Below are 72,089 nucleotides of genomic sequence, written 5' to 3'. Positions count from 1 at the left end.
AATGCAGCAGAGTAGGAGAAGAAGAAGTGGCCACATCCATTTGGGAATGGGCTGGAAGAGCTTGCAGTATTTGTCAGACCAGCAAAGAGGGTGGCATTGGGCGAGCGATGGATGGTTAAGTACTGTGTAAAATATCTTATTTCCACTAGCTTGGAATTTAAAAGCTTAAATAGGTTTCATACAGTCCTAGGAGACCACAGAATGTCTTTCACAACTTTTCAGGGCAATTGGACCACTTGCGAGTTGGGTCCACTAGCTAATTTATTCGTACCCGAATCTAATCTTCTGACCAATCCAACCATTCCAAATCAAATTTTGAGAAGTTTGCTCATCGCTAATTTAAATCTCCACTCTTTGTTAACTCAGTTGTACATGGGGCCGTTTTATCAGTGTTTAAGTTTGTATACCTAGATCGCAAACTTTCGTATGGAAGGAGCAGATGTTTAAATGTAGAAATTACACTTAAAGATGGCTTCCCACAATACTATATATCAATATGCTCAGTCCCTCCTGCTATATAACACGCTGCCTGCAGACTGCAGTGCATTTCACGGTGACAGGTTCTCTGTAGCTGTTCCTGTGGACCTGTTTTGTGTGATAGGTTATCCAAACGGCACAACCTCTTTAAAGGCTATGTACACCTTTTGGAGGCAATTTTTGTTTCTGATTGCATTTTACACATTTTTGGCAAAAAATCATATTTTCAATTGGCTATTATTTAAAACATTTATCCATTCTGTCACAAAGGCTTAACTGTTTTTCTAAGGCCCCTTGCAGACGAGCGTTCCTCCCGCTGCGAGTCCGTAGCGCAGCTCCCGGCCTAGAGTCCCAGCGCTTCCGGGGTCACATAGCATTATACTGATTTATGATGCTGTGTAACCCTTAGGCTGAGTTCACACGGGTGAGTATTCCGCGCGGGTGCAATGCAGGAGGTGAACGCATTGCACCCGCACTGAATCTGGACCCATTCATTTCTATGGGGCTGTGCACATGAGCTGTGATTTTCACGCATCACTTATGCGTTGCGTGAAAATCGCAGCATGCTCTATATTGTGCGTTTTCCACGCAACGCAGGCCCCATAGAAGTGAATGGGGCTGCGTGAAAATCGCAAGCATCCGCAAGCAAGTGCGGATGCGGTGCGATTTTCATGCACGGTTGCTAGGAGACGATCGGGATAGAGACCAGATCATTATTATTTTCCCTTATAACATGGTTATAAGGGAAAATAATAGCATTCTGAATACAGAATGCATAGTAAAATAGTGCTGGAGGGGTTAAAAAAAAAATTAAAAAAAATTTAACTCACCTTAATCCACTTGCTCGCGCAGCCCGGCATCTCTTCTGTCTTCATCTTAGCTGTGTGCAGGAAAAGGACCTGTGGTGACGTCACTCCGGTCATCACATGATAAATCACCATGGTAAAAGATCATGTGACGGACCATGTGATGACCGGAGTGACGTCACCACAGGTCCTTTTCCTGCACACAGCTAAGATGAAGACAGAAGAGATGCCGGGCTGCGCGAGCAAGTGGATTAAGGTGAGTTAAATTTTTTTAATTTTTTTTTTAACCCCTTCAGCACTATTTTACTATGGATTCTGTATTCACAATGCTATTATTTTCCCTTATAACCATGTTATAAGGGAAAATAATACAATCTACAGAACACCGATCCCAAGCCCGAACTTCTGTGAAGAAGTTCGGGTACCAAACATGCGCGATTTTTCTCACGCGAGTGCAAAACGCATTACAATGTTTTGCACTCGCGCGGAAAAATCGCGCATGTTCCCGCATTGCACCCGCACCTTTTCCCGCAATGCCCATGTGAACTCAGCCTTACAGTTCTGGAATATATTGGATAACACTGGCATAACGCTAGTCTGCATGGGGCCTAACTGTGTGACTAGTACTTTTAACCTTTATCTCTAAACTACTGAGAGGTCATAAACACTTATTCAAGCCACATTCTTATCAGTAAGATAAGAACTTAGCTATAATGGGTGTTTATAATGTCATATAGCAGAGATAAGGAGCCCGTCAGCTCTCAAACTGTATATTTTGAATATAGACCAATTGAAAAAAATTATTTTTAGTTCAAAATGAATACAATGCAATCATTTTTAAAAATGCCCCAGAGGTGTACATAGCCTCTAAGGTTCTAGAATATATACCGTATATACTCGAGTATAAGCCGACCCGAGTATAAGCCGAGGCCCCTAATTTTACCCCCAAAAAATGGGAAAAATTATTGACTCGAGTATAAGACTAGGGTGGGAAATGCAGCTATAATGCAGAGTGTATGTGTATATAATGCACACACTCTACATTATATACACACATCTGCAAGAGGGTGACTCAGATTGATGGGAGTCTGACTCTGACTCCCTGTATTTAATGCAGAGTGTGTGCATTATATACACACACACACACTCTGCATTAAATACAGGGAGCCATCCACAGATCTCCCCCCTAAACAGTGCCATCCACAGATCTCCCCCCTAAACAGTGCCATCCACAGATCTCCCCCCTAAACAGTGCCATCCACAGATCTCCCCCCTAAACAGTGCCATCCACAGATCTCCCCCCTAAACAGTGCCATCCACAGATCCCCACCTAAACAGTGCCATCCACAGATCCCCCCTAAACAGTGCCATCCACAGATCCCCCCTCCCCTAAACAGTGCCATGATGGCACTGTTTAGGGGAGGGGGGATCTGTGGATGGCACTGTTTAGGGGGGAGATCTGTGGATGGCACTGCCATCCACAGATCCCCCTACAGTGCCATCCACAGATCCCCCTCCCCGACGCTCACAGCAGTATATTTATAAAATAATCAGTAACTACTTTAACTTTAATCATTGCTCATTGCTGAGCTCTTTACTCTGATTATTTGGATATCTTACTTTGTTTTAGCTCCGGTAATAGCAGGCAGTGCGGGCGGGCTTCGCTCACTCACTGACGTCACGTGCCTGCTTCTCCCACTAGGCGGCGCAGGCGCGTGACGTCAGTGAGTGAGCGCCGCCCCCCACACTGCCTGCTATTACCGGAGCTAAAACAAAGTAAGATAGCCAAATAAATAATCCAGGGCTTTACCCATTATCTCCTGGGGGGCCCTGTGGGCCCCCCTGACTTAGGGGCCCGGTCGCAATTGCGACCGCTGCGACCCCTATAGCTACGCCACTGTTGGTCTGTATTATGGCAATGTAAGTTGTCATAATACAGACCTAGACTCGAGTATAAGACGAGGGGGCTTTTTGAGCACAAAAATATGTGCCAAAAAACTCATCCTATACTCGAGTATATACGGTAAATCAATATGAGAAAAAAATACTTTAAATATGTTATTTTATTGTTGTGTTGCATCAAGCCAAAAACACACAACTGCCGAAATGCTTGCAAAGCAAAATTCTTACAAGATTGTTTTTTGAAGCTTTTTTCATATTGACTTTCTTAGAAACTGACAACCATTAGCCGTATCATTCTACCTCTCTTCTTATTTGTTTGTTTCTTTGACAGCTTCTTTTCTATGGGACAATTCAGTGCCATCTTTTACCCAAATAAATGATGTATAGCTGAATAGAAAGCATAGTTACCACAATAAAGATGAAAAAGAAATCATATATGGCCATAAGCAGCAATTCCACTGCTTTTGCAATTTTAAAAGCTGTTGTGATTACTGTCTTAACTGCGCCATAGATGGTGGTGATGACAGACCTAATTCACACATACTGTACAACAACAGCACACAGCATGTGCCCAGTGCCATCGATTTACAGTATGTCAAGAATCTTTCTCCTAGACTCAGCATATAATAGTTTACACTTCTAAAAGCTTTGCTGAGAAATTTTTATTTTTTTTAGGTGTTATCTCACACTGACTATCAAATTAATTAAATGCTCTGCTCGTCAACCTGACAGCCTGGCTAGTGAAGAGTTGAAAAGCCAATTATAGCCTACATGGCACAATCATTACGAGGAACAGGGCACAGATCTTGTGTTTATTACTGAAGCAGTTTAGGAGCAAATGGCACAAATCCAGACCGCAATTTACCAACCCAAAAATTTCCGTATACAGCTAAAAGGCATTTCTGGTTTCATTTGAAAAATACAAAACTGGATATATTTTAGATTGTGTTCACATAAAATTTTTGTCCTATGTTTAACATATACTGTACATGTACATAAATGGTTGCCTCAGATGAATGCCATACAGTGGCATTCATCACCATAGTGGTGACGTCATATGTCACTGCGCACAAGATTTTGCACAGGGTCATCATTCAAAATGGCTGAGATGGACTCTTCATTAGTGTTGAACACGAATATTCGAAAAGCAAATTTTTATCTCGAATATCGCCACTTGCGAAAATTTAGAATATAGTGCTATATAATCGTTATGTCGAATATTCATAATTTTTTCCATCTGAACACATGATTTCTCCCTGCTTCTTGCTTGTGGGCCAATGAGTCATTGGCCCACAAGCAAGAATCAGGCAGGAATCATGTGTTCAGATGGAAAAAATTACGAATATTCGATATAACGAATATATAGCACTATATTCTATAGTGATATATATTAGTTTTTGACCCACACCTGTATTGATCGCATAATATTCGCATATTAAGCAATCATTACCTTGCCGATTTTAGAGTAAAAAATAAAGAATGTAGAATATAACGAATATTCAAATTCACGAATATTCAACGAATATTCTACAAAATATTAGCGAAATATCACGAATTCGATTATGACCCCTGCCGCTCATCACTACTCTTCATGCGCAAATGGATGAGGTGAGTATGAATTTTTTTTTACAGCCATTTTAGGGAAAATTGATTACCATGAAGCACAAGAAATTCGGTTTTGCGGCGAATCCAATTTCCCCCTGAAATTCGGATTGAAGTGCACTTTGTGAACTTCAATTTGCTCAATGCTAGTGACCACAATAGAAGCAGATCTGGCCCAGACAGTTGTTTTGGAGGTTTTGAGTGTATGTTGCCTCTGCTCTTTATTAACGCCGTAGCCATCACCCTCCACCTCTGAAATTGCGTGCACCTCAGCACCCCAATCCAACTCCAAGGTACTGTCCAACACATAATCTGTCCAACACACTACTACTACTGGCTGGATGTTTGGTGTTACTACTGCAGTTTGCACAGCCACCCACATTGTGACGCTCGGATGACTATGTATGGGCCTTTCATATTTTCATTCTTTCGTTTACCAGACATTTTATTATGAAGCCTTTAAATGAAAAGTCACAGGTTTGGTGCACAGGTTAATAAACAGTAGTACAATTGCAAGTGTATATTCTTTCATTTACAGACAGGAATGTGCAAATAATCGTCCCTTCCTTTCTACAAAAACACTGCACACTAGTATAGACAATTTACAATGGTAATATACAATGCGTGGAATGAAACTACTTTATTAATGGAGTTATTGAAGTACAATGCATTCACTAAAACTGCATGGTATCTTGACCTAAAACAATGCCTTAAATGAAGCTGGTATATTAATGCAGTTATTGCACTACAATGCATTCACGAAAACTGCATGGTATATTGACACAATACAGTGCATTGAATGAAACTGCTATAAAGTTAATTCAGTACAGTGCATTTACTAAAACTAGACAGTATACTGCTGCACAGGCCTAAAGCAAAACGTTGGGCACTGCCTAATAGCACCCCTTTTGGCAAGTATCATAGCCAAGAGTCTTTCAATTCTCATTTAAGGGATTTTCATCCATTCTTCCTTGCAAAAGTCTTCCAGTTCTGTAATATTCCAGGGCCATCTTGCATCTATATCACGACCGGCGTGCCGATCACATACGTGACGCAAAGTGAGGGAAAAGGAAGGCCCTGTCCAATGGAGAGGGAAAGATGGAGACCCCTAACTCACCTTGAGGCTGGCACCTGACTGCCCTGACGTCCCTAGACGGGTTTCTCACCCGTACGCCGATCACGTGCCTAAACCCCAGATTTCCCTAAGATGAGCCCTACGTAGTGAATTGCGCGGTGGGAACACTAGTCCGCACCACTAACACTAAAGGGAAACACTAGGGGGAGGACAGACAATACTGACAAAACATATAGTCCCAGGTGGGCGACAACAAACAACCAACAGGGATCCGGAGGGTAATGCTCTGGTACGACAACCAGGAATATCAGCAACTCAGCTCCAGTGGGTCAGTATAGAAGTCCAGGCAGGAAGCTCTATATCTGGCAACCAGAGAAGTGGGAGAGGGGAATATAAATAGGTTGGGAGTGCCGGACAAGAAACAGCTGAGGAGAAGCGTGATCTTTAGACAGAGAGCGAGCAGCCACCCGCTGCGACTTCCTGACCCCGGGTATAACGGAGTCAGACGTGGCTCTTGACACCCTTGTGATAGTACCCCCCTTTCAACGGGGGGCCTCCGGACACTCAGGACCAGGTCTCTCAGGATAAGAGGCATGAAAAGCCCGAACTAACCTGTCGGCGTTTACCTCTGACGCTGGAACCCACATTCTTTCCTCGGGACCGTAACCCCTCCAATGCACCAGATATTGAAGAGAGCGGCGGACCCGACGAGAATCAACAATTTTGGATATTTGAAACTCTAGATTACCATCAACAATAACAGGAGGGGGTGGCAGCGGTGACGGTTCTAGAGGTGGAACATACTTTTTGAGTAACGACTTATGGAAGACGTTATAGATTTTAAAAGTTTGAGGTAGCTCCAGGCGAAAAGCCACGGGGTTAATGATGGCTACTATTTTGTAAGGACCAATGAACCTAGGACCCAGTTTCCAAGAGGGAACCTTTAACTTAATATTCCTAGTAGATAACCATACATAGTCATTCACTCCGAGGTCTGGACCTGGTGACCGTTTCTTATCAGCCATGCATTTATATTTGCCTCCCATATTTTCAAGTTAGCTTGCACTTTCTGCCATACAGATGAAAGAGATGACGAAAACTGTTCCTCTTCGGGAACCCCAGAAGACCCCCCCTCTTTGAAAGTACAGAATTGGGGATGAAAACCATATGCACCAAGAAATGGTGACTTGCCAGTGGATTCCCGACGGCGATTATTTATAGTAAACTCGGCTAACGGTAAATATGATGACCACACCTCTTGGTTTTCAGACACAAAACACCTTAAGTATGTCTCAAGGTTTTGGTTGGTTTGCTCAGTCTGTCCATTCGACTGAGGATGGAAAGCTGAGGAAAAGGACAAGTGTACCCCCAAACGGGAACAAAAAGCTTTCCAAAACTTAGAAATAAAGTGCGTTCCCCGATCCGAAACAACATCGGAAGGGACCCCATGAAGCTTCACGATTTCACTGATGAATACCTGAGCAAGAGTCTTAGCATTAGGTAGTGCGGGTAACGCAATAAAGTGTACCATTTTGCTAAACCTGTCCACTACTACCAAGATAACTGTTTTACCCGCAGACAAAGGTAAGTCAGTGATGAAATCTATTGACAGATGTGTCCATGGCCTATTGAGAATGACAAGTGGCAATAAAGACCCTGCAGGACGTGTATGAGAGACTTTAGCGCGTGCGCAAGTAGAAAAAGTAGACACAATATCCATTACATCCTGACGCAACCTTGGCCACCAAAAACGACGAGACAATAGCTCCAAGGTTGCTTTACTACCCAGGTGACCAGCAAGTGCCGAATTAGGATGTTCCTTTAAAAATTTGAGACGCAGGTTTAACGGTGCAAACAATTTCTCTGAGCGTCAAGAGACCGGGGTGTCCCCCTGGGACTCTAACACCTTCCCCTCCAGAACAGAGTGTAGAGCGGAGACAACCACTCCTCTTTGTAGAATGGGTACTGGATCACCCACATTACCCCCTCCAGGGAAACTACGAGATAATGCGTCTGCCTTGGTATTTTTTGCCCCAGGACGATAGGTGATGAAATAGTTAAACCTGGTAAAAAATAGAGACCACCTAGCTTGTCTAGGGGTGAGACGCTTAGCTTATTCGAGGTACAGAAGGTTTTTGTGGTCCGTAATCACAGTGACGGGGTGGATTGCCCCCTCTAAAAAGTGACGCCATTCTTCAAACGCTAGTTTAATAGCTAATAGTTCCCTATTGCGAATATCATAGTTCTTCTCCGCTGCAGATAGTTTTTTAGAAAAGAAAGCGCAAGGACACCATTTGCCAGGTGATGGACCCTGAGACAGTACAGCCCCCACTCCCACCTCTGACGCATCTACTTCAACAATAAAAGGCTGGGAGACATCAGGTTGGATTAGTATCGGTGCCGAGGTAAACCTCTCTTTTAGAGAGGAAAATTCAATTTTGGCGGCGTCAGACTGCAGTACGCAGCCCTGCAGGGTGAGCGAATGTGAGGTCACGATTAATAGGCAAAACAAGTGTTGCTCTTGGTACTCAGTTTTTATTTACCCTGGGCAGGCGTACAGCAGTGATGGAGAGGCTGGCACATGAATCCTCTGGGGCACTCTCTGTGTATAGGGACCAGGCTAGGTGGTAGGTGACGTGCCCTGGGTGTTGGAAGTTTAATGTGCCGGTGGCAAGATCCCTTATAGTTCGTGACGCCAGTGCCGGTAACGGTGGCACACCGATTTGTTGTAGGAATAATTGAGGTATACAAGGTTGCAGTGAACCAGAACTTCTTTTTACTAAACAGTTCAACTATATACAGGTTTCAGATAAAGTTCCATAAGCACAATGTTGGTTACAGGCAGGCTTCACATAAATGGCAGGCAAAGTCTTTGCAAGATACTCAGAGGGTATAATACTTACAGATCAGGCTGTACTTTCCTCAGATCCTGTCTGGCTTTCACCAAGGCCCGTATGCCCTATTGCTGGCTTTATCCTTGGGTAGGGAAAACTTCCTCAGGTATATATCTTCTTGCTGTAAATATCCTTCTGCCCTTCAGCTTTCTATTTGGCTGGATAAAAGTGGCTCTGCACTGTACTTGGTAAGGTGCTATATATCCTCAGGAGGTAACTTCTTCCCCTGGATTAACTTCTGAGCTTCTCTTGCTCATGGACCTCAGGCAGGCTAGCCTGAGCTACTTAGCCTCCTGGATAAGACTGAACTAACTCTTTCCTGTCTGGGCCTAACTATATATACTAGGGGGTTCCCTAGCTCCCTCTACAGCTTGGGAGGAGAAATTACACCCCTAACAGGCCTGGTACACAGGAATTAACATGACATTACACATTACAATGCAATATAAAATACAATAGCAATTTCCCACAGGAGGTGGGACAACATGACCCTTAGTAGTGCCCACTCTTATGTAGTGGGACACTACAAGACCATATAGAAAAATCAGTCCCTTTCCTAGTCATGTCAGTAAGGGGTTTGACAATCACAGAATAATTTTTAATGAATTTTCTATAGAAATTTGCGAAACCCAAAAACCGTTGCAGTGCTTTAAGGTTCTCAGGAAGATCCCAATCTAGAATTACCTGGACTTTCCTAGGATCCATACGGAAACCTGAAGCAGATAATAGATATCCCAGGAACTGTATTTCCTGAATGGCGAAAACACACTTCTCAATTTTCGCATATAATTTATTTGTCCGTAGGACCTGCCGTACCTGTCTGACATGTACCTCGTGTGTCTTCAGATCAGATGAGTAAATTAAAATATCATCTAGGTATATCACCACAAACCTGCCGATAAGATGACTAAAAATATCATTAACGAAATGTCAGACCGAAAGGCATGACTAGATTTTCATAATGCCCCTCCGGGGTGTTAAAGGCTGTCTTCCACTCATCCCCTTCCTTGATACGAATCAGATTGTAGGCCCCCCTAAGATCAAGTTTGGCCCCCCTAAGATCAAGTTTGGAGAACCACTTAGCACCCGCAATCTGATTAAACAGGTCAGGAATGAGAGGAAGAGGGTATGGGTCTCGGATGGTTATCCGGTTTAGTTCGCAGAAATCTAGGCAAGGACGCAGGCCCCCATCTTTCTTTTTAACAAAGAAAAACCCTGCAGCCACGGGTGATGAAGAGGGTCTGATGTGTCCCTTAGCAAAGCTCTCGGAGATATAATCTTTCATGGCTGGTCTCTCGGGACCCGAAAGATTATATAACCTGGTCTTGGGTAATTTCGCACCGGGAATCAGGTTAACTGGGCAATCATAAGGACGGTGAGGTGGTAACTTCTGACAACCCTTTTCAGAGAAAACGTCCTCAAAGTCCGAAACAAATGTAGGTAGAGTAGCTATGGAGGCGACTAAGCAATTGCTATTTAAGCAATTTTCTCTGCAATGCTCACTCCACTCCAATATCTCCCTGGACTGCCAATCCAACACTGGATTGTGCGCTACCAACCAGGGAAGACCCAATACCACAGGAGAGGGAAGGCCCTCCAGAACATAACATGAAAGACACTCGTTATGGTGGTCCCCTACCCGAAGGTGTAAGTTATGGACAATATGAGTAAGGTTTCTCTGAGACAGAGGAGCAGAGTCGATAGCGAAAATGGGAATAGGTCTCCACTCCACTGTCTAGGAAAAAGAAATAGTCTCCGTCTTAACACCAAAAACAACAACCGCTGGCAACACAAATTGAGATGTTCGTATGGAGGAAACGTATACCCCCCCAGCTGACATCCTCCACACAGCCTGGGGTTAGTAGTTTTCTGACGGTCTTTTGTTTTTGAGTATGGAAGGATTGTCAGGAAGCAGGGGGTGTTACCCCTACTTGGGGACCGCGGGCACGGCGCAGGGCGCATTCCCGGGTGCATAGCGTTCCTGCATTATCCGGCTGTCAGGTGTGAGCCTTGCTGGAGGAGGTTCCCAGTACACACCTTCCACCTTCCTCGCCTGCCATTGGTTCCCAGGGAGGGAGTCCTCCTGATTGCCTTGGGGACCAGGGGGTGGTTCCTACCTTCCCTGGCTATAAAGACCTGGCCTGAGCTCTGGCTCATTGCGGAGTTATTCCACCTTATGGTGAACACCTAGCCTCCCTGCGTATCCTCCTATTTGCCTGTTGTTTCTTTGTATCCTTCCCAGTTACTGACCCTTGGACTGTCTTCCGCCTTGAACCTTCGCTGCCTGCCTTGACCCGGATTGGACATTGACTACCCCTCTTGGATTATCCCTAAACTTGTACCACGTTTCTGGGCTGTCAGCTGCTTACTGCCAGTGGGTTCCTCACCCCACTACTGGCTCCATGGGACGTCTGACAAGGACAGACATTAATCAAATGACCCCTCCCCCCACAGAAAAAACAAACCCCACGCCTACGGCGAGCCTCAGGATATCGGACCTGACGAGTAGTTTCTTCTAGCTGCATAGACTCGTCTATGTCCGTACAGACTAGCTGCTGCTTGGGAGGGGTTACTAATTGCTCAGGATCTTTCAATCTGTCCCTAAGACGTCTATCTATTCTGATAGAAAGGGACATAACAGCATCAAGGGAAAAGGGGGTCTCATACAGCGCAAGCGCATCCTTAACCCTTTCGGATAACCCAGAGCAAAACTGACTCCTGAGAGCCGGATAGTTCCACTGGGTATCCATAGCCCACCTACAGAACTCTGAGCAATACTCCTCTGCTGGCCTCTCTCCCTGTAGGAGTCTCCGTAAGTTCGACTCAGCCAGGGCGACTCGGTCAGGGTCATCATATATGAGACCAAAAGCCCCAAAAAATTCCTCCACAGACCGGAGAGCCGGAGAATCAGTGAGTAAAGACAACGCTCAGGATTGCGGGTCCCCCTGAAGCAGGAAAATAACAATCCCCACCCACTGTTCTTTATTACCAGAGGAGTAGGGGTGCAGCCTAAAATATAACTTACAGGCCTCACAGAACGTCACAAATGTGTCCCTTCCCCCAGAAAATCTGTCAGGAATAACAACCTTGGGTTCCGGAGCAACCTGGTTACCCATAGCAACTGCTGGACTTGCGGTCTGCTGCAATTGCTGCTGTTGCTGGAGGACCAACGCCTTTAATCCTGCCACCTCCAAAGACAGGCCTTGAAGTTGTTTTGACAAAGCGGCAATAGGATCCATGCTGGATTCTAAATAGGCAGAAGAAAAGAAAAAAAAAATATATATATTTTTTAAACAAAAGAAGGGCCAGATATAATATCACGATCAGCGTGCCGATCACATACGTGACGCAAAGGGAGGGAAAAGGAAGCCCTGTCCAAGGGAGAGGGAAAGATGGTGACCCCTAACTCACCTTGAGGCTGGCACCTGACTGCCCTGACGTCCCTAGACGGGTTTCTCACTCGTACGCCGATCACGTGCCTAAACCCTGGCTTTCCCTAAGATGAGCCCTATGTAGTGAATAGGGCGGTGGGAACACTAGTCCGCACCACTAACACTAAAGGGAAACACTAGGGAGAGGACAGACAATACTGACAAAACATATAATCCCAGGTGGGCGACAACAGCAGACCACAAAGGCCCAACAGGGATCCGGAGGGTAACGTTCTGGAACAACAACCAGGGAACACAGCTACACAGCTCCAGTGGGTCAGTATAGAAGTCCAGGTAGGAAGCTCTATATCTGGCAACCAGAGAAGTGAGAGAGGGGAATATAAGGAGGTTGGGAGTGCCGTACAAGAAACAGCTGAGGAGAAGAAGCTACGGATCCCTGAGTGAGAGAAAAAGGATTGCAAGGCAAACACAGAAAGCTACCATTAAGTAACAGCGTGATCTTGAGACATAGAGCGCGCAGCCACCCGCTGCGACTTCCTGACCCCGGGTATAACGGAGTCAGACGTGGCTCTTGACACCCTCGTGACAATCTACTGCTCTTTTGAGGTCTATCCGCAGATTTTCAATGATATTCCGATCAGGGGTCTGTAAAGGACATGGTAAACCTTCACCTTGCGCCTTTTGAGGTAGTCTATTGTGGATTTTGAGGTCTGTTCAAGATCATTATCCATTTGTAGAAGCCATCCTGTTTTCAACTCAGCATGTATTTAACTCAGCATGTTTTCAACTCAGAGTTTGAGGGAGATTGAAGAGGAAGCCTGCAGAGGCTCTGTGTGGTTCCAGCCAGGAGGGCTGTGCGACCACAAGGCTGAGAAAGCCTGAGTTTGGTGGGACCCTGCGACGCGGTCAGAGAGGTGTCGCACGGTCAGAGTCAGGAGGACTGCAGGACCGTATCCCCCCAAGGTATTTCGCTGCTTCCACCAGGAGGCTGGTGGGTTGCACTGGTCACAGGTAGGAGGCTGTCTGACCGAAGCCGAATACCGCAGTGTGAACACTGAGCTAGAAGTGAGTTAGGGAGACCTCTGTATAGTGAGTGCCTAGTCGGGAAAGTGTTTGTTGTTTTGTGTTGATGTAACACATTGTGAGGTAAAGCTGCGACTTCATTGTGCCAAGTGACGCCAAACTTGGACGTGTGATGTGCTGTGTGACAAATAAAGCACCGTCTGAGCTTGAATATCCCCTGTTTGATGAGAAGTCTGTCATTACCGACCCCTGAGAGAGAGCGATCCCTTAAGCCTCTTTCACACGGGCGTTGCGTGTGAGGGCCGGACAAGATGCGGGTATGTTACGGGAAAATGCAAGATTTTTCAGCGCAACTGCAAAGAGTTTTAATGCGTTTTGCACGCGCGTGATAAAAATCGGCATGTTTGGTACCCAGACCCGAACCCGGACTTCTTCACAGAAGTTCGGGTTTGGGTTAGGTGTTCTGTAGATTTTATTATTTTCCCTTATAAGGCTACTTTCACACTTGCGGCAGGACGGATCTTGCATGTCCGACTTTTTAGTCCAGCGGCTTTCGCCGTGCACCGCCGTGCTCCGCCGGAGCTCCGCCCCGTCCTCATTATAGTCAATGGGGACGGAGCGGTGGTCCGGCGGCACGGTGAAATAGCGGAAGGACGGATCCAACATGGTGAACAGCCTGTCGGATCCGTCCTGCCGCAAGTGTGAAAGTACCCTAACATGGTTATAAGGGAAAATAATAGCATTCTTAATACAGAATTCTTAGTAAAATGTCCATTGAAGGGTTAAAAATAATAAATAAATTTAACTCACCCCATCCACTTGTTCGATCTCCATGGTGATGGACCATGTGATGAGCACAGTGACGTCACCACAGGTCCTTTAGCCAGGTCCTGAAGAAAGTAGAAAGAAGAGAAGATCCGCTATGCGACCAAGTGGATGGGGTGAGTTAAATTTGTTTATTATTTTTAACCGCTCAATGGACATTTTACTAAACATTCTATATTAGGAATGCTATTATTTTCCCTTATAACCATGTTATAAGGGGAAATAATAAAGATCGGGTCCCCATCCCGATCGTCACCTAGCAACCATGAATGAAAATCGCACCGCATCCGCATTTGCTTGCGGATGCTTGCCATTTTCACACAGCCCCATTCACTTCTATGGGGCCTGGGTTGCGTGAAAAACGCACAATATAGAGCATGCTGTGATTTGCACGCAATGCACAAGTGATGCGTTAAAAATCACCTCTCATGTGCTCAGCCCTATTGGAGTGAATGGGTCCGGATTCAGTGCGGGTGCAATGCGTTCAACTCATGCATTGCACCCGCGCGGAATTCTCGCCCGTGTGAAAGGGGCCTTACAGTACACAGCGATAAATTAGACCTGCCTGTAAAACTGATGGCACAGTAACTCTACAGCTAACAGAAGGGATGAGCTATGACTCTTGGTGCACTGCACAGTTATGTATGTACATGGCAATAAATTGTAGCAGAGTCTCCTATGCACTCCCTGCAGTCTTCCTCTCCAATATTGTCCTATCCTCTCTGTTAAGAGTTTGCAGCAACACTGTCCCTAGTGCATGAGTGTCTTGTCACATCTCTCCCTATGCTCGGCTCACAGGAAAATGCCGGCGACAGCGCAGAATCAGAGTTTTATAGTGCTCTGCCTAGCAGTGACATCATGGGAGGGGGGGCTACCTGCGGATTGGCTGGCTTCACAGCATTATAGGTAATCTCGTGTTCCCAAGTTTGTCTTCTCTACACTAACTTTCACTTTCTAACACGTACAGCTGCCATTTTAGGAAAATTGATTCATTATTACGAAGCGTGAGGAAATTCAGATTAGTTTAGAACTGAAGTTGTCCTAAGCTTCGCTCCAAATTCTGCTTTGGATGCTTTAATTTGCTCAACACTAAAGATGAGCGAATTTTTTAAAAATTAGATTCGCCTGTTCGCAGAATTTTTGGGGAAAAATTTGGTTTACGTGAATTACGTTAAAAAGCAGCTATTTCCTGGCTTCACAGACCCTTTATAGTGGTGTAGAACACTGTTCCTTGCAGTAACATGCATAGGGAGCCTGCTGTGGTAGTGAAGCAGTAAGTTTGTGTTGACGTCACTGATTATTTTGCCCTTCCTCTGATCCGTCAGAACAATAACCCACAATAAACAGATCTTGTCTGTGGAGCATACACCTTCACTCGGTCAGCATTTGGTCAGTAATACATTAGTAGAGTTGAGCACGAATATTCTAAAAGCAAATTTTTATCTCGAATATCGCAATTTCGAGAATTTGCGAATATTTCCAATATAGTGCTATATATTTGTTTTTCGAATATTCATAATTTTTTTCCATCTGAAGTCATGATTCCTCCCTGCTTCTTGCTTGTGCACCAATGAGTCATTGGCCCACAAGCAACTTAAGCAGGGAGGAATCATGACTTCAGATGGAAAAAAATTACGAATATTCGAAAAAACTAATATATAGAGCTATATTCAATATTGTGCTATATATTCGTTTTTTAGAATATTCATAATTTTTTTCCATCTGAACTGAACTGTGTTCAGTTCAGATGGAAAAAAAATGACGACTATTCGAAAAAACGAATATATAGCACAATATTGAATATAGTGCTATATATTATTTTTTTAGAATATTCCTCCTTTTTTTTTTTCATCTGAAGTCATGATTCCTCCCTGCTTAAAGGAAACCTGTCACCAGGATTTTGTGTATAGAGCTGAGGACATGGGTTGCTAGATGGCCGCTAGCACATCCGCAATACCCAGTCCCCATAGCTCTGTGTGCTTTTATTGTGTAAAAAAAAACGATTTGATACATATGCAAATTAACCTGAGATGAGTCCTGTCACAGGGACAGGGACAGGGACAGGTTCCCTTTAAATTGCTTTTGGGCCAATCATGTGTTCAGATGGAAATAATTTGAATATTCTAAAAACAAATACCGTATATAGCACTATATTCTATAGTGCTATATATTCGTTTTTGACCCACTCCTGTATTGATCACGTAATATTCGCAGATCATTACCTTGGCGATTTTAGAGTAAAAAAAAAAAGAATGTTGAATATAACGAATATTCGAATTCGTGAATTTTCGACGAATGTTCTACAAAATATTCACGAAATATCGCAAATTCGAATATTGCCCCTGCCGCTCATCACTAATCCTGTCCCCTGTCCCCCATTGCATATGCATCCACCCATCATACGGAAGCCGGCCTCTCCTTCTCTCATTTCGTCCTGCAACCGGAAGTAGGTAGCGGTGCGTTCCACAGTGGAACGCATCGCAACTACAGATGATGCCGACACAGTAACGGTGGTGATAACTCAAGCCACTAAAGTATAGTGAAGCTGGCCCTTCTTTCTCCCTCCTTATCCACTTAGGAAAAGAACTATATTTATATATCAACCACCGAAATCCAGCTCATATTCCCATATCGAACAACCGGAAGTGAATGGCGATGCGTTCCACAGTGGAACGCATCGCAAATAGAAACGTTCAGTTGGCCTTTCAAAATAAGGTTTTTAGATCAAAAATAAGATAAATAGGGACCTCCTTACAATTGGAATGTAAGAAAACAAAATACTACAGACTAGATATAAAATAAGAACCATCAGAAAAAGATTTAATTCGATTCACACAAACAGGAAGTAGGAGGCTCCAGAGACCACAGCAAAAATACACGTGCAAACTATAAATACTCCACTGCAGTAACCCATCCCTATGACTCCAGACTGGTCTCTGAATCTGCTAAAGCACTCCTGAAGGTATAGATCACTTTAATCTTATTTGGACTCATTTCCATTCCCATTTTAGGTTATTCTTATGCAGATTTTATATGCGTGTATACTTTTTATCTTTATCTGTATCCTGGTTGGACAGCATATGTGTGTTCACCATTTTACATATGAATATTTATATATATTATTATTTATTATCTAATGTACATGTGTGTGTGTGTATGTGTATGTGTATGTATATGTGTACGTATGTGTATATATATATATATATATATATGTATCTTTACACATTCGTTATTGATTATTGTTTATTAAGGCTCTATTGGGTTTTTTCTATCTTATTATGTGTATGTATCTACATACCATGAATGAACTTGATACATGTGATTTATTATCCATATGCATATCTTTATGATTATCTCTATATACCTAACGATAAACGTGAGGCAAAATACCATCCACATGAGTGCTGCCATGTGGTTTTGTATGTGTGCACCTACACACACATGTACACAATTTTCACATGTGTATGCGTGTGTGTGCGTATAGGTGTGTATGAATGTATATGTATGTATGTATCTATACAATAACTTTTTATGTATTCTGTTGTAACCAAATTCATTTATTTATTCATTTATGTATTTCTCCTGAAGAAGAGGGCCTCAGACCCTAGAAACGCGTTGAGCCTTATATGAGCCTTATATTTATTAAAATGATTGACCAGAAGCCACGTGTGTAGGCGGCGTTCAATTATTTACATCTCTTCATGCGATCCTGGCCGGGGGGGGAAATAGTCTCAGGTGTCATGAGTTTATCCTGGTGACTGCCCCCCCTGTGAAGTGAGTGCATTTGTTTTTATTATCATTAATTTATGATTCTTAATATCATCACTATCGAACTGAGGTATTTGTTTCCGAAAACCCGAGCTCTTCAATAGACCTAGTGAAGGTCTTTTTTATATTTTATACACAAATAAGAATCAACCTATATCCTTTTCACGACTAATAACCGAGGGATTTGGCGCCTGGTACGTGTTTCAAACTTTTTCCTCCACGGGTGTGATAGGTTCCTTTTTCTCTCTCCTCTCCACACCGCCTATATCTCTTCTTAAGTGGACAAGGGCAATCCTTTACCCACTGAAACACTTGAGCAGCCTATCCTGTTCCTTAATTGCAGACGGGCATAACTCCATATATATATATATATATATATATTGATATATATATTGGTCTATATAGAATTCACCTCCGCCCCCTGGCGCCTCTGATAGCCTCTACTCTAGGTACCTATTTTGTGACTCCTGGTCTGTTTCCAAAACCAGGAAGTTCAAATTGTACCGTAATCCTCTTTTTGTATCTCTACATTTTCCCTGAGTAACTGACAGGCTGTCTGCATTTTGGGTAAGCCTGTCAGCCGGGGCCCCTCCCAGGATCATGTGATCCTCCATCTTCATCCTGCTGACAGGTTCCCTGTAAAAGTAAACTGGCAAGCACAGTCTTAGGGATCATTCACAGGAACGTATTTTGCGCTCCATATGCGGGCCGTTTTCTGCTTTCCGCATACGGTCCGCATACGGAACCATTTGGCCCCGCAAAAATTATGAGTCCTATCCTATTCTTGTCCATTTTGCGGACAAGAATAGGCATTTCTATAATGGGCCCCCTGTTCCGTTCCGCAAATTGCAGAAGGCGCACGGGCAGCATCCGTTTTTTGCGCATCCGCAATTTGCCGACCGCAAAAAATGGCACGGTCGTGTGAACAAGCCCTTATAGAAATCTTTCTAAGCAAACTGTCAAAACTTCTGATTCATTTATTTATTTCATTCTTTACAGTGTCCAACGATCTTTAATAATCCAGAATCATTCATACTGTATATGATCAACATCATCCATTATCAATGCAACCATTACTCCATGCTTACAAACCCTTTTCAGCCTGCAAGGATTCCAAAATGCTATCATTCCATATACTGTATATAGCTCTCAGTCTAATAAAGGTGCAGTTAACAGTGGTCTATGGCTGGTTTCACACTAGCGCTATATATACGGCACATACGGCACCTCTTTGCATTCCAGCATTGCTGGCATTGCGTGCCACAGTTTTCTTCTGGCTATTTCTTGATTTATTTGCCAGAATGTGGCCGGATCTCTGCCGTTCCCCATTATACTGTAGTTAATGGAGCAGATGCAGATTTACAAACTTCTGGCAATGCTAAAATGCTAAGAAAACAGCTTGCCGGATGTATAATGCTAGTGTGAAATTAACCTAAAGGTAACTACACATATTTAACAGTAATGGTTGGTAGCACTCAGCTATCATTTCTTTCATTTCTTTATTCCTCAATTCTGCAAGGAAGGGATGGATCCAAAGGATTTGCTAACCCAAAAACTAATGTTAAACTATTCTATCTACTAGACATTAAGCCTGTTACAATAATTGGTGCTAGAACAGTAGTGCATAAACATTAGTAGGAACAGTCCATATTAAATGGCAAGGGGACGTCTGGCACTGACTGGTGGCACTAACTGGTGGTGCTGAGACTGCTGGCATTGTGACTAGTGGCTGTGACTGGTGGCACTAACTGATGGCTGAGACGGCTGGCACTGACTGATGGCTGAGACAGCTGGCACTGACTGATGGCTGAGACTGCTGTCACTGTGACTGGTGGCTGTGACTGGTGGCACTGACTGATGGCTGAAATGGCTGGCACTGACTGGTGGCTCTGACTGCTGGCACTGTGACTGGTGGCTGTGACTGCTGGCAGCGGCTGCTGTCTGTGGCTGAGAGTGCTGGGACTGTGCGGATCTGTGATTTATGGACAGTAATGGCGGTGCTCTGATGTGGAGAGCACACCATAACCTGCGAGCTTCGGCGGTGATTGGCCGACGCGCAGGTGTGGGCGGCGTGTGATGATTGGTCGGCACACCGCGCATGCGCAGTTTGTATGGCGGTCAGTGCGTCAGTGTCTCGGGGTCTCTTAGACCTTTTATCTTTTGTTTGCCCAGGTGATCAACGTCACAGGAAATATCTGGCAGCTGCTTATCACATACACCTCTATGCAGGACAATTACCAGTGGTCAGGGGCCAGCAGCCAGGCAGTGAGGGGGAAAGGGGCAACTTTTTTGGGTCATTGATGGGTAACCATATAAATCTAATTCCATGCTGCAAGTGACAGTCACACTGGCTGGTCACTGAGGGGCCTCTTATGGTGGTAGCTCACGACATGGCTGTCAGGTGCAGTCAGCCACTCCCTGGTATGACAGGAGCAGCTGTCACTTTACACTGTCCCGGCCAGTACAGGGTTAACCCCTTGATCTGCCAATCACCTCCCCACCCGATCTGCCAATCCCCCCCCCCCCCGCAGTGCTGCTCTCCGTCTTTCACCCTCCATCCTCCTACTTGTCTTCTTCACTGACAGCCACCGCGTCCGCCTTACCTTGCTGCCGCGGCCAGTGACAGGGCTGAGGGCAGTGGAGTCATGTAGGGACATTTCTGGGAGTGGGCTCCATGATGAGGGAGGACAGAGAGGAGGGGTCTCCGGTCTCCACACCCCTTTCCTCAGCGGCGGTTTCCCCCCCTCACACTGCGCGCGTGGAGCACCGTGTGCTGATTGGTGGGGGCGGTGCGGGCGAACTGAAATGGCCCTCCGACCTGCTTGCCGGCGCGATGCTGTGGCCACGTGTGGAGCTCTGTGTCCGGATGCCTAGTGCAATACTGGTGACACACACACGGACACAGCGCACTCACACAGGGATTTTTTTTATTATAGATGTGGAAAAGTTTGCCCTTGGTTTTCATAGTTTTGATATATTAGGTGCTCTCTCGCTCTCTCTCTCTCTCTCTCTGAAACTAGGGTATTATATATGGTTACCAATTTTTTGGTCAATAGGATAAACTGGTTTGGGTAGAATTGGGTCTAAACCGAATAAAAAATAAAATAAAAATAACTGAATCTCAAAAGGTTCGCTCATCTCTAATCTATACTACGTGACTGTATGTTGTGCTGTTCCTTTATTATTCCTTCTAGAAGTTATGAATGACTTGCTAGCAGTTTGTAATGAAGGCCCAGCTGAGTGTTACCAGGTTGGAGAGATTGCCCCTGCTGGCAGTGTCAGACTGTGCAGGGACACACCCCAAACTGGTCACATCCAGCAAGGCCTTCAGTGCAGACTGCTGGCAGCAAATTCATAACTTCTGGCAGGAACAATAAAGGAATGGTACAAAATATAGAGCCATAAGAACAAATGCTCCAGAATGGTTATTATGTGGAGCATGCAAGAAGTTACTAAAACAAACATGTCAGGAGAGATGACAGGTCCAATAGGGCAATTTCATTCTGGGGTAATCGAATTGGAGATAAAAAGAGCCACCTTGCTATAAAATAAATTGATTATACAAAGGATTTAAAATGCACTCTAGTGTCAAAGATGTGCCCAATATGTAAATGATTTGTCTCACGAGGGGATATCTCATTATACAGCCTAAGGCCTCCTGCACACGACCGTTTTTTTCCCCCCGTTTACTGGCCATTTTTTGCGTTCCGTATACGGTCCGTATACGGAACCATTCATTTCAATGGTTCTACAAAAAAAACTGAATGTACTCCGTATGCATTCCGTTTCCGTATTTCCGTTTTTCCGTTCTGTTCTAACATAGAACATGTCCTATTATTGCCCGCACAATCACATTCCGTGGCTCCATTCAAGTCAATGGGTCCGCAAAAAAAACGGAACACATACGGAAATGCATCCGTATGTCTTCCATTTCCGTTCCGTTTTTTGCTGAACCATCTATTGAAAATGTTATGCCCAGCCCAATTTTATCTATGTAATTACTGTATACTGTATATGCCATACGGAAAAACGGAACCCGAAAAACGGAACAGAAACGGAAACACAACAGAAACAAAAAACGGAACAACGTATCCGTGAAAAACGGACCGCAAAACACTGAAAAAGCCATACGGTCGTGTGCAATAGGCCTAAGGCCTCATGCACACGACCATTGTTGTTTTGCGGTCCGTTTTTCACTGATCCGTTGTTCCGTATCTGAGGTTTTTATTCTCTGATTTAAGTCCTCTTCCGTTCCGTTATTGCACAAAACATATCCGTATGTTTCCGTATTTGATCTGTTTTTTTGCGGATCGTATACAGAAACAGTAACTTATTAATCACCAAACACATGAGCAATATGGGCTGGGCATAGCATTTCTACAGTATGGATCCGCAAAATACGGATTAAATACGGATGACATACGGATGTGTTTTTTCATATTTTTTGCGGACCCATTGACTTGAATGAGGCCTCGGACCGTGATTTGCGGACAATAATAGGACATGCACTACTTTTTTGCGGAACGGCCATGCGGACAAACGGAAACGGAATGCACACGGGAGTAACTTCTGTATTTTCTACAGCCCCATTCAAGTGAATGGTTCCGCATACGGTCCGCAAAAGAAATGGAATGGAAGCAGAAAGAAAATACGTTTGTGAGCCCTAACTAGTGTCTACAATGCAAGAGAGCATATTCCAAAATTGTCCATAATGTTATACTGCACTGTGTAATTAACAACTTAGCTGAAGCTGGTACCGTACTGGGCTGAAGCCTTGACTATGTTCTTTCTGCAGAATAGTAAGATACGGTATCTGATTTTCTTAAAAGTACAATCGGGAATATCTACTAATACTGTTATACTACCTATTTATTGGTTTGCTAACTTGTAATCACAGTGTAGCATGTGTCATTATACCCCAAGAAGGTGTACAGCATGTGGATTGAAGAAAATGATATAGCTCATGATCTAATGCTTTCACTATCCTGCTGTTATAAAACAGTCTGCTGCTTTAAGAACACTTTAAAACTTGAAAGTCTACAACTCCGGGTGCAGACTACAGTTGTAAAATGTATAATTATATACAAGGGATAACACACATCACAAGAATAAGACCCCATGCACATGACCATATGTGATTTGCGGTCTGCAAAATATGGATAGTGAACGTATTTTTTCGGACCCATTGACTTCAATGGGTTTCAGTTAGTGGTCTGGATTTTGCGGCCAAGTATGTACATATATTTCCATTAACCCAAAAAACATGGGGTCCAGGGTATAACTCTTAGAAATTTCAAAGAATTGATAAAACTGACCACAGCTATCCATTTTTATTATGCAAGAACATTTAAATAAAAACAAAAATATAAAAACAAAAAAAATTGGACTATCTGCATGGTAGGCGCCCTGCCAACTGCCCCTCAAAATATATATTATATGTAAAAATAATAAAAAACAATGACCATAGAACTGCAATTTTAACCCCTTAAGGACCCTTCCATATATCACCTTAAGGACCAGGCCATTTTTTGCAAATCTGACATGTCACTTTATGTGGTGATAACTTTAAACCGCTTTTACTTATCCAGGCCATTCTGAGATTGTTTTCTCGTCACATATTGTACTTCATGACAGTGGTAAAATTGAGTAAAAAAAAATGTATTTTTATTTATTAAAAAAATACCAAAATTTACCAAAAAATTAAAATAACTAATTATACTTTAGTTATTACTTTACATTCCCCATCTGTCTACCTCATGTTTGGATAATTTTGATAATGCCATTTTATTTTTTGGGGACGTTAGAAGGCTTAGAATTTTTCAGAAAATTTCCAAAACCCACTTTTTAAGGACCAGTTCAGGTTTGGAGTCACTTTATGAGGCTTACATAATAGAAACCACCCAAAAATGACCCAATTTTAAAAACTACACCCATCAAGGTATTCAAAATTGATTTTACAAACTTTGTTAACCCTTTAGGTGTTCCAAGAATTAATGGAAAATGGGGATGAGAGTTCAGTATTTCAATTTTTTGGCAGATTTTCCATTTTAATAAAAAATAATTGTGAGGCAAAGTAACAAAAAATAGCTGTTTTGGAACAGTTTTTATTTTTGGGAATTTACAACGTTCATCTGACAGGTTATATCATGTGGTATTTTTATAGAGCAGGTTGTTACGGACGCGACAATACCAAAAAATTGTTGTTTGTTTCAGTTTTACATAATAAAGCATTTTTGAAAAACATTCTGACAGCCGTAGTTTTTTTATTTTTTGGGCGACTGTCTTGTTTTTTGATTGGTATTACACTTTTTGTGATGTAAGGTGACAAAAAAATGGCGTTGACACAGTTTTTATTAATTTTTTTTACGGTGTTAGCCTGAGGGGTTAGGTCTAGTGACGATCGAGCACCAATGTGATCGGGTGCTCGGGTGCTCTGGCTGAACACATTGGGATGCTTGGGTGCTCTACCGAGCACCCGAGTATAATAGAAGTCAATGCTCCCGGTCTCCGAAAAATTCACCCAGTGTGCTATAATGGTAAGGATTGTGTTGACAAGACTCTTGGCTACTGAGACTGGACTTGTAGGTGAGGGCCTGCTGCCGCATTGGTGACTCTAAATACCTTCTAGGCGATCGCATATCCCTGTGACGGCGACAATCCATTTGGATGTCTGCCCTATCAAATTTGGAGCGATTTTTCAACAAAGACCTTCTGGTATAGCACCGTTTTGCTTGTCCTCTCCACCAGAGGAATGAGAGATGAGAAGTTTTCTTTGGGGTGGAGAAGGGTTAACACCCAGTAATCCGTGTTGTCAAAAATGCATATAACGCGCGGGCCGTGGAAAAGGCAGCCTAACATGAAGTCAGCCATGTGTGCCAGAGTACCAACAGGCAAGAAAATGTGGGGACAGTGTGGGGAAATTGCTATGTGGGAACAGTGTGGGGAAATTGCTATGTGGGGACAGTGTGGGGAAATTGCTATGTGGGGGGAAATTACTATATTGGGCAGTGTGGGGGAAATTACTATGTAGGGGCAGTGTGGGGCAAATTACTATGTAGAGGAAATTACTGTGTGGGGCAAACTATTATATGGGGGCAGTTTGGGGGAAATTACTGTGTGGGGACAAATTACTATGGGGGGATTACTATGTGGGGGCAGTGTGGTGGAAATTACTATATGGGGTGTTGCTATTGGGGAGGCACTGTAGGGGCAATTCTATTATTTTTGGGGACACTATACAGGGATTATTGCCTGGAGCACAATATAGGGTGTTATTATTACTCGGGGTACTCTAGGGGACATTATAGCTGCTGTGGACACTATAGGAACATTTGGGGTAATTTATCAAATTGTTGTAAAGCAGAACTGGCTTAGTTGCCCACATCAGCCAATCAAGTTCCACCATTCATTTTTGACAGCTCTTTTGGAAATCCAGTTTTACTTTACACCAGTTTGATAAATGACTCCAATTATGTCTATTAGCCATGGTGGTCTGGGTCAAATGGAGGAGAAGAGGAAAGAGAAGGTCTACATGACAGGAGATGTCACTGGATGTAAGAGGTATGTGGTGCTGTATTCTCCTCCATGTCTTTTTTATTATAATTATATGTATTTTAAATTTGGCAACTAAATTTTTCAGTTTAGGACCCAATTTGGGGTATTTTTTTTAGTCTGAAGATGTCATATGGCCTAGGAAGAGACTGTGGCGCTCATGAAGCACCGCAGCCTCTTCATACAAAAAAAAACTAAACTAAAATGGAGGGAGGGGCCCAAGTTGGGTAGACAGCCCCGGGCCTTTCATGCACTTAATCCGCCCCTGGATGTCCTATCTTTTGCCGTATTTTGCAGATTGCGGACACTTTTAAGTCAATGTAGCAGCATGGAGTTCACACGGCCAGTGCCTGTGTTTTGCGGACCCACGGTTTTGCGGAGCACGGCTTCAGCACTGTCATGTGTAGCCTTAAAGTTTGATCAGAATAAGAAGTTGTGGGTGTATGTGAGTAATAACACTATATATATATATTCATATATGACTTATATTTGCATTTATCACCAGTTTTTCTGCTCAGCAGAGTCTATCCCTAATTATCAGTTTTCCATACTTTCAGCTCCAGCTGGGTTGGAAGCCCCAAATTGTGATCCCCGGATTAGTCTTCAGCTGTCCATAGTCTGTGATAGCCAAGGTCAACCTGCAGCAGTAAAGCACACCATGGATCTAGTAGACTCTAATAACGGGCACTGAGGCTTGCATGCAGGTGACTTACATGAAGTGACCAGTCCTCTCAAAAGCAGGAAGGCACAGGTTCTTTACAATAACTCATCAAGATACCTTTTTGAATCATGCCAAATAAATTTACTGTACTTCTACTGTACTGACAAACTCAGCTCTATAAATCTGCTATGTTAGCTCCTGTCATTATTTGATAATACAAAAACATTTTTCTTTTTAATTTTCAGTCGAGGGTTAAAAATAATTTTGCACAAGTCACAAATAATGTAATAGACTTGTCAACACCAGAACATATTGAGAAGGCTATTTCACAAAATGTTTTTGTAATACGTTTTTAGCCTGCAATCAATCATTTCATTAACAAACGAGGCATTTAAAATCATTAAAGACACTCATCTCCTTTCTTGGCAATGTAGATTACAGAGATGTCCTAAAGGGCTCTATAATAGCTTTTATCAGTGGCTCCAAAATACATTGTCATTATGGAAGATAAAGAAACATACTGTAACACTGATACTCTACTTATAACAAGACCTAGATCCTGATAATGATAAAAAAATAAATATTTCTAATACACTCTGCTACATGAAATAAGCATATATAATAAGTAACTACAATGGCCTTCTAAAAGCACACAGATACATTAAATGGCAGATTATTTCTATGTATGGGATTTTATAATAATTCAGTTTTTCATAATAGGAGTAATCAAATATTGTGGTTGAGGTGCTGTTAAAACTGCACATAAAAACGCCATCTCCAGCAGAACCATACAGATGATTGGAGCAAGGGAGGACATGCGTGACCGATGCTCCAGTTAAACAGGCAGGAGACACATGTCCCCCATTTTTCATGATTGATTTGTGTCCCAGTTGATATACCAGTTACTGGATCTGCAATTTAGTGTATTGTTATGTGTGAAATCTGCACAGACACAGACTGGCCCTCAGGAGTACAGGTGAATCCACCGTGGGCCCATGAGCAAGGTGGGCACATGACGCCGTAGACTCACTGCCCTACATATAGATGGGCATCGTACAGCATCTCAACCAGCTTATGTATGATAAAAAAAATGGATCAATTATCTAACAAAGTACATCGGGTGGCTGAGATTACTTCTAGGCACATCTTTTCCCAGGTTATAACTTGTCAAACTTGTTGTAGTCTGTTGCTGCTATGTGAGGAAGAGATAAGTGTACTACATGAGCATTTTTGTTAAATACTATAGTAATCCCAGAAAAACCCTTTAAGCGTCCTTTCACCTGGTCTGATTTTAACCAAAAATGAGCACTGATAGACTTGTTGCCACTTCAGGGGGTACAAGCCCACGGTGTGGCTGGCTGAATACAGCCAACCCATGCTCACCCATGACAGCCAATGGCTGCATGATTTTGTGGTAATATGATGTGCCAACCATTGTGGAAGGGGTGGGGGGGATGACCATTGGTTTCACATACAGTTTGCATATTGTTTATAGTGCATTCCCTATTTACACTGGAGGATGTGCTGCCAACAATGGTCGACATTTAGGATATCTGATCAATTGACGAACCTGCGTTTGCTTGTCTTCCTGTTTTCCAGTCGATCACTGCCCTGTTTATTTGGGCCAAAAAATAGTCTTTTGACTCATTTTGCGGTAGTTTAAAAAAATATGTATATATAAATCTCATCCATATGCTGTGAAAAATATTCAGAACAAATCCACAATAACTTGCTATATGGAGCATATGAGACAGATAGACACCAGTGCAATGAAATCTGCGGCAAATCCACAGCCAATTCAGCTACAAAATGTCTTCTACAAAATATGTTCCACATTGTCCCAATGTGTAATGCCCCATAGAGCAGTTTAGCTGATCTCCTATAAGTGTGAACATGAAATGAAATGATGTATTTACTGCAAGTTAGATTTCACATGGTAAAATATTAGCCATTATGCCGTAGATTATATATAGTAAAGTGTCTGACCTACACGCTTCTTCTATTTATCTTTCATAAATATTTTAATTCACAGGGAATATTTTCTATGAATATTACATTTTCCACTTCTTCTCTTCTTACAGACCAATATTTAATGCATTCTCCATAGCCATGATTAAACATTCCAAAGACTAACATGAAAATTACATTTAGAGGTCTTCATTTTCCCTCTTCTATACGCATATTCAGCTGCATTGTTATGCGTTCCATTATGCATTAATTCTATATTATTTATATAGCACTTTTATATGCTGCAGTGCTCAATTATAACACGTACTCATTCACATTAGTCATTGGACATTGACAATTAACTCGGGAGGGGGGGGGGGTATTTATCAAAACTAGAGCAAGGTAAAATGGTGCCATTTCTCATTGCAGCCAACTAGACTTAAGCTCTAATTTCTCAGAGGGAATTTGGAAATTGACCTGATTAGTAAAACTATGAGTAACAGGCCCATTTTACCCTTGCACTGGTTTTGATAAATGTCCCAGAATGTTCTAGTGCTACTTATAATGCCACATAGACATAGGCGTGCGCAGCCTATTGCATTAGGGTGTGCACCCTAAAGCACAAACACACACGCCGCGCGCGTGCGTATGTATGTATAAATATATGATATACACATACACACATATATATACACAAATACACTCTGCATACATACATACATACATACAGACCTGCACTCATATAATTATCAATATAAACAAAAATAAAAGTTATATAACCCCTGTATAACAATGTAACCAAGAGGCCTTAGGATAAAAAAAAAAATCCTACAACAGTATATTCGGCCGATTTTATAATACAATGGAATCAGTTACTTTCGGACTGCTCGCTACAACTCATGTCACTTATAGTAAAATGTGAGAGTGAAAAACTGCTACAGATACAAGATGAAATTGAAGTCTCTAAATCCTCTCTCAAACCCTTTGAATCGACTAGTGACTTCGAAAGTCTGGAATCAGAAATGTTGAACACTATAAATCAAATGGAAGAATATATTACAGATATTAAGCACAAAAAATTCCAGAGAGATTTATGATTACAAGCATGATCAAGTATATGAATGGGGCAGGAGAGAAAACATATACTCCACCCCCAGATTTATTCTCAAAAATAAAAATAAAACAAACAAAGGCAGACGGAATAACAGATCAAAGCCATCGAATAAATCCCCAAGAGTGAGCTTTTCCTCTGAATTAGACACTGTCGAAACTTCTGATGGCTCACAAGATTCATTACAGAGTCTTCAACAACCTATAGAGTATGGAGCAAGACCCAAATTATCGTATTACAAGAGAAATAAAGGCACCATTAAAAATCTAAACATGGAGAATAGAAAAGAGGACAATTCGATAATATCTTCATCAAAAAACGAATGCGCCGTGCGGACGAAAACATAAGAATTCCGCAAACCAGGTCTTCACGACAACAGAAAAGATAGTCGACTGTGCACAATTAGATGTAATTAATCTGTCTGCTACAGTCCTTACGACTGAACAAATGGAAGTCCTCAAGCTAGGTTTAAATTTTGTACCTTCTGTTAATTTTGATTTGTTTTCAACCTTGCTAGATATAAATAAGTTCATAAGACAATTGACAGTTGCTAGACATTTCAATGATATTGGTGCGGATGAACCCGTACAAAATATCGCTCAGACATGCCAAAGGGGAGGTATTGAAAATGAGTATTGTTACCTGTCATTCCAAGAACAACTATCCCTTGCATGTCTCAGCGATCTCCATAGGGAATCGTCTGACCATAATACAGATATCAATGTTCAGAAGTTCAAAACCTGCAATCCTGGGTTTTATCCAATTATGTCCAGAACAACCAATATGGACATTTTTCAGGATATTATGGAGAGGGAATTGAAGGAGATACATAGTCGCAGCCAGGACGTGAGCGGACACAATAACTTGTCGACCAGCCACAAAAAAGCACTCAAGGAATTATCCGATAATAATCGTATTATTACCAAAATGGCCGACAAGGGAGGGTCCGTTTTCGTCCTAGATGGTGACATGTATTGCCAACAAATGAACAAACTTCTCTCGGATTCCACGTGTACCGTAGGTTGGATACAGATCCCACGCCACGGTACAGGGTGGAATTCCTTGAGATTTTGAGAGTGGGCCTTGAACATGGTCATATCAACCAAAAGCAATTCAACTATTTAAATGTGGAGACCACAGTCACGCCCATAATGCACGCCCTTCCAAAAGTTCATAAGGGTCAATTTCCCCCTCCTCTACGTCCCATAGTCAGTGGGATTGGATCTTTGACAGAGAGCCTGGCTAATTGGCTAGATTGTAGTCTGCAGCCTCTTGTCAAAAGAATCCCAGGCTATGTTAAAGATACCTAATCGATTTTAAAATCCTTTTATGATATGACCTGGGCTGAGAATTTCAGATGGCTGACGATAGATGTAATATCGTTATACCCTTCGATACCACATCACGTGGCGATGCTTGCACTCGAATTCCATCTTTATAAATATAGTGTTTTTTCCAATGATTTCATCGATTATATTTTGGCTGTCACTCAATTCCTGATGTCCCACAATTACTTCACGTTCAATTCTACATACTATGTACAAATCTCAGGTGTGTCAATGGGTGCGAAATATTCACCATCTTTGCTAACTTGACTATGTCCTACTGGGAGGAAACATATGTTCATAATACCAAAAATCAGTTTTCAAAGTTTATAGTCTGGTATGGCAGGTACATCGACGACATGCTCCTGATTTGGAGCGGCGATGTGCCTGCCATACAACACTTTATGCAATACCTCGAAAACAATCCCTATAATCTAAAATTCACGTATACTGAGCACTCCGAATATGTTAATTTCCTGGACCTTGCGCTCTCGGGAATACCCGATCAGATCATACAAACTAAAACATTTCATAAAGAAGTGACAGGAAATACAATATTGCGTGCGGATAGTCATCACCCTGCCCACATGATTAAATCAATCCCTGTGGGAGAATTTACACGTGCCTACAGAAACTGCAGTACCTCTGCGGCTTTTGAAAGGGAAGTTCAGATTATCGAAAGGAGGTTAGCACAGAGAGCCTACCCAAAATGGATTATATCTAGAGGTTTAGCTATAACTAGGAATAAAAGTAGAGAGGAATTACTTTTTCCAACTCTTACTCCTTCTCCCTCTGGAAATAAGAATGAAAGTAAAAAGAGAAGAAATTATCAACAAAAGAGTACAGTATGTCACGATTTTATGAGGAATTTTAATCCTACAACCTCAACGATCGAGAAAGGTGATATTAAGGAGAGTATACCTACACTTGTCTTAACATACAGCAAGCAGTTCGAAATAATTCAGCAAACAATTTAAAAATATTTGCCCATTCTCTATGATGATGATGTACTGCGCTGTATGCTGGGGCAAGGTTGTAGAATTGTCTCTAGAAGACCTAGAACTATAGGGAATGACATATCCCCCTCCATGTACATGCAACGGGATAAACAAAAAGAGGATTCTTGGCTCACTTACAAAGGTTTTACCAGGTGCGGAAGCTCAAGCTGCCGCACTTGTACATATGTAGTGAATACGAAAAGCTTTCATGATGCGAATAATTCCCACATATACCTGATAAAATCATATATTAATTGCAACTCAACAGAGGTAATATATGTCATCAAATGTGTAGCCTGCGATATGATGTATGTGGGATGCACCACTAGAAAATTCAAAGTTCGAATTTTGGAGCATCTCAACTACATAAATAATCCGGACAGTGTGAATACATCCAATGCGGCTAAGCACTTTATTTGCAAACATGAACGGCAAGTGCGAAATTTCAAGGCTTTCGCAATCGAACAAGTGAGACTACCGAAAAGGGGAGGAGATTTAAAGCGTTTGGTGAGATTGAGAGAGGCCTTTTGGATCTTTAAGTTGGATAACAGATATCCTAATGGTCTCAATATGAAAAATGAACTCATGCATTTTTACTGACTCAATCTTTCTTATTCACTCCTGCCTTTTTCCTTTCGAATGGCAATGGAGATATAGGATTTATTTACCTATTTATTTATGTTGAAATTAGCATATGCGATTAAAAATACCTATACATGACAATTTATATTAATATTTGTATGTATACTGTGTATTTTATTTTATTTTAGCATATGATATTTTATATGTATGTTCACTGTTTTGTTTATGGAAATTTTCAAGTTATATATTTAAGATCAGTGACTTCATATGGATGCCAAGTGCATCCGCATTGTAGAACAATGTGAACAGTGCCTCATCTAGGGAGCAGAGAGTTCCACCTTTTTTTTTTCTTCCTTTCCATTCCCCCGCCCTCCAGGTGGGAGTGGAATCAGGTGCGCCCAGACCAGTATTTAATCATTAGAATAGACACTGTTCACAGTTAAGATTAAGAACTCTGTTTGAAACGCGTCAATGTTGCTGCACTAGTGGGTGGATGTCCTGTACACTTTTTTCTACTGCCTGAATAAAGACGAAGATTTTTAGCTACCAAGAAATCGTGAGTGCTGGAACTTTATTTGTTTTCATATCATGTATAACAATGTACCCTGATACCCCTAGTTATATTACCCCCTGTATAATTTATACCTCGGGAGGGGCACTTCCAGATTGTTTTGTGGCGGCGGACAGAAAATAATGTGGTGCTTACTTTTTTTCTTTTTTACATTGTGCAGATAGTATTGTACCCCTACATCCACCCTTCCCTCCCCCTTCTCCCCCCTCCCCCTTCTCCAACCACCCAGCACCCTTACTCACATAAAACAAGTAATATATATAATATAGCTTACAGTGAATTGCTGTAAATATTTACAGTTCTGAAGACTCCAGCAGGCTCAGAATCAGTGCTCTGGGCATCTGGCCTCAGGGATGGAAGTGGGCACCGCTATGCAGTTCAGGAAGTAGACCTATAAGACGCACCTAGGTTTTAGAAGGGGACAATAAGAAAAAAAATATTTTTCATTACACCTCAGGTCAGACCACCAATCAGACCCCCAATGTTATTCAGGCCTCAGTTGACAGCCCCAATCAGATCCCCAATGTTAATAAGTCCCCAATAAGACCTCAAATCAGACCCCCAATCAGACCCCAATGTAAATGACCTCCAATCAGGGCTCCAGATGGCAACCAAAATGGTCGCGAATGCGACTTAGAATTTACAAATGGCGACAAGACTTTTTAGTCTTGTCGCCAATTGCGACTAGACCCGCCGCCGCAGCTCTGAATACAGCGGCGGGGCACAGGAGCTGATAGTTCTCTGCCCCGCCGCCGATGTTCTATTCAGCAGCGCAGTGGAGGAGTCTCTCCCTCCCCCTGTGCTGCCGCCGCTGCCGCCATTAAGAAGAGAGACAGGAGGAGGAGGGGAGGGGCTGTGGCACCCGCCTCCTGTATTTGTATTAACAGGTCAGTTATCTTCATTGGTGGCGCAGTGGCCACAGCCCCTCCCAACACCCCAGTATAATAAACATTGGTGGCGCAGTGCGCCCCCCCCCCCCAACACCCCAGTATAATAAACATTGGTGGTGCAGTGCCAATGAGGGTTAAAAATAAAATAAAAAATTAACTCACCTCCTCCAATTGATCGCGTAGCTGCCGGTCTCCTGTTCTTTCTTCAGGACTTGTCAAAGGACCTGTGGTGACGTCACTGAGCTCATCACATGGTCCATTACCATGGTGATGGATCATGTGATGTACCATGTGATGTACCATGTGATGAGCACAGTGATGTCACCACAGGTCCTTTGACAGGTCCTGAAGAAAGAAGAGGAGACCGGCAGCTACGCGATCAATTGAAGGAGGTGAGTTCATTTTTTTATTTTTTAACCCTCAATTGACCTCCTACTAAGCATTCTGTATTAAAGAAAGCTATTATTTTCCCTTATAACCATGTTATAAGGGAAAATAACACAGTGAATAGACTTTCATCCTAGCAACCATGCGTGAAAATCGCACCGCATCCGCACTTGTTTGCGGATGCTTGCAATTTTCACGCAGCCCCATTAACATCTATGGGGCCTGCGTTGAGTGAAAAACGCACAACATAGAGCATGCTGCGATTTTCACGCAACGTACAAGTGATGCGTGAAAATCACCGCTCATGTGCACAGCCCCATAGAAGTGAATGGGTCCGGATTAAAAAAAAACACAAACACTAAGGCTACTTTCACACTTGCGGCAGTGTGATCCGGCAAGCAGTTCCGTCGTCTGAACTGCCCGCCGGATCCGCCGATCTGGATGTGACTGAAAGCATTTGTGAGACGCATCCGGATGCGGATCCGTCTCACAAATGCATTGCGAGAACGTATCCGTCTCTCCGCTTGTCATGCGGACAGACGGATCAGTCTTGTATCTTTTTTCACATTTTTACCGGTCTGCGCATGCGCAGACCGGAAGGAAGGATGCGGCATTCCGGTATTTTGAATGCCGGATCTAGCCCTAATACATTCTAATAGGGAAAAATGCCGGATCCGGCATTCAGGCATGTCTTCAGTTTTTTTCGCCGGAGATAAAACCGTAGCATGCTACGGTTTTCTCTTTTGCCTGATCAGTCAAAAAGACTAAACTGAAGACATCCTGGTGCATCCTGAACGGATTACTCTCCATTCAGAATGCATGGGAATATGCCTGATCAGTTCTTTTCCGGTATAGAGCCCCTGTGACGGAACTCTATGCCAGAAAAGAAAAACGCTAGTGTGAAAGTACCCTAAAATATTAAGTTTAAATCCCCCCTTTCCCAATTTTACATATAAAATATATAAACAATAAATAAATAAACATATTACATAGCGCTGCGTCCGAAAAGTCCAAACTATTAAATTATTAAAAAATATCTCCTATGCGGTGAGCGCCGTAACAGAAATAAATAAATAAAAACCATGCGATTTGCCATTTTTTTAGTCACCTTGTCACCCCAAAAAATAGGATAGGACTGTTTTATTATGGGGCGAACGTTTCATAAAATGCGAAATGCACGCAGCTTTTTTTGGTGTTTTTTTTTTCTTTTGTGTTGTATTGAGTATCGCAATACTTTTTTATAGTAACGAAAGCGAATCAAAATTTTGGTATCGAAACAACCCTACGCCGATCTGATCGGCGTAGCGTTGTCACGATACCAAAATTTGGATTCGGTTTCGATTTGGCGACTAAAAATTTAATTTGGCTCCTAAATTTTTCAGTTCAGGAGCCAATGGCTACTAGGTATTTTTTTTAGTCTGGAGCACTGCCAATCAGACCTCAGATAAGAGGCCCATGCCTCTCATCACCCCCATAATCAGCCCTTATGCCTCTCATTAGCCCCATAATCAATCCTTATGCCTCTCAGCCCCCATTATGCCTCTTAGGAGTCTCATCCCCCATTATGCTATTGCCTTGCCAAGTCAGCCCAATTTATGCCTCAGCCCCCCCATTATGCCTCTCAGCCTAATTTATACCTCAGCCCCACCATTATGCTTCTCAGCCCAATTTATGCCTCAGCCCCCCCATTATGCCTCTCAGCCCAATTTATGCCTCAGCCCCCCCATTGTGCCTCTCAGCCCAATTTATGCCTCCCCCCATATTATGCCTCTCAGCCCCCAGCAACCTGGCCATTATGCCCCAATTGCCCCCAGCAGCCTCAGATAAAATAAATAAAACACTTACCTCTCCTGCTCCTGGATGCCACCGCTTCTCACTGGCACCTCCCGTGATCTTCTTCCTCCTGCTGTCAGGTGGCGGGCACAGCCCTGCACAGCAGACAGCCGAGGACCAGGAAGCTGTGAGTACAGATCCTTCACCGCTTCCCGATACTCCAGTACTAATCAGCGCTGATTAGTATTCACAGCGTTAAAGGGGAATCAGCGGGAAGGGGGGAACCCGGGAACATGGAGGTGACAGGCGCGCGCCTATGCACGTAGATATGAAAACACTGATCAGTCAGAACATTAAAACCACTGTAGGTGAAGTGATTTATTATCTTGTGACACAGGAACCTGTCAAGTGGTGGGATATATCGGGCAGAATGTGCTCTTGAAGCTAACATGTTCAAAGTCGGAAAGGTGGCCAATAGGGTTGAGCGAACCCGAACTGTAAAGTTCGGGTTTGTACTAAACTTTAGGATTTCTCTGCACTTTTTGAAAGGCTGCAGAGCAGCCAATCAACAAGCGTTTAGCTGTCTGACAGTAGAAGCCATCACAGCTATGCCTACTAATGGCATGGCTGTGATTAGCCAGTGTAGCATGTGACCCAGGCTCTATATAAGCTTAAGTCACGTAGCGCTGCACGTCACTCTGCTGTTACAAGTGTAGGGAGAGGATGCTGCTGGGCTGGTGATTTCAGGGAGAGAATAGGAGAGAATCTAACTCAGCAATCTACATACAATTAGTTGTGTGGGTGCAGGGCACAATCTTTTTACCCTGCCCTGAGCCCATTGACCGGAAAAAATTTTTATGCAAGCTCAGTGCACCAGCACTGCATCTGAGCTTTTGTGACATTCTAAGCTTGAAAAACTGCACTAATAATCTGGTTGTAAAAAATCACCCTTTTTTGGCAATATACAACATCTGGTGCATTTGCAGGATTAGTCAGTGTGCAATTTTAGCTAGAAATACAGGCATAATTTTCTAGGTTTTTTAGAACACCCTTTTTGTGCAAAATACACTATTTTACATCCCTAGCTGCATCTGGACGTGTGAAATTCAAACGTTATATACAGCTTTCAAATTCTGTTAGTAAAAAACCCACTTTTTTGGCAATATACAACATCTGGATTAGACAGTGTGCAATTTAAGCTAGAAATACAGCCATCATTTTCTGGGGTTTTAAAAACACACTTTTTGGCCAAAATACACAATTTTACAGCCCTTGCAGCATCAGCACGTGTGAAATTCACGGGTTATATACTGCTGTCATATTCAGTTATGAAACAAACACTCGTTAGGGCAAAAAAAGTTTATTTGGCAGCCTTTGCTGCATATGTCATTGTGAGATACACCCTTTATATACAGGGGTTATATTGTTTTATTAATAAAACACCTTTTTTTGGGCAAAATACACAGTTGTTGCGCCCATGCAGCATCAAGACGTTTGAAATTCCAGGGTTATATACTGCTGTGATATTCAGTTATTAAACAAACACCCGTTTGGGCAAAAAAATAATATTTGGCAGCCTTTGCTGCAGATGTCATTGTGAGATACACCCTTTAAATAGAGGGGTTCTATTCAGATATTTGAAATACCGCCATTCTGTGCACAAATCTTTAATTGCGGCCTAGTGTGGATCAGGCCGTGTGAGCTATACCCTGTATATACAGGGCTTATATTCTTCTAATAACACCCTTTTTGGGGCCAAATACACAATTTTTCAGGCTGTGCAGCATCAAAAAGTTTCAAGTTCCGGGGTTATATACTGCTGTCATATTCAGCTATTAAACTAACACCCGTTTGGGCAAAAATTTTTTAGTTGGCAGCCTTTGCTGCAGATGTCATTGTGAGATACACCCTTTAAATACAGGGGTTCTATTCAGATATTTGAAATACCGCCATTTTGTGCACAAATCTTTGATTGTGGCCTAGTGTTGGTCAGGGCATCTGAGAAACACTCTTTATATACAGGTGTTCTATTCAGTTATTTGAAATACAGCCATTTTGTGCATAAATCTTTAATTGCGGCCTAGTGTGTGTCACGGCGTGTGAGATACACCCTTTAAATACAGGGCTTCTATTCAGGTATTTGAAATACAGCTATTTTGGGCAAACAAATTTAATTGAGGCCTAGTCTGGTTCAGGGCATGTGAGATACACCCTGTACATACTGTCGTTCTATTCTACTATTAATTAAACACCCATTTAGGGCAAGATCCAAAATTCAAGAAATATGAGGAGAGCGTCAAATAAGGGACATGGCCCAGGTCGTGGTGCTGCTGGTGGAGCTCCTGTTGCAGGGAGAGGACGTGGTCAATCTGTGCCAGCTACAAGCACAAATGAAACCCCTTCCTCAGGTGCGAGTAGGCGACAGAACCTGCAGCGGTATTTGGTCGGGCCTAATGCGGCTCTTTGAATGGTGAGGCCTGAACAAGTACAGGCGATAGTAGATTGGGTTGCTGACAGTGGCTCCAGTTCGCAGGTAAGTAAAAGAAAACGGTCCTGGAGACATATGCGGTTCCTCTTTCAGCTTTGCTTTAATAGTTGATCAATTCACAGACATCACCACATTCCACATGACATAGCGTTAACGCGTTTCGGGTAACCACCCTTAGTCGTAAGTTGGTTACGACTAAGGGTGGTTACCCGAAACGCGTTAACGCTATGTCATGTGGAATGTGGTGATGTCTGTGAATTGATCAACTATTAAAGCAAAGCTGAAAGAGGAACCGCATATGTCTCCAGGACCGTTTTCTTTTACTTACCTGCAGCCTGTTACGGGAACACTCCCCCAGGGCCTCTGGAGCCGGGACCATATTTATTACGGAGGTGAGCTGGATAAAGTTTTTTCTATATTATAAGTGGCTCCAGTTCCTTCACATTGTCTCCTACCCAGTCTCATGCTGAAAGACCGCAGTTGGAACCTGCCGCCGATGTCCATCAGTCTTTCACCTCACCCCCTTGCAAATAAGCCAAGCAGTCTGAGCCACAAGTCATGCAGCAGTCTCTTCTGCTTTTTGATGACTTTGATAGCAGGGTTTCCCAGGGCCATCCACCTAGCCCTGCCCCAGAAGTGGAAGAGATACCCAACCACTTATCTTTCAAGATGAGTACATGGGAGAACCATCACAGCACGTCTCGGATAATGTCGAAACACAGGTGCCAACTGCTGGGGCTTTCGAAAGTGTGCAGACCGACAAGGAGGGCAGGGGTGAAGACTGGGTGAAAGATGATGTGGAGGACGATGAGGTCCTCGACCCCACATGGAATCAAGGTCATGCGAGTGACCTATGTAGTTCGGACGAGGAGGCGGTGGTCGCACAGAGCCACCAGCACAGCAGAAGGTGCAAAAGCGGAGCGGCCATCCTCTAGACAGTACACCTGCTACTGTCCACCGCAGCAAGGGACCAAACACACCAAAGCCAGCTCCAAGGAGTTCCCTGGCGTGGCAGTTCTTCAGACAATGTGCTGACAACAAGACACGAGGCATAAACGTTCTCCGTGCAAATGTGAGTACTGGAGCAATTTTCTGCAACTGCACTTTTGCTATGGAACTTTGAATCTAGATTGCAGCAATATATGAATATTAGTCAACAGGAATTACTAAGTTGATTACGTGTCAATTAGCAACATCCAACCAAAAAGCTACTCTCCAGAGAGACCCTAAATGAAAGTGTATCATCACTGTGGATACAATCCTTATTCTTGGTAGCGCTCACACATCGCTACTCTGATCACCTCTCTTGACCTATTCATATATTAGCACGTCTCAACCAGCTCGCACTCTAGAGATATTATATACATATATATCCCTGCCTTTGCATTTTTTGGGATTTTTTATTTTTTGGGGTTTTAAAAGTTTTATTGAATAAATCAATACAATACAAAAATAGAGCAGAAGAGAAGTAAACAAACTCCTCTACTCTTATATATAAGAAAAACAGAATACAGGTCTGTCAAATATTAATTATACACTGCGTGCAGAATTATTAGGCAAATGAGTATTTTGACCACATCATCCTCTTTATGCATGTTGTCTTACTCCAAGCTGTATAGGCTCGAAAGCCTACTACCAATTAAGCATATTAGGTGATGTGCATCTCTGTAATGAGAAGGGGTGTGGTCTAATGACATCAACACCCTATATTAGGTGTGCATAATTATTAGGCAACTTCCTTTCCTTTGGCAAAATGGGTCAAAAGAAGGACTTGACAGGCTCAGAAAAGTCAAAAATAGTGAGATATCTTGCAGAGGGATGCAGCACTCTTAAAATTGCAAAGCTTCTGAAGCGTGATCATCGAACAATCAAGCGTTTCATTCAAAATAGTCAACAGGGTCGCAAGAAGCGTGTGGAAAAACCAAGGCGCAAAATAACTGCCCATGAACTGAGAAAAGTCAAGCGTGCAGCTGCCAAGATGCCACTTGCCACCAGTTTGGCCATATTTCAGAGCTGCAACATCACTGGAGTGCCCAAAAGCACAAGGTGTGCAATACTCAGAGACATGGCCAAGGTAAGAAAGGCTGAAAGACGACCACCACTGAACAAGACACACAAGCTGAAACGTCAAGACTGGGCCAAGAAATATCTCAAGACTGATTTTTCTAAGGTTTTATGGACTGATGAAATGAGAGTGAGTCTTGATGGGCCAGATGGATGGGCCCGTGGCTGGATTGGTAAAGGGCAGAGAGCTCCAGTCCGACTCAGACGCCAGCAAGGTGGAGGTGGAGTACTGGTTTGGGCTGGTATCATCAAAGATGAGCTTGTGGGGCCTTTTCGGGTTGAAGATGGAGTCAAGCTCAACTCCCAGTCCTACTGCCAGTTTCTGGAAGACACCTTCTTCAAGCAGTGGTACAGGAAGAAGTCTGCATCCTTCAAGAAAAACATGATTTTCATGCAGGACAATGCTCCATCACACGCGTCCAAGTACTCCACAGTGTGGCTGGCAAGAAAGGGTATAAAAGAAGAAAATCTAATGACATGGCCTCCTTGTTCACCTGATCTGAACCCCATTGAGAACCTGTGGTCCATCATCAAATGTGAGATTTACAAGGAGGGAAAACAGTACACCTCTCTGAACAGTGTCTGGGAGGCTGTGGTTGCTGCTGCACGCAATGTTGATGGTGAACAGATCAAAACACTGACAGAATCCATGGATGGCAGGCTTTTGAGTGTCCTTGCAAAGAAAGGTGGCTATATTGGTCACTGATTTGTTTTTGTTTTGTTTTTGAATGTCAGAAATGTATATTTGTGAATGTTGAGATGTTATATTGGTTTCACTGCTAAAAATAAATAATTGAAATGGGTATATATTTGTTTTTTGTTAAGTTGCCTAATAATTATGCACAGTAATAGTCACCTGCACACACAGATATCCCCCTAAAATAGCTAAAACTAAAAACAAACTAAAAACTACTTCCAAAAATATTCAGCTTTGATATTAATGAGTTTTTTGGGTTCATTGAGAACATGGTTGTTGTTCAATAATAAAATCAATCCTCAAAAATACAACTTGCCTAATAATTCTGCACTCCCTGTACAATAAGTATAATAAGACGGCATCCAAGGGGTTAATCGGTATAGAATATCCCATGTAAAATATGGAAGATATACTTTAGAAAAAGCACATTTAAAAACCAGGTGGCAATTATTAATCTAAAATGTCTGTTAATTACCTTAAGTCTTAATGATATGATCCATCCGAGACGGTCCCAAGCGAAAGCAGCAGCACCGTCTGAGCAACTCAACATCCAACAATCTAAGAAGGGTTGTGAAATAAATAGATGGGAAGACAGATGGGGTAGGCCCTAGATGCTGTATATCTAAGGATAATGTTGATAGTGCTAATCCCTGTCTAATAGCCTCTAAAGGAAATCCATTGACTCCAGTTCTTTAGAAACTTATGATGGCATCTCAGTTCCCATGAGGATAACTCCTCTAATCGGTAAATTTGATCTATTTTCTGATACCATTGATCCAAAGAGGGAACCTCGGAGGATAACCAAGCAATTTTGCAGCATTCACTAGATGTTTGAAAAGAAGTAGATTAGGGAGGGAGGGGTTACGAGGATAAAGATTCAGGAGGGCAACTTCCGGAGATGGAGTAATATTGGAATTGCAAATCTTGTTACTGATTTGAAAAACCTTTTCCCACCAATTAAGTAAAATTGGGCAGGTCCACCATATGTGGATAAAAGCGCCCATTTCTTTTGAGCATCTCCAACATGTGTCAGATGCTACAAAGAAAAAAAGTGGGGGGTTGAGTCAGCACAACCTGCCTGCAGGTGCAGATCACTATGGCGAAATACATATACAAACGGAAAATGCAATCGTGATCGCACACTGCATCCAGCACTCTGCCCTCCATGCTGGATGAGACATTGGTTTATATTTTGGCCAAAGCATAGTAAGCCACTCACCGCGTCAAGGTCGTCTCAATTGAGTGGTCCCTAACTCTTGTTCCTACCTGTTCATGGGCCATGACAGCCATGGTGATCTGCACCTGCAGGCAGGTTGTGCTGACTCAACCCCCCACTTTTTTTCTTTGTAGCATATATTGGAGGCGTGGCGATCTCCTTTGAGTCAGGCACACCTGACCAGTCAATCTGGCTCCAGGAGAAGTATATGGTGGGTTCAGCATGCATGTTGGTACTTGCATCCCTGGATCCGATGAAAGCTGTAATGGCACCGGACGGGGTTACAAGCAAAGTGTACTTGGCTTGCATGCTGACCTGCATTCCCTGGATTTTATGTGGCTGTCATGGCCCATGAACAGGTAGGAACAAGAGTTAGGGACCACTCAATTGAGACGACCTTGACGCGGTGAGTGGCTTACTATGCTTTGGCCAAAATATAAACCAATGTCTCATCCAGCATGGAGGGCAGAGTGCTGGATGCAGTGTGCGATCACATTTGCATTTTACGTTTGTATATGTGTCAGATGCTGTAACTGAATATAAGCATGTCTTGTCGGGGGTTTTATACAGTCAGGTCCATAAATATTGGGACATCGACACAATTCTAACTTTTTAGGCTCTATACACCACCACAATGGATTTGAAATGAAACGAACTAGATGTGCTTTAACTGCAAACTGACAGCTTTAATTTGAGGGTATTTACATCCAAATCAGGTGAACAGTGCAGGAATTACAACAGTTTGCATATGTGCCTCCCACTTGTTAAGGGACCAAAAGTAATGGGACAATTGGCTTCTCAGCTGTTCCATGGCCAGGTGTGTGTTATTCCCTCATTATCCCAATTACAATGAGCAGATAAAAGGTCCAGAGTTCATTTCAAATGTGCTATTTTTATTTGGAATCTGTTGCGGTCAACTCTCAAGATAAGATCCAAAGAGCTGTCACTATCAGTGAAGCAAGCCATCATTAGGCTGAAAAAAACACAACAATCCCATCAGAGAGATAGCAAAAACATTAGGCGTGGCCAAAACAACTGTTTGGAACATTCTTAAAAATAAGGAACGCATCGGTGAGCTCAGCAACACCAAAAGACCCGGAAGACCACGGAAAACAGCTGTGGTGGTTGACCAAAGAATTCTTTCCCTGGTGAAGAAAACACCCTTCACAACTGTTGGCCAGATCAAGAACCCTCTCCAGGAGGTAGGTGTATGTGTGTCAAAGTCAACAATAAAGAGAAGACTTCACCAGGGTGAATACAGAGGGTTCACCACAAGATGTAAACCATTGGTGAGCCTCAAAAACAGGAAGGCCACATTAGAGTTTGCCAAACGACATCTAAAAAAGCCTTTACAGTTCTGGAACAACATCCTATGGACAGATGAGACCAAGATCAACTTGTACCAGAGTGATGGGAAGAGAAGAGTATGGAGAAGGAAAGGAACTGCTCATGATCCTAAGCATATCAGTGAAGCATGGTGGTTGTAATGTCATGGCGTGGGCATGTATGGCTGCCAATGGAACTGGTTCTCTTGTATTTATTGATGATGTGACTGCTGACAAAAGCAGCAGGATGAATTCTGAATTGTTTCGGGCAATATTATCTGCTCATATTCAGCCAAATGCTCCAGAACTCATTGGACGGGGCTTCACAGTGCAGATGGACAATGACCCAAAGCATACTGCAAAAGCAACCAAAGAGTTTTTTAAGGGAAAGAAGAAGAATGTTATGCAATGGCCAAGTGAATCACCTGACCTGAATCCGATTGAGCATGCATTTCACTTGCTGAAGACAAAACTGAAGGGAAAATGCCCCAAGAACAAGCAGGAACTGAAGACAGTGGCAGTAGAGGCCTGGCAGAGCATCACCAGGGATGAAACCCAGCGTCTGGTGATGTCTATGCGTTCCAGACTTCAGGCTGTAATTGACTGCAAAGGATTTGCAACCAAGTATTAAAAAGTGAAAGTTTGATTTATGATTATTATTCTGTCCCATTACTTTTGGTCCCTTAACAAGTGGGAGTCACATGTGCAAACTGTTGTAATTCCTACACCGTTCACCTGATTTGGATGTAAATACCCTCAAATTAAAGCTGACAGTCTGCAGGTAAAGCACATCTTGTTTGTTTCATTTCAAATCCATTGTGGTTGTGTATAGAGCCAAAAATGTTAGAATTGTGTCGATGTCCCAATATTTATGGACCTGACTGTACCATCTTGTGATGATTTTATAGTTATTCTCCTGAATCCTGACACACCTTGAGGTTTTATGTGAAGAGTTATATATGGTGCAGGTATCCTCCGGTGAGAGACTTATATTTAGGTCTTTTTCCCAAAGTCTTATGAAAGCAGGCGTTAGGGCTTCAGGAGGAGTTCTCAACCTGTTGTACCATTGTGAGATCAGTTTATGTGGGGTGGAATCACTAGAGATAATATGTTCAAGCCAGGTAATAGGGCGTAACAATGTATGTAATTGTACGTTTTGAGACATGTATGCTCTTAGAAAATGGAGCCCATTAAAACTTGAGAGTGGGCTTTTTAAGAGATCACATATCTCTTTTATGGAGAGTAGTTTGCCTTCTTTGTAAAGATCTATCAGTTTCAGATTAGACTGAGCAATTTCAGTGGGAAGGCTGCTCTGTAAGGCCTGGGGGGCTAAGTGAAAAATATCCTCTATTTTGAGGACAGGAGATGGGAGTGGGGAGCTTAAGGGTGATTTTTGTAAGGTGTACCACGCATTTATAGTGGTTTTCATGACTGGAGTAATATTAGGATGGGGGGCAGTGGAGACATGCGTCCGAGTAGAGCCGCTCTGAACGGAAGTTCCAACAAGGACTCTTCCATTGGGACCCAAGATTTCTGCTTGGGGGCCGTTAACCAGTCTACTACTCTAGTGAGTAAAATAGCTCTACCATAGAGTTCAGGGTCTGGTAAAGCTATTCCTCCCCTCTCTCTCGGGTAAGACAAAGATTTGTAAGACGTTCTGGCCTTTTTCTTATTCCATATAAAGGAACGAAACATGGACTTGAGTTTAGAGTAATATGTGGAAGGGACGGGGATTGGTAAAGTTTGTTGGAGGTAGGTAAGTTTAGGGATGATGAGTGACATTAATATGTTTTTCCTCCCAAACCATGAGAGTATAGGGATATCAAGAGAAGTTAAATCTTCCGCCAATTTATTTTGGAGAGGGATATAGTTCAGGTTAATAAGTTGATTGGGATCTGTACTCATTTTGATGCCTAGATAGGTTAGATAAGGAGAGGACCAGTTAAATGGCGAACACGCTTCTAGATGACTTTTCAAAGCATTTTTGGGGATTTTTTTTATATTTAAAATTTTTGTCATTTTCACCTTTTTTCTTCTTCTTTTGCACTTCTTTTTAATAAATCAACTATACTTAGCAACGTTTCAGGAAACAATCTGAGCTGTGTATCAGCCAATTCACTCACTATTGGTACGAGGAAAGCTGTTTGCGATACCACAGCAACTATCCACATGGATCTCTCTGCATAATATTTGAGGTGTTACACAATACTTGAACGAACTTTGACTTTATTTTGGGAACTTTATTTTAGGCTCTTTTTCAGCTCACCAGCTGACATCCGCACAGCATTACTCCATCCTTGGAACATTTCATTGAGTATTTACAGTGCTGCTATTTTTTTATTTTTTTTATATACAGGGAGTGCAGAATTATTAGGCAAGTTGTATTTTTGAGGATTAATTTTATTATTGAACAACAACAATGTTCTCAATGAACCCAAAAAACTCATTAATATCAAAGCTGAATATTTTTGGAAGTAGTTTTTAGTTTGTTTTTAGTTTTAGCTATTTTAGGGGGATATCTGTGTGTGCAGGTGACTATTACTGTGCATAATTATTAGGCAACTTAACAAAAAACAAATATATACCCATTTCAATTATTTATTTTTACCAGTGAAACCAATATAACATCTCAACATTCACAAATATACATTTCTGACATTCAAAAACAAAACAAAAACAAATCAGTGACCAATATAGCCACCTTTCTTTGCAAGGACACTCAAAAGCCTGCCATCCATGGATTCTGTCAGTGTTTTGATCTGTTCACCATCAACATTGCGTGCAGCAGCAACCACAGCCTCCCAGACACTGTTCAGAGAGGTGTACTGTTTTCCCTCCTTGTAAATCTCACATTTGATGATGGACTACAGGTTCTCAATGGGGTTCAGATCAGGTGAACAAGGAGGCCAAGTCATTAGATTTTCTTCTTTTATACCCTTTCTTGCCAGCCACGCTGTGGAGTACTTGGACGCGTGTGATGGAGCATTGTCCTGCATGAAAATCATGTTTTTCTTGAAGGATGCAGACTTCTTCCTGTACCACTGCTTGAAGAAGGTGTCTTCCAGAAACTGGCAGTAGGACTGGGAGTTGAGCTTGATTCTATCCTCAACCCGAAAAGGCCCCACAAGCTCATCTTTGATGATACCAGCCCAAACCAGTACTCCACCTCCACCTTGCTGGCGTCTGAGTCGGACTGGAGCTCTCTGCCCTTTACCAATCCAGCCACGGGCCCATCCATCTGGCCCATCAAGACTCACTCTCATTTCATCAGTTCATAAAACCTTAGAAAAATCAGTCTTGAGATATTTATTGGCCCAGTCTTGACGTTTCAGCTTGTGTGTCTTGTTCAGTGGTGGTCGTCTTTCAGCCTTTCTTACCTTGGCCATGTCTCTGAGTATTGCACACCTTGTGCTTTTGGGCACTCCAGTGATGTTGCAGCTCTGAAATATGGTCAAACTGGTGGCAAGTGGCATCTTGGCAGCTGCACGCTTGACTTTTCTCAGTTCATGGGCAGTTATTTTGCGCCTTGGTTTTTCCACACGCTTCTTGCGACCCTGTTGACTATTTTGAATGAAACGCTTGATTGTTCGATGATCACGCTTCAGAAGATTTGCAATTTTAAGAGTGCTGCATCCCTCTGCAAGATATCTCACTATTTTTGACTTTTCTGAGCCTGTCAAGTCCTTCTTTTGACCCATTTTGCCAAAGGAAAGGAAGTTGCCTAATAATTATGCACACCTAATATAAGGTGTTGATGTCATTAGACCACACCCCTTCTCATTACAGAGATGCACCAACCCAGATTACCCCTACTATTTTATCTCTACCGGAACTGCACTGCACACAGTGCAACTAAACCAAGGTGAGTAGCAATCACTCACCCTAGTTAGGAGTAAGTAACAACACACGGATTTCCTACATTATATATTTTCTATATATACAGTACAGACCAAAAGTTTAAACACACCTTCTCATTCAAAGAGTTTTCTTTATTTTCATGACTATGAAAATTGTAGATTCACACTGAAGGCATCAAAACTATGAATTCACACATGTGGAATTATATACATAACAAACAAGTGTGAAACAACTGAAAATATGTCATATTCTAGGTTCTTCAAAGTAGCCACCTTTTGCTTTGATTACTGCTTTGCACACTCTTGGCATTCTCTTGATGAGCTTTAAGAGGTAGTCCCCTGAAATGGTTTTCACTTCACAGGTGTGCCCTGTCAGGTTTAATAAGTGGGATTTCTTGCCTTATAAATGGGGTTGGGGCCATCAGTTGCGTTGAGGAGAAGTCAGGTGGATACACAGCTGATAGTCCTACTGAATAGACTGTTAGAATTTGTATTATGGCAAGAAAAAAGCAGCTAAGTAAAGAAAAACGAGTGGCTATCATTACTTTATGAAATGAAGGTCAGTCAGTCAGCCTAAAAATTGGGAAAACTTTGAAAGTAAGGGCTATTTGACCATGAAGGAGAGTGATGGGGTGCTGCGCCAGATGACCTGCCCTCCACAGTCACCGGACCTGAACCCAATCGAGATGGTTTGGGGTGAGCTGGACCGCAGAGTGAAAGCAAAAGGGCCAACAAGTGCTAAGCATTTCTGGGAACTCCTTCAAGACTGTTGGAAGACCATTTCAGGGGACTACCTCTTGAAGCTCATCAAGAGAATGCCAAGAGTGTGCAAAGCAGTAATCAAAGCAAAAGGTGGCTACTTTGAAGAACCTAGAATATGATATTTTTTCAGTTGTTTCACACTTGTTTGTTATGTATATAATTCCACATGTGTTAATTCATAGTTTTGATGCCTTCATAGTCATGAAAATAAAGAAAACTTTTTGAATGAGAAGGTGTGTCCAAACTTTTGGTCTGAACTGTATATACTTTTCATTTTAACTTAAACTTTTTATTCATGGATTCGTTTATTTGTATATACATTATATTATCGACCTTTGTGATATTTTTTTAGATTTGATAAAGGGGTCCTGCGTACCCCGAAACGCGTTGTCTTTGCTAAACAAAAAATAAAAAATACTTTGTATCCTCAATTAGGTTGTGAATTGCGCCTTGTGTCCATCCGCTCACCGCACAATCAGAGGGAGAGCCGCCCTATATATCCCCAACTAGACATATTTTAATGCACTCGCTTAGGACAGAGCTCCCCTCTGATTGTAGATGGATATTTGGAGTCACATAGAAAATAAAAGGCTTAAAGCAGAAACCTACAAATTTGATGATCCTACTCCATGTGAATCTAACGACACTAGAGGAGATAGGCCTATATTTGAAATCTTTAAGTTGTTTCAACAACAATGGTTCAAGTTCCCTAAACAGCAATGGGAAATTAAGTCTTTAAAACAATGTATTAGTCATAAAAAAAATCCCTAAAGGACTATTATTATCCAAGACCCCTGCACAGGACATATGCAACAAAGAATTCAACAAAGAATGGGATACCCATTTATTTTCACAATCAGTGATTTTAACACAATTGATTATAAAAAAAAAAAGAGATCCCAATTACTTGAAGAAATTACTGACAAAATCAATCAGATGAAAATTCTAGTGGAGAAGCTCCCAAAAAATTAGGAGTTCTCCATGTGGCAGGAGCGCCTGTGCAGGAGTTTGGATAAAATGGAATTAGAAATAATAAATAAAAAGACAAAAAAATATAGATATAGTCCTAAATTTGATGAGAGAGAAAATCAAAGAAATCACTCACAACAGAGACAAACAGATACTAGACCCACATCAGAATGACACCTGGAGGAAGGAAAGGAGATGACAAAGTGAAACCAAAACAAAGAACGTCATACAAGAGGTAGAGAAGAACATCTGTCAGACCTTCTCACAGAACTGGCGGTGACAGTACCTCTCCCTCTACAGGTGGACTCCGGACACTCAGAGCCCACCTTTTCAGGATGAGACCTATGGAAAGCCCTGATGAGACGAGTGGCCTTAATGTCCGCCACTGGGACCCACATCCTCTACTCAGGACCATAACCCTCCCAATGAACGAGGTACTGAAGAGAACCGTGGATAATGCGAGAATCCACAATCCTAGAGACCTGAAATTCAATATTACCATCAACAAAAATCAGAGGAGGAGGCAAAGAGGAGGGTACAGTTGGTTGGACATAAGGTTTTAATTGGGACCTGTGAAAAACATTATGGATCTTCCAAGTCTGAGGAAGATCAAGACGGAAGGCAACGGGGTTGATGACGGACAAGATCTTGTAAGGCCCAATAAACTTAGGACCCAACTTCCAGGAGGGAACCTTCAGTTTGATATTCTTTGTAGACAACCACACCAGATCACCCACATTCAGGTCCGGACCAGGCACACGTCTCTTATCCGCCACACGCTTATATCTCTCACTCATCCTCTTCAGATTACCCTGAATAAATGACAAAGATGAGTAAAATCTCTCCTCATCAGGTAAACCAGAAGACCCCTCTCCAGAGAATGTCCCAAACTGCGGATGAAACCCATACGCACCAAAAAATGGTGACTTATCAGAGGACTCCTGGCGACTGTTATTTAAAGCAAACTCAGCAAGGGACAAAAACGAATACCAATCCTCCTGATTCTCCGCCACAAAACAGCGCAGATATGTCTCCAGATTCTGATTGACGCGTTCGGTCTGACCATTCGACTGCGGGTGAAAAGCAGAAGAGAATGACAACCGAACCCCCAAGTGAGAATAGAAGGCCTTCCAGAATCTGGAAACAAATTGCGTGCCTCTTTCAGAAACGATGTCTGAAGGAATGCCATGAAATTTAACAATGTGATCAACAAACGCTTGCTCCAGCGTCTTAGCATTGGGTAACCCAGGAAAGGGAATAAAATGTGCCATTTTGCTAAAACAGTCTACTACCACCAGAATCACAGTCTTCCCCGAGTAACTAGGCAGGCCCGTTATGAAATCCATGGACAGATGCGTCCAAGGACGGGAAAGAATGGGTAACGGGAGGAGAGAACCCGATGGCCGTGAATGAGGGACCTTGGCACGAGCGCAGGTCTCGCAGGCTGCCACAAAACCCTCAACCGTCTTACGAAGAGCTGGCCACCAGAATCTCAGAGCAATGAGATCCACTGTGGCTCTACTACCCGGGTGCCCAGCAAGGACAGTATCGTGGTGCTCTTTAAAAACCTTGTGTCATAAAGCGAGAGGCACAAACAACCTCCCAGGAGGACAAAGATCAGGAGCCTCTGCCTGGGCTGCCTGAACCTCTGCCTCCAAATTAGGATAAAGAAACATAGAAACATAGAATGTGTCGGCAGATAAGAACCATTTGGCCCATCTAGTCTGCCCAATATACTGAATACTATGGATAGCTCCTGGCCCTATCTTATATGAAGGATGGCCTTATGCCTATCCCATGCATGCTTAAACTTCTTCACTGTATTTGCAGCTACCACTTCTGCAGGAAGGCTATTCCATGCATCCACTACTCTCTCAGTAAAGTAATACTTCCTGATATTACTTTTAAACCTTTGCCCCTCAAATTTAAAACTATGTCCTCTTGTAGCAGTTTTTCTTCTTTTAAATATTCTCTCCTCTTTTACCTTGTTGATTCCCTTTATGTATTTAAAAGTTTCTATCATATCCCCTCTGTCTCGTCTTTCTTCCAAGCTATACATGTTAAGGTCCTTTAATCTTTCCTGGTAAGTTTTATCCTGCAATCCATGTACCAGTTTAGTAGCTCTTCTCTGAACTCTCTCCAAAGTATCAATATCCTTCTGGAGATATGGTCTCCAGTACTGAGCACAATACTCAAAATGAGGTCTCACTAGTGCTCTGTAGAGCGGCATGAGCACCTCCCTCTTTCTACTGACAATTCCTTTCCCTATACACCCAAGCATTCTGCTAGCATTTCCTGCTGCTCTATGACATTGTCTGCCTACCTTTAAGTCTTCTGAAATAATGACCCCTAAATCCCTTTCCTCAGATACTGAGGTTAGGACTGTATCACTGATTTTATATTCTGCTCTTGGGTTTTTACGCCCCAGGTGTATTATCTTGCACTTATCAACATTAAATTTTAGTTGCCAGATTTTTGACCATTCCTCTAGTTTTCCTAAATCCTTTTCCATTTGGTGTATCCCTCCAGGAACATCAACCCTGTTACAAATCTTTTGTGTCACCAGCAAAAAGACACGCCTTACCATCGAGGCCTTCTGCAATTTCGCTGATAAAGATATAAAAAAATATGGGTCCCAGAACAGATCCCTGAGGTACCCCACTGGTAACAAGACCTTGGTCTGAATATACTCCATTAACTACAACCCTCTGTTGCCTGTCCCTCAGCCACTGCCTAATCTATTCAACAATATGGGAGTCCAAGCCCAAAGACTGCAATTTATTGATAAGCCTTCTATGTGGGACAGTATCAAAAGCCTTACTAAAGTCTAGATAAGCACCTACTCCATCTATTAATTTAGTTTCACAATCAAAAAAATCAATAAGATTAGTTTGACATGATCTCCCTGAAGTAAACCCATGCTGTTTTCCATCTTTCAATCCATGGGATTTTAGATGTTCCACAATCCTCTCCTTAAGTATGGTTTCCATTAATTTCCCCACTATTGATGTCAGGCTTACTGGCCTATAGTTGCCCGATTCCTCCCTACTACCTTTCTTGTGAATGGACACAACATTTGCTAATTTCCAATCTTCTGGGACGACTCCTGTTGCCAGTGATTGGTTAAATAAATCTGTTAATGGTTTTGCTAGTTCACCGCTGAGCTCTTTTAATAGCTTTGGGTGTATCCCATCAGGCCCCTGTGACTTATTTGTATTCATTTTAGACAGCTGACTTAGAACCTCTTCCTCTGTAAAGACACATGCATCAAAAGATTCATTAGTCTTCTTTCCTAACTGAGGTCCTTTTCCTTCATTTTCCTTTGTAAAAACTGAACAGAAGTATTCATTGAGGCAGTCAGCTAGTTCTTTGCTAAAACAGTCCACTAAAGAGCAGAGATGACCACCCCATCAGCCAAATTTTTAACCCCAGGGCTGAACGTAACAACAAAATTAATCCTAGAAAAGAAAAAAGACCATCTGGCCTGTCTCGGGTTCAGACGCTTGGCCGATTCCAAGTAGGCCAGATTCTTATGGTCGGTAAACACGGTAATAGGGTGTCTGGCTCCCTCTAACCAATGGCGCCATTCCTCAAAAGCTAATTTGATGGCCAACAACTCCCTATCTCCCACATCATAATTTCTCTCTGCAGAGGAGAGTTTCCTTGAGAAAAAGGCACACGGTCGATATCGGGCAGGACAGGGACCCTGAGATAAGACCCCACCCACACCTACCTCAGAAGCATCCACCTCAACAATAAAAGGTAGAAAGACATCAGGTTGTACCAAAATGGGAGCGGAAGCAAAACACTCTTTAATACTAGAAAAGGCTTTAAGCGCATCTACCGACCACGAGGAAAAATCCACCCTATTTTTAGTAATATCAGTGAGAGGCTTAACAACAGAGGAATAATTCAAAATGAACTTTCTGTAATAATTGGCAAAACTCAAAAATTGTATCAGTACCGTCTGATTCTCAAGAAGCTCCCAATCAAGCACAGCGCAGACCTTCTCAGGGTCAATCCGAAAACCAGAAGCGGAGAGAAGAAAACCAAGAAATTGAATCTCCGGAACCGCAAACACACATTTTTCCAGTTTAGCTTACAATTTATTCTCCCGCAGAATCAGCAAGACCTGACATAGGTGGTCCCGATGAGTCTTGAAATCAGGAGAAAAAAATCAAAATGTAATCTAGATACACCAGTACAAATTTCCCCATTAAATGATAAAAAATGCTGTTCACAAAATTTTGGAAGACGGCCAGAGCATTCATCAAACCAAAGGGCATAACCAAATTCTCGAAATGAGCCTCAGGGGTATTGAAGGCCATCTTCCATTCGTCCCCTTCCCTGACCCTGACTAGGTTGTGTGCCCCTCTTAAATCCAACTTAGAAAAAACTTTAGCCCCAACAATCTGGTTAAAAAGGTTCGGGATCAGAGGAAGTGGATATGGGTCACGAATCATGATACGGTTAAGCTCCATGAAATCCAGACAAGGTCTTAAAGAAGCATCTTTTTTCTTAACAAAAAAAAAAACTGCGGCAACAGGTGACTCGAGGATCGGATGTGTCCCTTTCTCAGGCTCTCAGAGATATAAGTACTCATAGCGACTCTTTCAGGTTGGGAGAGTTTGTATAGTCGTGATGTTGGCAGCTTGGCGCCTGGGATGAGATTAATAGGGCAATCATACTCCCGGTGAGGGGGCAACTCCTGGACACCACTCTCGGAAAACACATCAGAAAATTCAGAGAGAAAAGATGGCACAGTCTTGGTAGAAACCTCTGAAAGAGACGCCGTGAGGCAATTCTCTCTGCAAAACTCACTCCAACCATTTATTTGCCTTGCTTGCCAATCAATGATGGGGTTATGTTTAGTGAGCCAGGGTAGCCGCAACACTAGAGGAGTAGGTAATGCGCTTAAGACGAAACATAACATATCCTCAACATGAGCGTCACCCACAATCAAACGGATATTGTGAACTATGCCCTTTAACGATCTTTGAGAAAGTGGAGCGGAATCGATAGCAAAAACAGGTATATCCTTTTCCAAAGTGCATACCTGGAAACCATGCAAATTGTTGCAAATTGGTTATCAATGAGATTGACAGCTGCTCCACTATCTACAAAAATCTCACAAACAATGTTCTTGCTGTCTAGCGCCACCCTGGCAGGTAGGAGAAAATGGGAACTACAAGCAAACGGCAAACCTTCAATTTCCGCATCAACCTTGCCAATAGTAGCAAATGGAAAGTTTTTAGAGGTTTTTTTTTGTTTTGTTTTGTTTTTATTACCCTCAGAAAACGCCATGAATCTCCTAAAGGGGCAAACCTTAGCCAAATGATTTATACCCCCACAACAGAAATAAACCCTCCTCTGAGAGCTGAATCCTCTACTATCAGAGGCAAGCAAACCCAGCTGCATGGCCTCCTCCTCAGAGGGGATTGAGACAGACTGAGACCCCTGCGCACTGAATGAGACAGCCCCACTGTCCTTGGGCTGAATATGACAGGAAAGAGTAGTCTCCTCTCTCTCTCTAAGACGCCTGTCAATACGAACAGCTAGAGACATGGCTGACTCTAACGACGCTGGTCTCTCATGAAAAGCAAATGCATCTTTCAATCTTTCTGAAAGACCATGGCAAAATTGACTTCGGAGTGCAGCATCATTCCAACCAGTATCAGCTGACCATCTCCGAAATTCAGAACAATATATCTCTGCGGACTGTTTACCCTGGCATAAAAGATGCAGTTTAGATTCAGGCAGAGCAATACGATCTGGGTCATCATATATCTGCCCCAGGGCTACAAACAATTCATCCACCGATTGGAGGGGCCATGCCCCCACCGGCAGCGAAAAGGCCCAAGACTGAGCGTTATCCCTGAGCAGCGAGATGATGATCCCCACCCTCTGCTCCTCAGCACCAGAGGAATTGGGAAGTAGGCAAAAATGGAGTTTGCAAGCCTCTCTAAAGCGAACAAAATTCTCACTACCCCCGGAGAACGTATCCGGAAGCGAGATCTTAGGCTCGGAACAAACTCCATGAACGCCAGCAGAACCGGTCACCTGAAACTGATATGGAGATCTGCTACCTCCAGTGAAAGAACTTGCATGCGGTCAATCAAGGCTGAAACCGGATCCATGCTTACGACGGTTTTGGCGGTTTATAATGTCATGGGTGAAGTTGCAGATAGCTTGAACTTATAAATAAACGACCGACTGGCTTGATCCCAAACTAAGGAGCATATAGGCGAGCCCTATAAAACTCTCAGAGCGCTCCCTGACTGCTAAGCACATGCAAGGGTCTCAATGGTAGACGATTGCATGCCCACGTACCTAAGACTGTGTGACACCTGAAAACCCTATAATAGTGAGGGGACACGACCACCGGCTCCCTGCACTTAATAAGGATGGATTCAGGGTCACCTAGAATCAAGCCAGCAAGGAAACACAATAAAGGAAAAGACTTATCTGAGCAAACAGCAGCAGCAGCCTCCAGCAGTGAACACTTCATCCAGGAAGTAGCATAAACCACAAAGTGAGGCAGTATGGGAGGGAATATAAAGGAAGACAATTAGTCTAAATAAGTGACACCTGGCAGAAGGAAAGGAGATGACAAAGTAAAACCAAAACAAAGAACGTCATACAAGAGGTAGAGAAGAACGTCTGTCAGACCTTCTCACACAACTGTCGGTGACAGGGGATTAGAGGTCCTATGATTTTATCTTTCTGAATAAGGTGCCAATGTTTTTTTATAATCTGCCCAATTTTTTTGTATTGTGCATTATAGGGTAATATTATACGGAGTCTGTCTTCTTCTTGTTTTTTCTTATCATTGGTTGGATTTGTTATAAAAAACGGATTCCTATCCATTTATCTAACTTTTTGTAGTGCGTTTTCAATCAAACTGTCAGGATAAATTTGTGGACTGGAATTGTGTTTTCATTTGGATGGCCTCTTCTTCAATTTTTTTTCCATTTGTACAGTTCCTCTTGATTCTGCGGAACTGCCCAAAAGGTATGTTCAGCAACCAAGTGGGTAAATGGCAGCTGGAGAAGAAGATAAAGCTGTTCCTTGCCACCGCTTTCTGGTAAGTGTTACATAGATATTGATCTTGTTTAGTAGTAATGAGCATATCCAAAAATTCTGTACAGTCTTTGTTGATATTAGAGGAAAAGCAGAGATTGTATGGATTATTAATTTCTTCCAGAAAGGTATATAGTTGTGGTTCTCCACTCTGCCAGATGAAGATGACATCTATGTACCGTTGCCAGAGCACCAGATCCGACCCCAGCTTGGGTAAGATGGTCTCCTGTTCCCATTGTGCCATGAACAGATTGACATAGCTGGGAGGCGAATCTTGTGCCCATGGCGGTACCCCGGATCTGCAAATAATAATCTCGCTCAAAAAAGAAATAGTTGTGCGTCAGTATATGGTTGACGCCTTCTACCAAGAATTATATTTGTTTTTCATTTAGATCACCATAATATTTAAGTTGTGCCCTCATGTTCGCTATACCTTGTTCATGGTTGATCGTCGTATAAAGTGACTGTGCATCTAGTGTACCTATCAACCAGTGTGGTTCTACTTTCAAATTCTCTAAAACTTGGACGATCTGTGTGGTATCTACGATATAAGAGTAGGTCTTCTTCACCGCTGGTTGGATTAATTGATCAATATATTGAGACAGATTTGATGTCAATGAATCGATGCCCGATATAATCGGGCGTCTTGGTGGGTCTGTCAGGTTTTTGTGTCGTTTAGGCAGGCAGTAGAAGATTGGTAACTTCCGCTGAGTCCCTAAAATATAATCAAATTCTTGTTTTGTTAATAGACTTTGTTCAAATCCTTTGTTACAATATTGGGTCAATGTTTCAATAAACTCTTCTGTAGGGTCTTTTTAAGTTTCCTGTATGTTGTATCATCTGAGAGTTGTTTTAAGCATTCCGCATTATATTTATCAGTTTCTAAAAGAACAATGGCTCCTCCCTTATCAGCTGGACGGATGGTTAAATTGTTCTGTGTTTGTAATTCTTTAATTGCGCGTATCTCTTGTGTTGTTAAATTATTTCTTCTAGTATATTTCTCTGGTATTTTTCTCAATTCAGTTTCTATATTTCTTTGAAAAGTAGCTATTTCTGCACTAATTTCTTGTCTTGGGAATTTCTTTGACTTTAATTTTAATTCTGTATGCTTAAATTCTGCCTCCTTATATTCACATGTGTTTAATGTAACCAGATTTAAAAAAAATAATAATAATTAAACTGATTTTCCTCACAAACTTCTCTATCCCCACATACGTATCAAATTTATTCAACTTGTGTTGGTGCAAATTTCAATCCTTTGTTCAGTAATTTAGTTTGTGCATCGGTTAAAATCACTGAACTCTGGTTCACTATAGCTTCCTGGTTGTCCGAATTTTCCTGTGGCTTTTGTAAGCCCCTCTTTTTTCTCTGACTTCTTCGTGTCTTTCTTTTGGACCTCTCTTGTGTTCGTTGTATAGTGGACTTTGTGTTCCGTCTCTTGGGTATTTGGGTGTGGGGTGACATCTGTGATTCTGTGAAAACCAGTCCCTCTGTTGTGATTCGTGGATGTCTGATTGGTGGTTGAATTTGTTCCTCAAGTGTCGGTGGTGATTGTTGGTGTTGCAGGTGTGTTATTACTGGTGAATGTGACCTGCGTCTGATCCTTGTTCTGTGGTGTGTCAATGGTGATTGTTGGTGTTGAGGGTGTGTTATAATTGGTGACTGTGACCTGCGTCTGATCCTTGTTTTGTTGTGTGGTGGGGTCCTGTCTAAAAAATGGTTGTGATTCAGTGATTCAAATCTATTACTTACTGGAATGTTATATTTATTGTAATTATGATCATTAGTTGATTCTGCTTTATGTGTTATACAGGTTGTATCGGAGTGCCTGTTCCTTGTAATTTTTGGCAGCACTTGCACTTTTTATACAAGTAAATATACAGGAAAGAATGTTTTCAATAAAATTTTTTCTATAAAATCGATTTTTTACTTTTGTTTTGTGCGTAAAACCTTAAATAGATTGTGGACCTGGTGATCAGTTTAAGGCCTTTTAAGCAGCATCAGCAGCAGCATGGTGATAAAAATGAGTGGCAAGGTGACATACTGTAGAGATGGCAGCATGAGGAGGCCACATAGTGGCACAATGACTGAGTCTGGATAAAAGACTAAAGCCACAGATTGTTTAGAAAGATGCAGAAGGAAACAAATCTGTGGAGCTGTATGACGGTCACCTGCAGATTAATGCAGACCAGGGGCGTAGCTATAGGGGAAGCAGGGGAAGCTGGAGCTTTGGGGCCCTGACCCAGAAGGGTTCGATCCAGGAGGAGGACTAAAGGATTTGGTCAGGGCCCCCTCAACAGTATTACACAATGAAATTATATACAGTGACAGTATAGACAGTGTATAAAATGGATGGAACAGCTGCCGGCCCAGGTCTGAGAGAGCAATCTTTACTAGCCAAAGGAATGGAGGGTGCATGAAAGGAAGGGGTCGCTAAAAAATTACTGTGATATGGAGCCCCATTCAAAAATTGGCTGTGGGTCCCTGTCATTTCTAGCTACTCCACTGATGCAGCCCACAAATGCAAGTTGGGTTTATCGATTCCAAAACCCTAATTAAATTATGGGCCTGGTAAACAGTTTGAAGCCTTTAAGCAGCATCATCATCAGCAGCAGCAGCATGGTGATAAAAATGAGTGGCAAGGTGACATGGTGTGGAGATGGCAGCATGAGGAGGCAACATAGTGGCACAATGACAGAGTCTGGATAAAAGACTGAGGCCACAGAATGTTGAGAAAGATGCAGATGGAAACAAATCTGTAGAGCTGCATGACGGTCACCTGCCGATTAATGCAGCCATCAAAATCAAGTTGCGTTTGTCGGTTCCACCTCAGCTCACCAGCAGGCCCGGAACTAAAATCTTTTAAAGGGTCAGCTCACCTACAGGCCCTCAGCTAATTATACCTAGTAGGTAATTTGCGCGCATGCTGCCTTGCTTGAATGTGGTAGCCGTAGCCGTTTATCAGGCTCCCTCTCCGGAATCAAACACTGATTCCATGTTACCCATATTTAATAACGGGTATAACGTTTCCTCATCCAAAATACAGCAGTGACATTCCCTGTAATTTTTTATTTCTCATTCCAATAACAGGGCATCTTAAGAGTCCTATATTGTTATTTATCCTTTAGCCTTCCTTGGATGTGGTAGCCGTTTCTCAGGCTCCTTCTCCTTTATCAAATAACTGATTCCCCATTACCCGTAGTTTACAATGGTTTAATGCTGACAATTACATCAAAAGTTGATAGGCCGGACATCTGAATGGATCGTCGCCATCACGGGGACGTGCCATCGGCCCCAGGTTACCTAGAGTCATCAAAGCGGCAGCAGCCCACCGCCCATAATGTTTTAGATGGTCCGATCAGCAAGCCCTTGCTCCTAATGTTTTTGAGCGTCACCAGCAGACCATCAATCATCATTTTTAAAAGGTGTGTATGATGCCCTCCTTTATGTCTAACTAAGGGTCTATCAGAGTGTCCTTCCTTGTAATTTTTGGCCGCACTTGTACTTTATATGCAAGTATATATTCAGGAAAAAATGTTTTCTATGAATTTTTCCTCTAAAATCTATTTTTTTCCTTGGTTTTATGCGTATTATTGTCATTATGTAAAAGTGGCGTACTATTCGGACAACATAGTTCCCAGCAGCGACCAGCGAGTCCAAGATACATCCATACATCCTCCCCATGCTGTTACAGAACCAACTCAGTGGTGTTACCAACAATTTCTGACATTTTCTTATGAACCAGGCACCTTCACTTCTTCAGAGCAGGGGGTACCTGGTTTAATGCTCGGGTTCTCCCATTGACTTCTATTATACTCGGATTCTCCCGAGCACTAGAGTGCTCAATCAACACTATTTGTATTGTGCAGCAGTTGTGTGCGGTTCTGCTGCGATACTGCAGCTAGATAGGGGGACAAACGCTTTTGGAATAACTAATTGCAACTGGTGTGATATACCTGTTGCCCCTCCCCAAAAAACTGATTGAGGGGTGTGATATAACTATAATATACCTTCTAACATAGAAATTATATTATAGTGTATTTGTATTGTGCAGCAGTTGTGTGCGGTGCTGCTGAGATACCACAGCTAGATAGAGGGACAACCGCTATTGGAATAAGTAATTGCTACTGGTGTGATATACCTGTTGCCCCCCAAAAATCTAATTGAGACGTGTGATATACCAATAATATACCTTCTAACATAGAAAGTATAGTATAGTGCAATTGTATTGTGCAGCAGTTGTGTGCTGTTTCGGCTTAGATACCGCAGCTATATAGGGGGACAAACGCTATTTGAATAACTAATTGCAACTGGTGTGATAAAAAACTGATTAAGGGGTGTGATATACCTGCTACCACAAAATACTGATAGAGGGTATTGATATACTAGCTTCCGCCAAATATCGATTGAGGCCTACGATACACCGGCTTCCACCAAATATTGATGAAGGGGTTTGATTTACCGGCTTCAAACAAATACTCATTATTGGGTTCTATATATTCTCCACAAAATAATGATAGAGGGCATTGATATACCGGCTTACACAAAATATTGATTGAGGCCTGCGATACACCGGCTTCCGCCAAATATTGATTAAAGGGGTTTGATTTACCGGCTTCCAGCAAACACTCATTATTGGGTTCTATATACCTGTTTCCACAAAATACTGATAGAGGGTATTGATATACCGCCTTCCATCAAATATTGATTAAAGCTTGCGATACACCAGCTTCCACAAAATATTGATTAAGGGGTTTGATATACCAGCTTCCAGCAAATACTTATTATTGGGTTCTATATACCTATTTCCACAAAATACTGATAGAGGGTATTGATATATCGGCTTCCATTAAATATTGATTGATGCTTGCGGTACACCAGCTTCCACAAAATATTGATTAAGGGGTTTGATATACCAGCTTCCAGAAAATACTTATTATTGGGCTCTATATACCTGTTTCGACAAAACTCTGGTAGAGAGGATTGATATACCGGCTTACACCAAATATTGATTACGGCCTGCGATATACCTGCTTCCACAAATACTGCTCTTCTATAGGGACTTTGTCACAGGGTCATTTTGAAAATGACAGACAGAGGAAGAGACAGGCTATTCCGTAGGGGAGGTAGGGGTCAGGCAGGTGCACCAGGCCGGAGCCTAAGTGGGAAGCCTAAGTGCGATTACATCAAAGGACGCACCAGAGTTGATTGAGTGGCTCACTCAGCCTTCAGCTTCTGCACCCTCCTCATTCTCTGTATCAGCACCCTCCTGACTCTCTGCTGTGTGCACCCCAAAGACACCACCACAAACACCACCATAGCCCCTCAACTCGAGTCAGAGGAAAAAGGCAGGCTTCGGTTTCCCAAATGTCCGAATGTAAAAAGTTGATGACGCCGAAAAACCCTCTTGCCCAACGGATGACCGCCGGCTTCTCGAAACTGCTAGCCCGCCAACTACTGCCATATAAACTGGTGTACTCGGAGGTCTTTAGAAAATTTGTGGCCATTGGCACACCGCAAGTGAAGGTCCCCGGAAGGAAATATTTCTCCCAGAAGGGCATATCAGAGCTATATGGCCATGTTCAGCGGCAAGTGAATGTGTCTCTGGCACACAGTGTCGGTGCCAAGATACATCTGACCACAGACACGTGGTCTAGCAAACACGGGCAGAGAAGGTACATAACTTTTACTGCCCACTGGACGAACCTTCTGATGGCTATCAAACATGTGTCACGGCCACGGTTTTGGCCGTGACTCCTTGGGAGCCGCATACAGTTGCCCGCGGTTTGGGTTGTTGTTTCAACCGCAGCTTGAGGCTTGATGTTGTTTGCCTCAAGTGCGGTTGCCGCGGACAACAGGTATGTGTGCGGTCCCTTTGGAGTTTGTGTGTGTGTATGTATGCACTGTCGTTTGTCTGTGTGCACTCTGTGTAGTGTGTGGTGTGCACGGACACCTTTCCTGCACTGTGGTTGCCCGTGGCAACGTTTGGTGATGTGTACATGTGGTGGCAGTGTCCCGCCCTTTGGGGCTGACTCCCAGGACACGGCTGTCACCCATGTCGTTGCCTGCGGCAACAACCACAGTGTGTTTGTTGTGTTGGACACTTTCCCTTTAAGTTGGTGTTTTCCCTTTCCTGTGGTGCTGGAAGGGTTAACTCCCTTCCCAGTGTGTGTGATGTCACTGGGTGTGTCTGACCGTTGGGTGTGGCCTCTTAGGCCTATAAAGCCTCTCACTTTGGCATGGCTCAGTAGGTTGCTTCAGTCATGCTTTGCTGTTGCAGCCTCCTGTGATTTCCATCTTCTTGTAAGGGCCACCCTTCCGGTCATAAGTTCTAATACCGTGATGTGTTGTTGATGTCTTGTGTCTTTGGTTTTTGTGCAGCTATGGATGTCCTGGTCCCTGTGTGTCTTCATGTGTGTGATGTTTACTTTTGTCTGTGTGGACAGCCTTTCCTTAGCACGGGTTGCAGTCAGCAAGGCTGAGACAGGTTTGTGTGGAACTGTTTGGTTCACCTGTCTTATCCATAGTCCTGTTTATGTACCCCCTTCTTCATGCTGCTTGGCCAGTGAGACTCCTGCTCCTCCGTGCCTAGGAGGAGTGGGTTGTCTTACCCTGCTCCTTAGCCCAGGGACCGGTCGGAGGGTAAGTCAGGGATCCGAGGTTCCTGCACATGGGTCCTCCTACCATCAAGGTCGGCCCATGCAGGTAGGAGACAGGGTCAGCGTTAGGGACGCAACAGGAGGTGACCTGCTCCCTGATTCTGTGTTCCTGGCGAGTAGCGACTGGACACCTTCCGCCACCGCACGGCTGAGGATTTCCCCCATCCTCAGCCGTGACAGTATGACCGGAAGGGTGGCCCTTAAAAGAAGATGGAAATCACAGGAGGCTGCAACAGCAAAGCATGACTGAAGCAACCTACTGAGCCATGCCAAAGTGAGAGGCTTTATAGGCCTAAGAGGCCACACCCAACGGTCAGACACACCCAGTGACATCACACACACTGGGAAGGGAGTTAACTCTTCCAGCACCACAGGAAAGGGAAAACACCAACTTAAAGGGAAAGTGTCCAACACAACAAACACACTGTGGTTGTTGCCGCAGGCAACGACATGGGTGTTGGCCATGTCCTGGGAGTCAGCCCCAAAGGCCGGGGCTCTGCCACCACATGTACACATCACCAAACGTTGCCACGGGCAACCACAGTGCAGGAATGGTGTCCGTGCACACCACACACTACACAGAGTGCACACAGACAAACGACAGTGCATACATACACACACACAAACTCCAAAGGGACCGCACACATACCTGTTGTCCGCGGCAACCGCACTTGAGGCAAACAACATCAATCCTCAAGCTGCGGTTGAAACAACAACCCAAACCGCGGGCAACTGTATGCGGCTCCCAAGGAGTCATGGCCAAAACCGTGGCCGTGACAGCATGCAACCTGTGGCACCATGTGGATTTGGTGTTACCGCCACAGATTGCATGCAGGCCTGCCTCTTCTTCTCCGCCTCCTACTCCATCCTTTGTCTCCTCCTCAGCTGACTCCTCCTTTTCCACTGCTACCGACCTTTCCACTGCACCCCCCCCCGAGCTCCCCAGAACCTATTCTATGTGCCAGGTGAGACGTTGCCATGCTTTGCTGCAGCTGTTGTACCTGAAAGCCAAGAGCCACACCGGTCCTGCACTCCTTTCAGCTCTGCGGTCACAGGACAATCAGTGGCTAACCCCGCTCAATTTGACAGTTGGTAAAGTGGTGTGCGTCAACGGTGCCAATCTGCTGAGTGAGCTGAAACAGGGCAAAATGACACATGTGCCGTGCATGGCACATGTCCTGAATTTAGTCGTGCAGCAATTCGTTGCCAAATACCCCGGGGTCCAGGACGTCCTGCGGCAGGCCAAGAGATTCTCTGGCCATTTTAGAAGATCTTACACGCCCATGGCTCGCCTTGCTGATGTTCAGTGGCGACACCACTTTCCCGTCAGACGTCTGATTTGTGACTGCTCGTTGCGCTGAAACTCCACCTTGTATATGTTTGATAGGGATCTCAAGCAGAAACGTGCCGTTAACGACTACCTGTACGAACTCTGCTGCAGGACAGGTTCTGGGGAGCTGTCTTTTTTTTCACCGCGCCAGTGGCTGTTCTTGCGCGACACATGCAGATTTCTGCGCCCGTTTGATGAGATCACCAAACTGGTCAGTCGCAGACAGGGCGCCATCAGTGACATCGTACCTTACGCCTTCTTTCTGGAGCGTGCATTGCGTTGTGTCATTGATCAAGCCGTCGAGGAGCAGGAAGATGAGGAAGTTGCATTAGTGATTGAATTCCCTGCAATAGTCAGTAGGAGTCTGAAGAGGAGTCAGAGGAGGATGGTGCCTGGGGGGAGGAGAAGGATCAAGAAGAGCAGGCTTTAAATTTTTCGGGGATCCCTGGTGTTGTCCATGGATGGGGGGAGGAAACCGAGGATGACATTCTTCTGGGCAATGAGCAGGAGCCAGGCCACTCCACCACTTCCAATTTAGTGCAGCATTTCCAGAACTTGCTTTGAGAGATGCTGCATTCTGCTGTTGCAGCTGCTGGCAAATTAATTTCCACCAGGAGAAACAGTTGCGGGTACCAATCCTACAGCGCATGCAAGAAGAGGGCGGTTAGAAGATGTGTTGGTCACTTCGGATATGAGATCATTCTTGCAGCCAACCCATCAACAGCAGCCCTCTAGATCTAGCCTCAGAAAACGCCTAGACCGACAGGTGTCCGACTACATCTGGTTAACGGCTGATGTGGACACTCTGATAAGTGAAGAACCCCTTGACTTCTGGGTGTGCAGCTTTGACCTGTGGCCAGAGCTGGCACAATTTGCCATGGAACTTTTGGCTTGCCCCTCGTCGAGTGTCCTGTCCGAAAGGACGTTCAGCGCAGCAGGGGGGATCGTGACCGACAAGTGCACTCGCCTAGCTCACGACAAAGTGGACTACCTCACATTTCTAAAAATGAATGAGGCATGGATCTTGGAAGAATTCAACACCTATGAAGACCACGTGTAATTGAATTTCATCATGCCAGCCCACACATATCCACCACCACACAGTACAAATAATGGTCCATGTCTTATGTAATTACAGTGGCATAAAAGGCCTTTTCTGTCCGGTTAATGCCTAATGTTTGGGGCCTCGGAGGAATTCAACACCTGTGACGACCACGTGTTATCCAATTTCAACTATTATCATTTGGAGTTTTTTCAAAAGGGGGTTTTTACAATTTTATATTTTTAGTTCTTTTAAACATATGTATTTGACTGGCCTGCAGTAAAATTGATATCCAATGACCGTCTAATATACCTCCAGCCACATAATCACTTGTTCTTTTCTTTACGGTGAATGAATAATTTTTGGGGCCTGTACTACGCTGGCCTGCATTTAAATTGTTATCCAACGACTGTCTAATATGCCTCCAGCCACATAATCAATTGATGTTTTCTATCCGGTGATAGAATAATTTTTGGGGCATTTAGTCCACTGGCCTACAGTAAAATTGATATCCATCGACCGTCTAATATACCTCCAGCGACATAATCACTTGATCTTTTATGTACGTTGAACTGATAATTTTTGGGGCCTGTAATCTAACTGGCCAACAGTAAAATTGTTATACGGTGTCCGCCTAATGTACCTCCAGCTACATAATCACTTGATGTTTTCTGTCCGGTGAATGAATAATTTTTGGGGCCTATAGTACACTGGCCTGCAGTAAAATTGATATCCAATGGCCGTCTAATATACCTCCAGCCACATAATTACTTGATGTTTTCTTTCTGGTTAATTCCTATTGTTTGGGGCCACTATTACATTTTTGACAGTTTCCCATATTTTTTGTGGGAATTTTTGCCATTGATCCCTCTGTGGTATGTCACTGTCCATGTTGTGGGACGATTTGTGCACTTCTAGTAAGTATTTGGTGGCTGCAAATATGACCTGAAGTTTTTTCAGGTTCGCCTGCCACTAAAGTGAAAGGGGCCCGCCGCAAACTTGCGGTTCGCAAACATTTGATCGCGTTCGTGAACAGTCCGGGCGGATATTTGTCTATCACTACTTACATGAAATTTGGGTCTCTGAAATGTTTTTGTACAAAAAAATATTCAATTACACTCCCTATATAGAACCTGATGATGCGTTTCGGTCAGAAAATCACTGTAATGCCAGTAGTCTACATGGCTACTGGCATTACAGTTAAGACAGCACTTTCCTGCAAGTTTATTGGCTGCGTAACAATCCAGATATAGATTGTCCTTAAATAGCAGGAGAGAGAGAGATACTATTAAATATATACATATTCATCTCATATGTTGAGCGATATAATGGAAAAATAAATCAAAGTGGCCAATTTGCCGTTTGTCGATTCACATCCCATAAAAACGGAATAGGAAGTGATTAAAAAGTCAACCGACTGCAAAATTATTTCAATGCATACTTCCCCACAAAAAATGAGCCCTAACACAGCTCCGTATACATATATATAAAATAAAGTTATGAATGTCAAAATATGGTGAAACAAAAAACTTTTTCAAAGTTTTTATTTTTTAAGTATTGAACACTAGAAAAAAATATAATATATAGCATAGTATTAAACACTAGAAAAAATATATAATATAGAAAGATAAATAGTATCACAGTAATCTGATCTGGAGAATGAGGGTAGCAGGTTAGTTTTGGTTTATAAGGAACGCCAGAAAAACAATACCCATAAAATTATAGCAGAATTACATTTTTTTCCCCCAATTCCACCTAATTTGGAATTTTTCTAGCTTGCCACTGTATTGTATGTAATATAATCGTTTCATTAGTGAGTGCAACTTGTCCTGCAAAAATATAAGCCTTGGGCCTCATGCACACGACCGTTGTTGTGTTCCGTTTGCCATGCAAATGATAGGAAAAAAACTGATGCAGACGCGCAGACGCGGATGACAATCTTGTGTGCCTCCGCGTTTTTTTACGGTCCCATTGACTTGAATGGGTCCGCGAACCGTTTTCCGTGAAAAAAATAGGACAGGTTATATTTTTTTGACGGACTGGAACCATGGATCACGGACGCGGATGACAAACGGTGCATTAGCCGAGTTTTCAACTGACCCATTGAAAGTCAATGGGTCCGCAGAAAATCACGAAAAACGGAACAAGGGACACGGAATAAAACAACGGCCGTGTGCATGAGGCCTGAATATGGCTATGTGAACAATAAAATAAAAAAATGAAAACACTATGGCTCCAGGAAGACCAGAAGTAAAAATTTAAAATGTAAAAACTAAAATTGACCCAGTCCTCAATGGGTTAATAGCTTGATGTTTTTTTAGTTTTTTTTTATTACAAAAATGAACTGCTGTTGATGTCAATGATTATACTCGCGCCTTGTCAGCATTCACTGAAACAGCTGATCGAACAGCTGTTCAAACTGATCTAAGCTAATGAATGCAGCATATTTCTAGTCACAAAGAGTTTGTGTTATTTCATGAATTACTTGCACCCATCTCTGGGACATTTAAAAAAAAAATTGAAAAAGTGGATTAGTTACTATACTATAGATAAAATCTTCAATTAATTTGCTTTAGTTTTCAGACTTCTAGGTCACATTTATGGTACTGGATCAACAGTTCAGTATAATGCAAAAATATTGGCAGTCATTTATGATTGTTGTTTGCACCTTTTTTGTCTAGTTGTGGATGTTTTCAACTATTTTTATTATTTAGTTTGCACCTGTTTGTTCATCTGATTTTCCAGGTTCGACTGTTTTTGGTTTCCGACTGATTTTGGGTTTATTTGCCATGTCTAAGTTAGGCCTTTTTCACATGGGCTTCCCGGATTTGCTCCCGATGCGCTGCGTGTGCATTGCGGGAAACCCACGCGAGTAGGCACGCAATTTCAGTCAGTTTTGTTCAGTTTTTATCGCGCAGGTGCAATGCGTTTTGCACGTGCGTGATAAAAAACTGAATGTGGTACCCAGACCTGAACCCGGACTGCTTCACTGAAGTTCGGGTTTAAGTTAGGTGTTCTGTAGATTTTATTATTTTCCCTTATAACATGGTAATAAGGGAGAATAATAGGATTCCTAATACAGAATGCTTAGTAAAATGTCGATTGAGGGGTTGAAAAATAAAAAAAAATGTACTCACCTTGGGAAAATAATAAAGTAAATTTACTTTGATTGGGTCCGGGGTTGCTCATCCCCATCATCTCCTAGCAACCGTGCGTGAAGATTGCATCGCATCTGCACTTTCTTGCGGATGCTTGCGATTTTCACAGAATATAAAACATGCGATTTTCACACAACGCACAAGTGATGCATGAAAATCACCGCTCATCTGCACAGCCCAATTGAAGTAAATGGGTCCGGATTCAGTGCGGGTGCAATGCGTTCACCTCACGCATTACACGCACGGAATTCTCGCCTGTGTGAAAGGGGCCTTAGTGTGATTTATGTATTTGCACCTTTTTTTGTCTATTTTAGTCTCAAATTTTGTCTCATTTATAGGATTCTTAATGGGTGGTGTAGTTTTCCTTGGTTGGTCTAAAAAGTATCAATGGATTATCAATTATCAAAAGTATCAAGGTACTTTATTTGTTTAAAAATTGCAATCATGCCATAAGATGTGACTTTCTATCTAATTTGAAGAAAGGAATATCCAGAACTCTTGTGAGTGGTATACAATCTTATATTCTTTATTTCAAAACATCGACATGGATACATCTTCAATATCTTTGCTTATGTGTTTCGGTCATAAGATCTTAGTCATAGCGATGTTGTTGAATTGAAATAAAGTATAAAAGATTTTATTCCAATTACAGGAAGGGCTCATGCATACAAACGTATTTTCTCTCCGCTTCCGTTCCATCTTTTTTTTGCGGACCGTATGTAGAACCATTTACTTCAATGGGGCTGTAGAAAATACAGAAGTTACTCAGTTCTGTTTCCGCTTGCCTGCATGGCCGTTCCACTACAAAGTAGTGCATTTCCTATTATTGTCCACAAATCACGGTCCGAGGCCCCATTCAAGTCAATGGGTCCTCCAAAAATACGGAACACACACAGAACACATCCATATTTCATCCGCATTTTGCGGATCCATACTGTAGAAATATTATGCCTAGCCCATATTGCTCATGTATTTTGTGATTAATAAGTTACTGTTTCTGTATATGATCCGCAAAAAACGGATCAAATATGGAAACCATACGGATATGTTTTGCGGAATAACGGAACGGAAGAGGACTATAGGCCCCAATGGACCCAGTAGACTATAGGCCCCAAAAATTATTCATTCACCGTACAGAAAAGAACAATTGATAATGTGGCTGGAGGTACTTTAGGTGGTCACCGTATAACAATTTTACCGTTGGCCAGTTAGATTACAGGCCCCAAAAATTATGCATTCAACGTACATAAAAGATCAATTGATTATGTGGCAGGGGGTATATTAGACGGTCGATGGATATCAATTTTACTGCAGGCCAGTGGACTACAGGCCCAAAATTATTCATTCACTGGACAGAAAAGATCAAGTAATTATGTGGCTGGAGGTATATTAGACAGTCATTGGATATTAATTTTAATGCAGGACAGTACAAATAAATGTCAAATACATATGGTTAAAAAAACTAAAAATATTAAATTGGATAAAAAAATGGCTAAAGAAATCCCCCCTCTTGAGAAAACCCCAAATGATAATAGTTGAAATTTGACAACAAGTGGTCGCAAAGGTGTTTAATTCCTCCGTCGCACCAAAAATTAGGCATTCACCGGACAGAAAAGGCCTTTTATGCCGCTCTATTTACATAAGACAGGGACCATTATTTGTTCTGTGTGGTGGCGGATATGTGTGGGCTGGCATGAGGAAATAAAATTACACATGGTCGTCACAGGTGTTGATTTCCTCCGAGATCCATGCCTCATTCATTTTTAGAAATGTGAGGTAGTCCACACTGTAGTTAGCTAGGCGAGTGCGCTTATGGGTCGCGATCCCCCCTGCTACGCTGAAGGTCCTTTCAGACAGGACACTCGACGAGGGGCAAGCCAAGAGTTCCATGGCAAAATGTGCCAGCTCTGGCCACAGGTCAAGCCTGCACACCAAGTAGTCCAGGGGTTCCTCACTTTTCAGAGCGTCTACATCGGCCGTTAACCCGTTGTAGTCGGACACCTGTCGGTCTAGGCGTTCCCTGAGACTGGATCCGAAGGGCGGCTGTCGATGGGTTGTCTGCAAGAATGATCTCATATCCAAAGTGAGCAACACTTCTTCAAACCGCCCTCTTCTTTCATGCGCGGTAGGATTGGTACTCGCAACTGTTTTTCTGTGTCACGAGGGTGTCAAGAGCCACGTCTGACTTCGTTATACCCGGGGTCAGGAAGTCGCAGCGGGTGGCTGCGCGTTCATTGTACAAAGACAGTGCTGTTTCGTAATGGTAGCTTTATGGGTTTGCCTTGCAATACTTTTTGGCTCACTCAGGGATCCGTAGCTTCTCCTTTTCAGCTGTTTCTTGTCCAGCAATCTTAACCTCCTTATATTCCCATCTCCCTTTTCTCTGGTTGCCAGATATAGAGCTTCCTGCCTGGACTTCTATACTGACCCACTGGAGCTGAGTAGCTGAGATCCCTGGTTGTTGTTCCAGAGTGTTACCCTCCAGATCCCTGTTGGGCCTTGGTGGTCTGCTGTTGTCGCCCACCTGGGATTATATGTTTGTCTGTATTGTCTGTCCTCTCCTTGGTGTTTTCCTCTTAGTGTCAGTGGTGCAGACTAGTGATCCCACCGCCCTGTTCATTACACAGGGCTCATCTTAGGGAAAGCCAGGGTTTAGGTACGTGATCGGCGTACGGGTGAGGAACCTGTCTAGGGACGTCAGGGCAGTCAGGCGCCAGCCGCAAGGTGAGTCAGGGGTCACCACATTTCCCTCTCCCTTGGACAGGGCCTTTCCATTTCTCTCCCTTTGCGTGACGCCGGTCATTACACTCTGTGGGTGGAAATTCCTGCCAGCGCCTGCAACAGCAAAATGCAGCATCTCTCGAAACAAGTCCTGGAAATGCTGCATTCTGACAGCCCTCTGTGATGCTGGTAACATGTCCACCATTTTGTGTTTGTACCGAGGGTCTAAGTACGTTGTCACCCAGTTCTGGTCCTTGCCCTTTATGCTTTTTATACGGGGGTCCCTCTTCAAACACTGGCGCATGAAGGCCCCAATTTGCACTATATTGGAAGCGGTGGAGCCAACTGGCTCATGCTTAACGGTCAGGAGAATGTCGTCCTTGGTCTCCTCCCCCCATACACGGACAACACCAGGGATCCCCGAAAAGTGGAAAGCCTGCTCTTCTTGATCCTCCTCCTCCTTTCTCCAGGCAACATCCTCCTCTGACTCCTCTTCAGACTCCTGCTGACTTGTCTCAGATGCAGTAGCCCCCCTGGGAATTCATTTTAGCATTGCGACTTCCTCATTTTTCTGCTCCTGCTCCTCGACGGCTTGATCAATGACACGACGCAATGCACGATCCAGAAAGAAAGCATAAGGTACAATGTCACTGATGGCACCCTGGCTTCGACTGACCAGTTTGGTTATCTCATCAAATGGCTGCAGATGTCACCACTGGCGTGGTAAAAAAAAAAAATGCTCCCCAGAACCTGTCCTGCCGAGTTGGTACAGGTAGTCATTAACGGCACGTTTCTGCTGGAGATGCCTATCAAGCATATACAAGTTGGAGTTCCAGCACGTCGGGACGTCTGACGGGCAAGTGTTGTCACCGCTGAACGTCAGCAAGGCAAGGCATGGCCGTGTAAGATCTTCTAAAATGCCCAGGTTTTACTTGGCCTGCCGCAAGATGTCCCGGGGTATTTGGCAACAAATCGCTGCACGATTAAATTCAGGACGTGTGCCATGCACGTGTGTCATTTTGCACTGTTTCAGTGCGCTCAGCAGATTAGCACTGTTGTCGCACACCACTTTACCAAATTGAGCGAAGTTAGCCACTGATCGGCCTGCGACCGCAGAGTTGAAAGGAGTGCAGGACTGGTGTGGCTCTTAGCTTCCAGGCA

The sequence above is a fragment of the Bufo bufo genome, chromosome 1, assembly GCF_905171765.1.
Source record: "Bufo bufo chromosome 1, aBufBuf1.1, whole genome shotgun sequence".
NCBI lineage: Eukaryota > Metazoa > Chordata > Amphibia > Anura > Bufonidae > Bufo > Bufo bufo.
This window is presented reverse-complemented; position numbering follows the sequence as displayed.